This window comes from Xenopus tropicalis, chromosome 3 (assembly GCF_000004195.4).
Source record: "Xenopus tropicalis strain Nigerian chromosome 3, UCB_Xtro_10.0, whole genome shotgun sequence".
Taxonomy (NCBI): domain Eukaryota; kingdom Metazoa; phylum Chordata; class Amphibia; order Anura; family Pipidae; genus Xenopus; species Xenopus tropicalis.
In genome coordinates, this window is record NC_030679.2 from 36,720,978 (window position 1) to 36,793,066 (window position 72,089).

At 39.6% G+C, this 72,089-nt stretch overlaps 2 protein-coding genes across 6 annotated transcripts; both read left to right on the forward strand.

The window, feature by feature from the left end:
* The first annotated feature begins 12,854 nt into the window (after positions 1-12,854).
* On the forward strand, positions 12,855-50,155 carry p4ha2 (prolyl 4-hydroxylase, alpha polypeptide 2). Of its 5 annotated transcripts, XM_031897853.1 has the most exons (16): positions 12,855-13,020; positions 19,254-19,475; positions 22,915-23,014; positions 24,470-24,566; positions 24,900-25,051; positions 30,799-30,936; positions 32,083-32,322; positions 32,898-33,097; positions 34,860-35,036; positions 39,165-39,235; positions 40,463-40,562; positions 41,455-41,508; positions 45,079-45,144; positions 47,026-47,094; positions 47,304-47,400; positions 48,041-50,155. In XM_031897853.1, the coding sequence occupies exons 3-16, from the start codon at positions 22,933-22,935 to the stop codon at positions 48,109-48,111; spliced, it is 1,614 nt and encodes a 537-aa protein (XP_031753713.1). In that variant the 5' UTR covers positions 12,855-13,020; positions 19,254-19,475; positions 22,915-22,932; the 3' UTR covers positions 48,112-50,155.
* Positions 50,156-52,245: 2,090 nt separating this feature from the next.
* LOC116409713 (exocyst complex component 1-like) lies at positions 52,246-56,793 on the forward strand. Its single transcript, XM_031898806.1, has 3 exons — positions 52,246-52,893; positions 55,358-55,488; positions 56,474-56,793. The coding sequence occupies exons 1-3, from the start codon at positions 52,767-52,769 to the stop codon at positions 56,729-56,731; spliced, it is 516 nt and encodes a 171-aa protein (XP_031754666.1). The 5' UTR covers positions 52,246-52,766; the 3' UTR covers positions 56,732-56,793.
* The last annotated feature ends 15,296 nt before the right edge of the window (positions 56,794-72,089 follow it).

Below are 72,089 nucleotides of genomic sequence, written 5' to 3' on the forward strand. Positions count from 1 at the left end.
AATAAAAATATAATGCACTGTTGCCCTGCACTGGTAAAACTGGTGTGTTTGCTACAGTAACACTACTATAATTTATATAATAAGCTGCTGTGTAGCCACGGGGGCAGCCATTCAAGCTGGAAAAAAGGAGAAAAGGCACAGGTTACATAGCAGATAACAGATAAGTTCTGTAGAATACAATAGTGTTTTATCTGTTATCTGCTATGTGCCTGTGCCTTTTCTCCTTTGAATGGCTGCCTCCATGGCTACATAGCAGCTTATTTATATAAATTATAGTAGACTTTCTGAAGTAAACACACAACTTTTACCAGTGCAGGGCAGCAGCACATTATATTTTAGTTACTTTTATACACTTTCATTTTTTGGTGTTACTGTTCCTTTAAGATTTTGCTCTCTCTGCACTAGTGATGTGGCCCCCCTAGAACACAAAAAAAAGTTAATCGTGGTGGGCGAAATCCATTTGTTTGGGTCAGGCAGCTAGAACCCCTGAGGTGGTGCTGCAAGTACCTTCAATTAAAGTGGTTTTGGATTATATCAACATTTAATCTTTTATAGCAGCATTGTCCAACCGGTGGCCAGTTCTGTCCCCCCATCTGTCTGACTCTGTGACCACTTACCTTTGCATAAGTGCGTACTTACCTTTGGTATCAGTACTGAGATTAACTGGCCCCCTGCATTGTTCATGCCACAGGCTGTAAGTCCCTGTGTTGTTCATACCTGTAAGCACCTGCATTGTTCATACCTCAGACTCAGACCGTAGGAGCAGAGCTGACATTGTGTCACTATATGTTCTGCAGTACAAACTGTTATGGGCTTATTTGGCAATTTTCAAGTTTGTGAATTCAAGATTTTTTCTAGTTGGGATAAACTTGCATTTTGAATGTTTGCTTATTTATTAATAAGAAAAACTGATTAGAACAATAATACAAACTCGACTAAAACTCGAAAAACTTGAATATCTTGAATTGAAAATATGGCTTGACTTACAAGCTTTTAGATGGTTTTACACTTGAGTTTTCAGGATTTTTGCACTTATATATATATATACTGTATATATATATATTTATACAACAGTCATTTGAACATTTGAAACAAAATTTGAATTGTGTGCTTTTTAGTGCTAAGAAACTAAAAAAAAAATCAACTCAATCAAACTCAAACATTGATCACCTCCTTAATCTTGGAGTGGTCATGATCAGTTAGTTACATAGACATGATAGATTTCCCTGTCTCCTTCCCTGCTCTGCCTGCCCTGCTCTTCCTTGCCTGTGTGTGCTATACTCTGCCTGCCCTATGCTGCCTGAGTGTGCCTTACTCTGCCTGCCCAATCCTACCTGTGTGTGCCATACTCTGCTTGCCCTATGCTGCCTGCGTGTGCCATTCTCTGCTTGCCCTACCCTATCTGTGTATGCCATACACTGCCTGCCCTGCTTTTCCCTGCCTGTTTGTGCCTTACTCTGTCTGCCCTATGCTGCCTGTATGTGCCATACTCTGCCTGCCTACTCTGCCTGTGTGCACCATACTCTGCCTGCCCTATGCTGCCTGTGTGCCATACTCTGCCTGTCCTATGCTGCCTGTGTGTGCCATACTCTGCCTGCCTACCCTGCTTGTGTGTGCCATACTCTGCCTGTGCTATGCTGCCTGTGTGTGCCATACCCTGCCTGCCCTATGCTGCCTGTGTGTGTCATAATCTGCCTGCCCTATACTGCCTGTGTGTGCCATATTCTGCCTGCCCTATGCTGCCTGTGTGTTCCATACTCTGCTTGCCCTACCCTGCCTGTGTGTGCCATACTCTGCCTGCCCTATACTGCCTTTGTGTGCCATACTCTGCCTGCGCTATGCTGCCTGTGTGTGCCATACTCTGCCTGCGCTATGCTGCTTGTGTTTGTCATACTCTGCCTGTGTTATGCTGCTTGTGTGTGCCATCCTATCTACTTTCTAAATCCTTGGTTGACGTTTATGTTAAACAGGATCATATTGGAATGTGTTTAGAGAAGGACACTATACAGACTTTTAGCTTTTTCAGAGTTGTAGGCTTGTGCATACATACAGCATCTTCCTATTCTAGATAGCTGGAGGGAGTGGGATTCAAAATAGGCCCTGGAATTTCAAGTACACAGAGGCCAAAACAGACCCCACCAGCATAATAAATAGTGACTGTCTATGGCATCTTACAGCAGCCCCTCCAGCAGGATCCACAGATTGCCAGTCTAAAAGCATAGTGGCATAGTGGCTAAAAGCATAGTGGCGTAGAAAGATCCTGGTTTGATTCTTACAAAAAGGGGATTAAATGTCTCAAATCTTCATGTGCCCTGTATAACTCATTTTTTTAATGTTTCACAGAGTGAAAATATTGTGCCCCTAGAAGAAAGTCTGCATTCCCAGTATCAAGCTTTAGCCATGACATAGAGCGCGTAATAATTTATGTACTGAAGTATCATACTATTAAGTAAAGGTTATTGAGGAAGGGATCAGAAAAACAGCTGTCTGGTGAAAATCTAATTTTACTTCTCCCTTTGAGTGCATGTCTTTTATCATATCTTATGTGTCGCTATATAAATTCTTATTATAACATCCAAAGTATTTCCTGGGTCCTTCACAAACGTTTGCTTTCAAGAGCACTGCCAGATTTTACACTGAGGGTTACGTGTCCTAATATGTGGATGGAATTCTGGCACAAAATATTATCACCAGGTTCATTATACCACATGGTTCTTTACTGATAGGACTGCTCAAAGCCTACCCTGATAGATCTATAATAAGAATTCTGTTCCATAGTGTATGAATATATAATACTCAAGAGCCATGAATATCCTGTAAATTATATCCTTAAAAACAGCTTAGTGATGTCATCAGTTACAATCGGTGCTTAATGATGTCATTTCTGTCACATGACTCACTTACATTTGTGTATTATAAGAAATAAAGTACCCCCTGTTGAAAAATTTGAGGATATTAGAAGTCATCTTTAAGTTCCATGACATGTGGCGTTCAGCGTCATACTCATGAAAATCCATAAAAATTATAAAATCCTTGTATTTTAAAAATGTTGGCATTTTATTCACTAGATATTGCACATAGGAAAATAGAATGTTATACTAGAAGCAGAGAACACACAAGTAGAGCAAAAAAAAAAAATAAATGGTTCTTAATGTCATATTTCTGGGTCATGATGCTACACTACCAAATGGTTTTATTTAGTGTCTAATGAGCACTGTTATATACCTAATGTATAGGCCAGGCCCAGTGTCAGACTGGGACTCCAGGGGCCCACCAGAAAACCTTAGACCATAGGCCCACTCTCAAAACTATTTTTCCTCCTTTCCTCACCAACCTCTTTATTCTCCTAGTCTCTTTTATTTACATGCTAGCATCTATTATTTCATCTATTTCTCCTCTTTCTTCCCATTCAGAAATAGGGAATGACCAAGAAGTAGGCCAAATGGGGAGCAGAAGGAGGGCCCACTGACACCTGGGCCCACCGGGAGTTTTCCTGGTCTCCTGGTGGGCCAGTCTAACACTGGCCAGGGCATTCTATGATTCTTTTGTCTGAATTGAAGACCTAACATGTTAAACTGAGATAGCATTTGCAGATATTAACATGATATAATATTTTTCTTAAAAAAAAGCAGATTGTATAGTAATTGTCTACCGCCATTAAATACTAACTGTAATTGCTCTCTTAATATGCATATGTACTAATAGGCCAAAAATTGTAACAATCATAGGAGCAGAAAATTAGTGGGTGACAGCCATTTTCCATTTCTGTCATTGGTATATGATAAGGAGAGCATTTCGTGCAGGGACAGGGAACCTTTGTGAAACGTGAGTCTAAAGGAACCTTTGAGTTTACTTCCTGTTGTGTGATTTCTATTCTGTTAACTATAATTATAATAATTACTATAGCTAGTATATTTATTTTAATCCTATTACATCCGTTTACAATCTGGAAGGAAAGAAAAAGTACCCAGGAACAAAAAAAGAAACACCAATTATGTAGGGAGCCAAACCTTCATATCAGTTAGATTTGGCTCACTACCTGGATCACTGAACTATACAAGGATGTGCTTATTTGGCAACCTTCTTATTTATTTTTTATTTCCGTGAAGCATTTTATGGCAATTCAGCCATACTACATTTATCTATTCTGCTCTAGTGGGGTCTGCAATCACTTCTGAGGAGTCTTAAGTCAGCAATAAAATTGTCAACTTAACCCCTTCTTTGGTTACAAGGATTAAAAACTTATTCAGTTTCCCACAAGCAGATATACTGAACAGTTACATAGAGCCACAGTAGCATTGTGTAGCACTTTGCTTAGGTTAGTGCTTTTGAAGGTTAGTCTCTCCAATTAAAGGAACAGTAACACCAAAAAATGAAAGCGTTTTAAATTAATTAAAATAAAATGTACTATTGCCCTGTACTGGTAAAACTGATCTGTTTGCTTCAGGAACAGTATATAGTTAATATAAATAAGCTGCTGTGTAGCCATGGGGGTAGCCATTGAAGCTGGAAAAAAGGAGAAACGACACAGGTTACACAGCAGATAACAGATAAGTAAAAGACCATTGTATTTTACAGAGTTTATCTGTTATCTGCTGTGTAACCTGAGCATTTTGTCCTTTTAAATTGACTGTCCCTGCAGCTACACAGCAGCTTATGTATATATATATATATACACTATATTAGTCTTTCTGAAGCAAACAACTTTTACCAGTGCTGGGCAACAGTAAATTATAGTTGAATTACTTTAATACATTATCATTTTTTGGTATTAATGTTCCTTTGACACTGAAATTGGCCAAATAACTGAAATATAACTTGATAATATGGGCTTGCTTTAACCCATATGTGGGCAATAAAATGTTACCAAACATGAAGGGTGTCTCATGTCCCAGTCCCCCCTCCTAATTGGTGGGTATAGGCAGTCCCTTTTTGGTATCATTGGGAAGCATGGGACCTCATAATATGATTTATGAGGATGTGAACCTTAAAGCAACGGAGATATGGATCCCTTTCTATAATCCATATTTTCTGTATGCTGTTCCATCCTGCTGTTCTTAGATCCACAATTGCCTCTCTTTGATCAACAGATCAAAGAAGTCAGTGGCCCCAGTTCCTGCTCCAAATGGCTGGCTCCGAATTGTCTGATTAACTCAAATAGGTTTGTCACCTTCCACCTGTCCCTTGTTGTGTATTGAATTAATTAAGGGTGTTTTGTGGACACAGAGCAAAATGTTGCCAGGTTTTAACCCTTTAGGGCTCTGGCACACGGGGGAGATTAGTCGCCCGCGATAAAACTCCCTGTTCGCGGGCGACTAATCTCCCCGAGTTGCCTACCCCTGCCATCCCACCGGCAAACATGTAAGTCGCCGGCGGGATGGCAGAGGCGGCGGGGCGATTTCCGGAAATCACCGAAAAAGACTCGCGAGTCTTTTTCGGCGATTTGCGCAAAATCGCGAATTTAGAGCAATAATAAATCTGCATTATAAAATCTTATATACACAGCACTCAAGTTCTGCAATCATAAATCACTGAGTCAATTAGGACTGTAAAACTGACTCCATGATCATATCTTAGAGCTAGCTTTAGGCTGTATGTTATAAAGCAGCAAATCCTCCTAGTATCCCCAGATAGCCTAAGCAGCAAATGAGCTCACTACGTGTATGGGAAAAGTGTCTCATCCTGGCAAAACATATTCACTTCAGGCATGTTCTTTTAATAAAGGGAAGCCGCAGCATGCTGTAAGAAGAGAGGTTCTGGCTCAAGTTCATAGCATGTTTCTACAGGAAGTAGCATTACCTCAGCAAGAAAATGTTCCTGAAAAAGTTTTAGATCAGTAACCCCTACACAAATGTACGGCATTGTACTTTTAGAGAACTTAAACAATGAGATCCACAGTGCTGGGAATGTAGCACTTCCAGAGTGATTTTTGTGGTGTATATTAATATTCAGCAGACTTATAAAATGCTCAAGCCCCAGTTCAACAACAAATGTAGAATGTGACTGGCATATTAAATTCTCTGAAGGACTATATGAATGCCTGTATTTTTTTATACAGCTCAAATTAATGACATGCAAGAGACAAAAAATATGTTTGTCAGGTTTGTGAAACTGAGCTTTAGGCTACATATTAAAGAGAGTATAAATATATTATCCTTAACAGCTAAAAGCATCCATACCCAGGCCAATTGCTATGAAGTGTGTTTAAGGTTGCCACCAGGATGATATTTTACCAGCCTAGCTGGTATTACAAATGTAGTTGCTGGTAAGATTGTGATACCCTGAAGTTCAGCCCCTAGCCCCCTTAAGCCCCCAATCATCTCAGAACCTGGCCTTAATTTCCCCTTTCTCCTTCCCCAATCCTCCTCCGGACATCTGTGAAATCATAGCTCCATCCCCTTTCACCATCGCCCTCCTATTATGTCACAGAAAGCTTCTGGCAGGTAATTTTAAGTGATAAAAAGGTGGCAACCCTAAGCTGCCATTCACTGTATGGCTGCCTTTCTACTGTGCTAATCGAAACCACAGCAAGTGAAGAGAAGCTGTGGCTCATTTTCATACCACCACATACTGACTGACATCAGTTGCTGCATCAACAGATAAAGATATTAAACCTGCCTAATCTCCAAACTGACCAATATCCATAGTAAATGGATCAGTTGGGCTTGGGGGCTACCATGCATATACCAATAATCATGCAAAACAAAGTTGGTATTATTGTTATTATGTGTATGGCCAGCTCAAGGTTAGGAAATACAATGTATTGAAGGTGTGAACAATATTTACTAGACACTAAAAACATTTGGTGGCTACATTCTTAAAAGCAAAAAACTATTGTCATATGTTCCACTGAAAACAAATTTGTTTAATGGTTGGGTACCCCAAGCCAGGCCCAGGGGCTGCTGTAAGATGCCATAGACAGTCACTATTTATTGGGCTGGTGGGGGGCTGTTTGGGCCTATGTGTTCTTGAAATGCCAGGGCCTATTTTGAATCACAGTTCAGACCTGCCCCACGCTACACTTCTTAACCCAGTACAGCATCTCAGACTGAGCAATTACACAATACAACTGGGTTGCTGATCTAAAACCAGGTCCAAACCTTCTACAGATACCCCCAACATAAAACAAAATGCATTACACTGTGCTTCATCAAATGTGTCCACCTCTATGATGATGCAAAAGGGGGTCAATGGACTATGTTTCAGGCATCAAAATCCCCCATAACCACTCCTCATGACATGGTTCATGAAAAAACAGTGCACAATCAGGAAACAGGAGCTACTCTAAAAGAACACAGAATTTAAAAAATGTTCTTGAGAAAAAAAAAAGACTTTTTACTTCCTGGTTATTTCAATGCAGCCCCCCAATGCTAGTTCTGCCCAGGAGCCTTATGAGGTGTACGCCCCTGTATGTGACCAACCCCTTATCACATGCAATGAATTTTACATATGGCAGCATGCCACATACAGGACAGACACTTGTACGGGAGGCATTCATTCTTGTCATTTTTGTGGAATCTTGTTCGATTATCTCAATTAAATTTTATTCTGACCTATGTGATAAAGGTTTTTAATCACTAAATATATCATTTAACAATTAGTTCTATTAAAGCTAATTGTCATTTACAAAGATACGTGAACATTCACATTGCTTTGCTTTTAGCAACAACAGCAAGGGTACTAGTTATTAGACAATTTAACACCTATATCTGTAAATCATCCCACAAACCTCACGTTAAACTCACAGACCTCCAAGTTATGCATTTTCATCTGTTCCAGATTATCAACTTTATACTTGTATTTCCCAGGATTACCCACTTACATCCTATACTTTACCATATGCTTCTAATTTTATTCTCTTATTCATGTACATTGGCACACTATACATATTGTGTTTCACTAGATATTTGTTTTTTTCATTATTTTTCTAGTAATATTAGTATGTTTCCCCTTACCTAGTGGCTCTTGTGAATAATAAGTAGCAAGAGTTTGCTTGACTGCAGGTAACTACTGCAAAGGCTGTTGTAGCAGCATGCCTGTTGTACATCTAGAGCAGGGGTCCCCAACCTTTTTACCCGAGAGACACATTTAAATGTAAAAAAGAGTTAGGGAGCAACACAAACATGAAAAATGTTCTTAGGGGAACCAAAAAAGAGCTATGATTGACAATTTGGTAGCCCATATGTAGACTGGCAACCCACAGGGGGCTTTGTTTGTCGGTACATTGTTTTTTATGCCGAAACTTGACTCGGGAATTTGAGGCGGGAATTTAAAGATAAGTACCTGCTTTAAGGCCACTGGGTTGGCGAGCAACATGTTGCTAGTGAACTACTGGTTGGGGAACACTAACCTAGAGGAAGGCCGATCTTAAAGGTGTTGTTGTTAAAAGCAACAATCAACTACAGTGTTAAAACTAAAGCCACACAAGATCTCTGTTGGAGATTTAGGGCTCTGGCACATGGGGAGATTAGTCGCCCGTGGCAAAACTCCCTGTTTGCGGGCGATTAATCTCCCCGAGTTGCCTACCCCTGCCATCCCACCGGCGAACATGTAAGTCGCCGGCGGGATGGCAGACGCGGTGGGGCGATTTCAGGAAATCGCGAAAAAGACTCGCGAGTCTTACATGTTCGCCGGTGGGATGGCAGGGGTAGGCAACTCGGGGAGATTAGTCGCCCGCGAACAGGGAGTTTTGCCGCGGGCGACTAATCTCCCCGTGTGCCAGAGCCCTTAACTAGAGGTGAAACATAAACAATTGAAGGAGCCATTTGACATCCTAACATTCTGGGGGTGGCTGAGGCATGGATTAACACCTTCATCTCTTGCCAAGATTATTGGAGGCATTATTTGACCATGTGGTGCACACACTCCAGGTCTCTTGCTTAAATATATATAAGGGATGTTCATTATTTAAATGTATGTCTCTGTTAATTTGGACAAGTTTCTAAGTAACGAAAACCATAGCTTGCTATGAAGAATTTCCCCCATTAATTTCTATGAAAATCACCTGCACCCACTAATGCATAACCAACATACATGGGGATTATAATCTCCTGACCTGAAGGGGGACCCTAGAATGTAGGTGATTTATGTAGGAATGACTAGGGGGGTTCCCACTGTACAAATCTGCCCTTGTGTGCATTATGGGGCATCATGTTAGAATTGCTCAAAAGGAGTAATTTTTTTTATAGGGATTATTTATTTTTTCAACTCAGATGCTGCATAAATGTAATTGGTGCCCTAATAGCCAGTCCACTAAATAGTGACTGTCTATGGCATCTTACAGCAGCCCCTCTGGCATTTGCCATGGGCCTATTCCCGGTGCTAACTGACGGCCCTCAATGAATTATATCTGGGCAAAAGTTGGTCAGTCATGATCCGAGCAGTTTGATTTTCCTGTCCACATGCCCTCTATCTGATGGCCTGCATAGTAGCAATTACAATCCGATCCTTGGCCAAGTGATTGGATTAGCTTGATATTGCCCACCTCAAGGTGGGCATATTAGTGAAAAATATGCTTGTTTGGTCACTTTGCAATAATGAATGGCCAACTTAAGTGATGTCATGCTTAGGCGCCATGTACACTCACTTTAAATTGGCTCCCATTGAGTAGACTCAGACTGCAGATTTTGAGTTCTGCATCATTTAAACTGGGGCTTCTTGATGCACACAGAAGACTTTATCTCTTGAACTTTGTAGATTCTGGCAAATGCCAGAGGGGCAGCTGTAACATGCCACAGTCACTAATTACTGGGTCTCTGTGTACCTGATATGCTAGGACCTATATTGAACCTCAGTCCGACCTGTGAACAGTAGAGATAAAACAAAATAATCCTTAATGTTAGGGCTTTAGTGCTATAGCACACGGCAGGCCTGGAATGGCAATCTGTTGCATTCTGCCAGAGGGACAACTGTAAGGTGCCATAGATAGCCACTAGTGGGCTGGCAAGGTACTGTTTGGGCCTCCGTGTACCTGAAATACCAGGGCCTGTTTTAAATTCCAGGCCTGGCACATGGTATGGTAAATTTGCTCCAGAGAAAGCAACACAACATATTATTGCCCTTATTCATCATAAAAATGTCTCTGGTCTGACACTGTCGTTATAGGAAATAGCTATTAACAGGGTCCATTGATTATCATTAGAGTGATTGCATTTACACTACGGCTTATGCCACATTGTGCGTTTTCATCAGAAAAATTGCAAAATCTGCACTATGTGTGATATGACAAATGGATCTAGGTTATTCCTGTAATTACAAACATGGGACAGATCACCCTCTTTTCACTGGTAGAGGAAAAGTACTGTGGCACAAGCCTAACCCGGTTGCCACTCATCCTGACTACATAATATTTTTTTTAAAGTTATTTAATAACTATGGTTGCCACTCTGCTGGTATTTGACAGGTCCAGCCGGTAATTGCGGGTAAATTAGTAATACCCTAAAATTCCTCCCTTCTCTGACCCTCTCCGCTGCCCATTCCTCTTTATCAGAATTACCTATACCCTACCCACTTTGCCTCTCTCCCAAACCACTCTGTCTCCACCCATTTCCCCCACTCCGTGTGCCATCACATCTTTTCTCCCACCTGATGGTCGGTACTTAATTAGAAAAAATTTGGCAACCCTACTCATAACCCTGGTTAAGAACCTGTACATATTTCCCCTGGACTCAGCTGTAAGCATGCTTTCGTGTTTTTTGAGACAATCTCCACTCCATACAGCTCCACATCGGCCGATGCCAGCCCTGTCAATGGAGCTACAGGGGTGAGAGTTTGAAAGCTGATCTGCTTTCCTGCTCTTGTGTACAAAATGCAAGCGGAGGAAAGTGGAAAATTCTCTATGTGTGCCCTACATACAATGTGCTGTGTGTGCCGTATTCTAATAGTGTAATGCAACCTCTTCCCTCATTACCTGATTCCACAGATTGAAAGGAAACAAACCATAAAAGTCTGCCTGTGTTTGCCAGGGGTGGCATTACAGTGAGATTCTAGGAGGGGGTGAAATCAGTAATCACACAGACAGGCTTTTAGCTTCCTTTCAATCATGGAATCAGGGATATCTGAGTAAAAATACATTTATATTCATATCAGGAAGCTTAGATACAGAAGGTATTTCATCACCCGGCGTGAAATTTCCTCTCCTGCGGGTGTTTGGTGCCCAACAATACCTGTTCCTATACTGGGTAATCTTTTAAAAATCCCTCCTTTTGCATTTTTGGCTGATTACCATGAATGGCTGCATGTAATCTGTTTTACATGCGGCAATTCAAATGAAAGTAAAGGGGCAGGTATTGTCATCAACCATGGGAGAGATTAGTTGTTGGGCAATTGAACACCCCGTGTGTCAAGGACTTTATCTCCCTGCAGTAAATTTCCTTTCTGAATGGCCCAACAATTACCTATGTAAAGCTGGCCACACGCACCGATAATATCTTACGAAACCTCGCCTCAACAAAATCTGCCTTCAGGCCTGAATCAACAGGAGGAGGTAGAAATCCTATTGTTACTACCTCCATATCTGACGATTCAGCTCTGAATGTCAGTGGAGGATTGGAACTAACTTTCGTGCGACTAATGGTCGCACAAAAGATCGAAAATCGATATGTGCGTGGCCAGCTTAAGGGCCGTGGCAGACGGGGAGATTAGTCACCGCGCAACAAATCTCCCTGAAATGCCATCCCACCGTCTAGAATGTAAATCGGTGGTGGGATGACATATGTGGCACCGAAATTTCCTCTCAAGGCAACTTCCGACGATTTTGGCAAACTGCCGAGCTGCATATGCCCTCCGACCGGTGATTTACATTCTAGCTGGTGGGATAGCATTTTGGGGAGAGTAGTCGCCCGCGACAAGGGAGATTTGTCGCGGGTGACTAATCTCCCCGTCTGTCACAGCCCTAAAGTGTTCATCATATCAATTAAAATTGCTGAATATAAAACACTTTACATGCAGTGATCCCCAGTACTTGCTTAAAAATGCCCCCTTTCACAATTTTCCCAGTTTGACCCGGATAGCCTGGTTTTCAGAAGGGCTATCTGTGCCAAAACTGCCTGGTCTTTCTAATATTGAAAATGGGCTTTCCTAGATTGACATAACAATGAGCCAATTGTTGCATCATAGCCCCCATGATGTCACCACTATGCCCGATGACATCACTGTCTGGCTTTAGGCAGGGGGAAAGGTGGCAACCCTAGGATCACCCCATGTAAAGTGTTTTACATTCCAACTAGTGATGTGTGGGGCAGCCTGAAACTTGCAGGTTTGGACCAATGTCCATTTGGGGATCTCGGGAGGGTTTGGGTTAATAAAAAGAGGGTACTTGCCGGGTCAGGTACGGTTGGTGGCAGGCTAGCTGACCCCCACATCCTGAATTCCTACTAATGAAAAGGGCCTGGTATTGTTGGGGCTTCATCTGTCAGGAGATGAAGCGCTCTATGAGGAAGGAGCCCATGCCTTAGCCTTGCTTGACCCCCTACAACCAGGGCACATATGCATACATATTATCTTTATTTTACCTACATCTTTCCCTTTTAAGAGGCCCTATAAACATGGAGACTCAGGGCCAGAGAAGAAAGGGTGCCCAGAGAATATATGTTTCAAAGGTTTTTAACTGTGGTGGTTTTCTCTAATAAGTAAAGAGCACATTAAAGCATGACAGCACAACCAGCAGCACATCGCACACTTGCAATTCCCAATCCCAGACAGTGCAAACATCTGCTTTAGACCCCCCCACCCCTAATTTAAACATCTGTTGCCGGCGCCTCCCCCCCCCCAGCAACATCTGCACTGGATCAGTCCAGGGCGACACGTATTAAATGTTCATGAGCTGCGTGAGCCATTGCACGGGTAGTGGGGGGGGGAGCCGGCGGCGCCGGATAGGACGTCAGGATACAGTGGGCTGTGCGGGCTGAATGGGAGGGGAGTGTGAGCCCAGGCATGTTGCTATTACACAACTTGCTATAGGAAACAGCTAGTTCATAGGAGCGCTGAGAACACAGGAGCACCCAGCTTAGAGTGGCTGAGGTAAGGGGTACAGGCTGCTCAAGGTGCCAGTATAGCACAACTCTTTGTAGGAAGGGGGGCTACAATATCACTGAATATGTTTAAGGGGGTAGAATAAAAGCTCAGGCCAGACGTGCCCAACTTTTAGACGACCTTATTAAATTTGCAAGAGATTTGGTTTTGTAGTCTGGTAGGGTAACATGCTGAATATTGCCCTTATACTAAATGACGGTTTCCTAGTAAGCAATAGGAAATTATAGTGAAATTCAGTAGCAGCAAATGCCCAGAGAGAGAGGAGTTGGTTGATCTTGCAGTTTATTTGCTTTAAAAAAAAGTGCAGTAACCATAGCAACTAAACAGGGCAATGACACATGTAACTACTTGTTGCAGCTACAAACCCCCCCACAAATACCCTGCCATAGACAATACCGAGAATTGTGTCTGCTAAAACACATGTTGAGACAATTATCAGTATTGTCCGTTTTGGAGCCACGACAAGTAGCACCGTGTGTCATTGCCCTTAGCCTTTCTCTTGTTAGAGGAGGCAGAAGATCTGGCTGCATCGGGTTACTACATGTGTGAACTTTTGGACAAATATTAGTGAGACATAGGCATGCGCCGGGCGGGGGCCATCTGTCCCCTTTAGAGTTTTACCTTCACAGCAAAAGCAAGGGCTTCGCTCTTTAAAATGTTATGGCGTCTTGGGTGATTCTGCACATCTTGTTACATTTTTTTTACAACAGGTGGGCAACACTTGGCATCACCCTTCATTCATCCTTCATTCATCCTTCATTCATCCTTATGGTACTTGCATGCACCAACAGGTGCCCTCGCCAGAAAATGCTAACGGGGGAATGTAATGAAAATCGTAAAGGGAAAAAAATTGCAAATAAATTAGAATAAAATTTCACAGTGTAATATTGCTCATTAGACTTATTGCATTGCGAATATTAATTGCACACTTTTAAGGCATGCCTGAAGGTGGCATAATCAAATGTAACTTTTTCATTAAGTTTTATTACATGCACAGTGCAAAATATAATAATTGCAAACTTTCTTCCACCACCACTCAATATAAAATAATGACTGTTATATGAAAAATGTATGTATGCCGTATTGGTCTTTTTGGACTTAAGGTCAGTTCTAGTAGCCCCATAAATTACTTTTGATGCTTACTTTTGAATTAAATGTATCTTTAGAGGTTTATATCAGGTCTTGAATGTTTAAAGGAGAAGTACATTAACTGCCCTGTTGTGTTATTTCAAAAAAGTTTCCCTGTCAAAGAGTGTGGCTGGTAGATCAATTTAACTGTGCATCATAACGAAAATGGGGTGCACATGGAAAATTCTGGTGCCTTCCACCTAATACACAATAGACAAAAAATACATAATTCCAGATGCAGTGAACAATGATGGTTTATTTTACAGCTCAGCAGTGGTGCAAATAAGGTGTCATGATGAGCAATAAAATAAAGGTTGAATGTTTACTACAAGTGGAATCGTGTATCTTTTGTCTGTAGTCCAACAGTAGCCCGAGGGATGCAGGTGGGACCTTGCAGCTCAGAAGTCTTTTGTTTTTTATGAGGCACAATGCATTTATGCAGATTTGGGGGGCCTCTAGCTGTGCATGCTGGGTAGTTTGTAGAGTAGATCTGAGCTGCAGGCAGTGTAATCTGATTTATCTGCTTCGTATTTACCTGTAACTTGTATTTATAATATTACAATATCATTTTTCACTTATTAAGTGCTTAATATAGTTATCTTTAATGTGAGTATTTTTCAGCCATAGCTTTGCTGTGGCTACACCGGAAGCCCCTGGATATTCACTCTGTGGCCATTAAGGCTGATGCCACACGGACGTATTCTCTGCAAGATTTACCCTACCTTGTGCCTGCCACCAAATGAATGGAATTAGCCGATATCCGCCGAAGATATGAAGTTTCATGTTTTTTGGCGGATATCGGCTACATGTGCCTGCACCTGAGTGTATTTCATTCATCTGGGTGCAGGCACATGTAGGAGCGTATGGCGCTATTTTTGGCAAGTGTTTTTTGGCTTGCCAAAAATATAAGCCACACGCTAAGGGGCACATTTACTAATCCACGAACGCCCGAAAAGCGTCCGAATGCGTTTTTTTTTGTTATGATCGTATTTTTGCGTTTTTTTTGTCGCCGTCGCGACTTTTCAAGCTTCAGTATCGTGACTTTCCTTGGGCCAGGTTGGAGCTGCAGAGTGCCATTAAGTCCTATGGGAGGCTTCAAAAATCATGCAAAGTCGCAATGGTTTGCCCGCTGTTTACGAGCGCTCAATACGAAAAAGTCTCGACAATTCGCTAAAAAGTCGTAACGGCGACGAAAAAATTGCAAAATGTTCGTTTCCAATCCGATTTTTTCCCATTCAGGATTCGGATTCGTGGATTAGTACATGTGCCCCTTAAGTGTGGCATTAGCCTAAAGGTTGGTTAGGGGCAGAGGAAATTTTTCCTGAGTAGCACACTCCTAACAAATGTTATGGATCCTTGGCTGTAATTTAAAATCACTTTATCCATCCCCCAGTTTTCCCAGTTATTTTATGGCAATCCCAAACCACAGAAAGCCAGTGCCTATGTAGCTTTTCTCATTACATGTACCACATTTTAGCAGAGAGCAAGGGGGCTGGCAGGATAGTAGCTGGACAAACCCGATCCAACCATTTCTTCAGTGTTCCCTGCATGCCATGCTCTGACTGCTTGTAAGCACATTCTGTTTCTGAATGAATTGAAAGGAATTTAAAACATTTTAAAAATTCACTTTAGATAAAGTCATGTTTTTGGCCAGTGAGTTAACTCCCATCTTTTGAAAGAGAAAACCTGCCAGATGTATGGGTGCATTGTCTGTCTGTAAATGTTTCTAAAAATAATATACAGCCCTATACTTGCGTGTTGGACTTGTGATTTCATTTTTCCAGTAGTTTTCTGTATTGCACGCCCCTTAAAACCAGTGGTGTTTAAATATCTTTTGGCTGCCGCTCAAATTGTAGACAAATTCTCCATGTAGAATTGAACTGAAACATGCATTATTGGATTAAGCCCTGTTTGTTCTTCTCTACTGTACAGCGCTGCATGCACAATTAGCCTACGTATATACAGATCATCCCATGTGCCAATCCCAAGTACAATAGCTGTTATTGTAGTCTCTGCCCCCCATAGTACCGCATTGCAATACTATGTGCTCAAAATCTAAAAGGGCAGATGTGGTACCCTCCCCCGAGCATTTCCCATCTGATAGAGACATTCCAGTGCCCACCAGAGGGTGACTCTACCTACGGCCATTTAAGTTTCTGATGTAAATTTTGGCCAAAAAATGCACGTTTGAGGGTTCTTAGACCAAAAACCACTTAGTGTGTGCAGTGCCAGGCAGATGCAAGTAAACTAAGAGGCAGGAATCGGAGGCAGTATTGGACTGGCACTGCATTTGCTCGCCAGTGGAAGATCTGCCACGTGTGCCCTTCCCTCTTAAATAATGCTTTCATAAAGATCACAGGCACTTGTCAGATATTCACATATGAATGGTCCTTTGTTTGACAGGAGCCAAGCTCAGTGTGTCTGGAGGAATGAAAGAAATGTAAATAAATGAGAACCATCGCCTGAGATCACAAGTTGCACTTTTCAGAAATATTTTCAGACTGTTGAAAAACACACTTTTCAGAATTTTTCAGACAATTGAAAGACTAGAAAAATGAAGGAAAATAATGCAAAAATATGAAAAGCAAGTAATGTGAATATAGATTAAAAAGATACTATCATATGCCAATTTCCCTTTTTTAATAGAACTGTAGTTTTATATACATTTCTAAGTAGTGCAGGTGCCAAGTACATTGATACATAATGTACGTTACATACTGTGCGTGAATAGCCCATATTATTTAGTGGTGCACCCAGTTGCAGTGATCCTTCCTTATTTGTCCACAGTAATGTTGCATGGACGCCCTAACATATAAGAAAGGGCCCTTGTTCCTCTAGTCTGACTACTGCGAATGGTAATCGCTGCATATTTACATGGTATCAGTACACATCAGGGTTTTGTACACAACAGCTGTGTAAAGGACTTCACTTAAACATGAAATAAAAGAAAAAGGCTTCTGCAAGGTGATGTTCTTTCGCTGACTGTTTGCACATCTGTTTTGACGTTTTAACTCTCACTGTAGTGCAAAAAGAATGTGTTAGTGAGTAACCTTCCCAGCCTACTGCAGCTTAGCTTGTAGTATAGATGGGGATCACATGTATATGGTTTAAAATACAGTGAACAAATGGTTACGGCAGCCTCCATCATGACTGGAATCTGTGCATAAGATTCATAAGATCCATAACAAACTCCTCCTTTACCCCTTCTATTGTGCCTCAGACAGCAAATGAGGTCTCCATTATACAGTGGATCAGCTGGGAAGGCAGGTCTAACTATAAATTAAACTCTCAGGCCAGAGCTGCATTGGGGACAAAAAAGGCCTATGGCACTTTGGGCACTTTGACTGTGTTGTTACAACTGGGAACAGCAGCAGTCAAATGTCTGAAATCTCCTGTTACCAGGTTTCCTCCTAGACTACCGAGTGAAACATTGATTTTCTAGCATATACAATTATTAATAAAGTCAGTTCTTGTTATTTACCTAAGTCTTTGTGAGTGCTAATGCACTTATTGCACGCTTTTTCTGGTAACTTCCAGTTTGGAGACAGGCTGAACATTAAAACACAATCATACAGTACATGCTAACATAAAGATCAGTTACAATAGGCTTGTAAAAGTTGTATATTTTTTCTGGTAAACTTCCCATTTAATTTCAAAATACTATTACTATTTTTTTTTTATACCAAGATTCATTCCCTTTTCTCTGGCATGGAGAGAGGGACAGTGATTTCATATGTGTATTGACTGGAATGGTGAGAGAACCAAATTGCCAGCTCCATTTAGATGCATAACATCTGTTTGCTAAGCGGGCAATTAAATTGTCTGCTGTAGTCTTCTTTTTGTAGCACCTAAACTATCTAACTCATTTTGCGCAATTTGCCATGGGTATAAACCTGGCCTAAGGCTATGTAACGATGTGCCTAACATTTGGCACCCCCCCAGTGATTTTAACTTTCCTTCTCATTTAAGAGGAGTTGTACCTCTGCAGTTACGCTTTATTTCCTGCTGTTCTGATTGTTTGTAAAAATACATAGGTATACACATATATGGCCCCACTATCTGTCTATAAGAGTGGGAGGACAGTTCCTAAAAATGTGACAGTCATGCTAAATTGACACAAGAGAGCCCTATGTGTGCCAAAGACTTACTGTAATGGGAAGTATCTAATTATTGTATTTTGATAACTGCGGTTTTCCCTGAGGAATTAACATGTGGACCTTTGTGTACTGTGTGTTGTGGGCTGGTTCAGTTCCGTTTTTCATATCTCTTGTACTGCTACACATTCTGATCTCAGGGCTGAGTGATCCATGAGCTTTCCCTGTCAATATGTATTGGCATTTACTGTACTGTAATAAGATTTGTATTCTCTGTCAGCAGAAACATGCTGCAGTTAGCAAGCAAAGCAGAAAGAGGCAAAATGACTTCATTGGGCACTAGGTGAATTAGGTATACCGTTCATAATGAAATACATTTATTCAATTATTTTCTAGGCATTAAGTGAAGTTTGTGTTTGGCTCTTAATGAAGTTTGGGATGTATACTGTTGATAAGGGGTCTGTTGTTTTGAAAGGAAAGGGGAAGGGGTTTATGGTTGCCATATGCTTGCAAGTGGCCTGGAATCTGTTAGTGTAAAGCCACAGTCATTTGTGATGATGCTACGTTAAACATGCAAAAATAATTAAAGCAGATTCAGTATTGAATTTATTTGCTTCTACAATGATTATGTGAAGAACAACAAAAAGTAATTCCATTGGAGGTGCCAATTTGAAACTAATCAGTTACCTTGGACCCCGGTGTGCCATCTTCACTCTTGTTTTCCATGCCTGGGTATAGCCAGTATAGTAGTGGCTCTACATATTACTGTAGTGTGCATAAAGTTGCTCAGGGCTGCAAGAGACATCTATGGGCATTAGACTAAGGATGGTGGAGTGTCTGTATCTTTATTTATTTTGTTGCCTTTTCGTTTTACTTGTTCCAGTATAAGAAAGGGGCAGGTGCTGTCCTATCACTGGCCACCCTAACCCTGAGTCTGATTGGCCACATTTGTTCCACCCCCAACTTGGATAATTATATCAAGAGACCATCTTTTCGTAGGTTGCATTTTTAGAGGATGAAAAACTATCTGATGCTTCAGACTTTTATATTTTTTGCCGATGCAAAACTAAGTGCATAAAATCCACTGCAAGAGAGAACTCACAGCAGTGTGTATGAAGACTAAATTACCTTATAACCTTGGATATCAGTGAGGATCAGAGCCGTTGATAGAGGATTGGAGCCTCTCTCTCTCCATTTGTAAACCCACTGGGGCAGAACAAGGTAGGTCAACATTATCTTTAAACCTTCTTAGAACTTAGAAATTCATATCGGTAGCCTGATTTCCTTTCTTGAACAGGGGCAGATCCCTTGGCTTTTCTTTCTCTGCCTCACTAAATTAAATATAAAATTCTGTCGCTAGTAGTATTTCCTGCAACACTTCTCTTGGCTTTGTATGTATGTGTGTGCATGTATATATACTATTTATGTAAAGGCAAAAATAAGGTTTTTATTTCCAACAGTTTACACTAATATAAAAGTATTAGTTGCTGTAAGAATTACAGATGAATTCTGTATGTATGAAGAAGCTTTTGGGAAAGTGTTGGTGGGGGTTTTCTTTTATAAAGCTGTGCGAGATTTATTTGTTCTGACAAGTTGCTCTGAAGCCTAACACATACAGAATGTGCCTACTTCAGGCTAAAGGGATGATCTGTGTGTACTAAATGAGAAGGGAGAATGGGGTACACTGCATCTTACTCATAGAAGCCAGAACTTTGCAATTTTTTTTTAAAGTGGCAAGAAATGGTTGATGCTAAAATTTGAGGGCATATTTATGTGTGTTTGCATTTTCTCAGTCCTTAAACAATTCTTTATCATTACTTTTTTTTAACTGTCTCTGGTTACATGCTGCATTTGGCAGCCTGTAGTAAAAAAAATGTCAAGATCAGCAATAGTGTATTTAGTAACCAACAAAAGGGATGTTGTGATTTAAATGTGCCTATATTATTAAGGGAACCGCTTTTATCCACTATTTCTACATTGGGACAGTTTGATAGGTGAACAGCTTTAAATGCACATGTTCTTGGTCTCTTAAAGCTTAATGATTGCCTTGGTTTCCTTAGAAGAAGGGCTTATTGGTAGGTTACTTACATAGTAACTAGTTACTTAGGTTTAAAAAAGACACTTGTTCATAGAGTTTAACCATTTATGTCTATATAAAACCTGCCTAACTGCTAATTTATCCAGAGGAAGGTAAAAAAAAAACAATCTAAAGCCTCTCCCATTTGTCTCAGACTGGAAAAAAAACTTCCTAACCCCAAGATAGCAATCGGACCAGTCCCTGTATCAACTTGGTACTAAGAACTATTTTTAATAACCCTGTATATTCTAAGTCGTTAAAATGTGTGAATAACTAAATCTAAGTTGGGAAATTGCTCCTGGTTATAATTATGGTACTTAATAAATAGGCTCCAAGAGTACAGGAACTCCTGCTTATACCTTTACAATTATTTAATCAACAACTATCCTTTTTCTCTTGCCCTTTATTTATATAACTAATAAAATATAACTATAAAGACTTCTCGTGTACGGCAGCTTTGTGCCATAAACATTTGCCTTCTTCCTCTCCCAATGTGTAAATGCACTGAAGAAGGGCGTAGACAGGTACACTGAATTAAAATAGCTGCACTCCCTTTACAAGGCACATCTCTGTATTAATGGGGCTTTGATCTTGTCCTTCTCTGGTTTCTCTGTCTTTTATCAAGATTTTTTTTGTGTGGAGTAATGAACGGCATGTGAACTGTGGTACAAGACAGATGCCAGCGTTGCTGCGAAACCACTGGAATGGTCAAAACAAAGCAAAGTGACTCATCGCGTTTAACCATTAAAATGCAGGCATGGTGGGAATTAGGAAAGCAGATGTTCATGTAAATCAAGGAAGCCATCTAACATTAGATTATCATTTTTTTAGAGCAAGTTTGGGTATACTTATTTCTGAAACAAAAATGTGGTTAATGTTAAAGTTAATTAGGGGGATGGTAATTTCTCTGTAGGACTTAGGGTGAAGACACACAAAGCTACTAGTAGCAGCTACTTTTTCACAGCTACAAAACGCCAAAAAATACCCTGCCATAGGCAATACTGAATTGCCTCTGCTAAAGCACTTTTTGAGACTGTTAACAGTAAATGATCAGCATTGTCCATTTTAGTAGCCACTACAAGTAGCTGCTACTAGTAGCTCCGTGTGTCATCACCCTTAAGGTACGGAGATCCAAATTATGGGGAAAAAACCCTTATCTGGAAAATGTCAGTTCCCAAAAATATTTCGTTTTTTACCTATAATATATTCTAATTCAACCTGACAGGCATATCCCACGTTTTTTTGTATAGAGCCTGCAATTTGGGCTCACCCTCTTTGCTATTGGTGAAAGAGCCCCTCATCTGCACACTGCTGATTTTAGATACAACACAGATTGAAACACAACTGTGTAGCATAGGCAATGCTACTAAACATTTTTTCCTCCCCCTTTATGAAACTTCACAGATCCTGTCCCCACACCAGAGACCCGTATGTGTTATAAGAGATAACAGCAGTTGTGCTCCCGCACTTTCTGTTCAGAATTGAGTACGTGTGCAGCTATTGACACAGGGGAACCCTGGAGCTACTGCCGCCTCCTGACCAGGCAGCAGCTCCAGGGTTCTCTGCTCAGACACAGCACACTTGTGGTCATGTGCGAATGAGTCTAATATCATTATATATGTCTTTGTTACTTGCTCTCAGAAGTAATAACTATAATGTGTACATTCTTTAGTACAGTAACAGTTTTTGGTTACTGTACTAATAAATATCAAGTAGTTATATGCAGGACGTGCCAACCTTGGCACATCACTTGAGGGTCACAGGCGGGTGCCCGTGACCTAAAATTGCCGGCCTGCATCTTCCAGCTTCTGAATTTATAGGCGCGCGCAGAAGCCGGGTAGGGAGCGTGTGAGTTAGGGTCAGGTATAGGTCGAATTTTTCTCGATCCGCACATCACTAATATCCGCTGATCACTAATAACTTTTTTTAATTAAGAGTTTTATATATTTTTTGTAATGTTATAACCCATTTTATGAAATCAAGTGTTGTATAAGCTTAGTAGAAAACTGGTCGCTTATATTAAAGTTTTGAGACCTGCACCCTACCGGACCCACTGCCTGCAACCCACATTTTACTCGCTTTGACCCACTACCCACTGACTGCTTTATTTGCAACCTGATCCACAATCCACATGCTGACCACCATTAAACAGGAAGTGATGTTGCTGCAAACCTGTGATATCATCAAAGTGGGCCGGGGTTTAAAACATTGAAAAAAAATGTTTCAAAGAGAACAAAAGGTATAATCACTTACCTAATGCAGTGGGGCGGTGCTCCTGTTAGCAGAAAATGGCACCAGCCTGGAGTACCTGCAATCAAGTGATCCTCTTCCTTTTTCTGCCTTCGCACCACTTGTGCATTGTGCAGTAAAGTGAAAAGCCTAACTTAAATAAAAACGTCGGCTTTTTGACTCTACTGCTCATGTAAAGGCCTCGCTATTCCGAAGATAGACAAGTGAAGAAAGAGGATCACTGATATATGCATATTTGTTTATATTATACCATATATTCTGCTACAGTTCACATTTAACTGCTGACACTTTATACAAGATTAATACAATAATAGGGTATTTGTCATTTTCCAGATTGAGCTGTGTTGGAAGATGGAGCTACATGCTATCTCATTAATCCTGCTTAGTCTTTGCTGCATATGGGAAGTCCAGACGGAGGTCTTCACCTCAACAGGTATACATTTATGCCATGTTCTTTCTTCATATGTCCCTGATCGGGGTATTTATCAGGGAATCACCACTAAAAGTTTTCTTTGTATATTTATTTGCTGAAGTTTTGGAAACCATAGCAAGAAGTGTATTCCCTGATTGAATGCATTACTGGGCAAATCCAAACCGAGCCAGCTTAGACTTAGGGACCCATTCGCTAAAGTCTGAATTTTTTGGGCTTAAATTCACAATATGGAAATTATTCAGAGTAAGCACAATAATTTTTGATGTCATGAAAATGCTTTTATTGGTCGTATGAAAATATCAAAATTGCCTTCAAGAAATTTTCGGATCTGAACGTTCGTAAACGGCACGAATGCCTTTCTGGCTTTGAAACCTTCAATATATGATTTTGAAAGCCTTCCATAGGACTCAATGGCACTCGACAGATTCAACCTGGCGAAAAGATAGTCATGATACCAAAGCTTAAATGAATTCCGAAATGTTCGTAGTCTTTGTGAAAAGTACGACTTTTTCGTGGAAGTTAACGGAACAAGATTTTTGTTCCTCATTATTGTGATTTTTTGATGTTCATCTGTTTTTCCAAGACAAGTTTTGGCAACAAGAATAGTGACCCAGCATGGCTTTAACAGGGAACTGCAATTCTGCAAAATATATTCTTCAAAATTTGATCAAAATTTAAAACTGTTCTGTTGTATCTAGTACAGTACAGTAGTCTAAATGGAAGCCTCTACTCTCTTTTTAATACATTTTTAATGCAGAGTTGCCTAGTTGAGAGCCTGACACATACCTGCATTCAAAATGGATTTTTATCCTAACCTCCCCACAATCTGGTCTAGAACAACATAGACTTCTGTCTAAACAATGATCAATTCAGTAGAAATTGGCCTGCAGTGGCATACAAATAGCACTGGAAAATACCATGCATCATTGGAGTAATGCCATGTCAAATCAGGAGCGGTGTATATGTAGCAAAATTCTTGTGCAAAAATGCTGTTTTCTTGGAAAAAGTTGTGTACATAGCAAGTGAAAGTGAATTGTGTCAAGTACAATACAAGCTTGAGTGTTATGGCATCGTACCTAAAAGCTTTATGATATTCAATCCTCTTTACAGCAAATATAGTGATAATAAAAGCGGTCAGGCCTGAACTGATCTTGTTAAGTTTCTAGTAAATGTAACTGCACTTGGTCAGCTATTACAGATGTGATACTTCGCATCTCATCTGACTTGGCGTAAAAGTCTTAATATTCATGCACTAATAAATGTCACTGCTTTCTTTACTGTTTAGAGTTATGGGTGTGCAGCTTTCCAGTTACTAATAAAAACCAAGATATATAGGCAGTTTGTCAGCTGGCTGAGGGAGCCATTCCTACATGCTGCCATATAGACTTAATACGGAAATAAACAGCAGGAATTGATAATGACAACGTTATTCTAAAACTCTGAATTTCTTTTCAGGTCAGATGACCGATCTGATATTTAGGGAAAGAGATCTTTTACAATCTTTAAAAGAATACATCAGGGAAGAAGAGGAACGTCTTTCTAAAATAAAACGGTAAAAGGAATAATTTCAATAAATCTAATCAGCTTTATAATGTACTAGAAAGATTTTGGTCACTAAAATAAAAAGACCATAAAAAATGTGGTTCTTTAGTGTAGGGAAAAAAAACCCTTGTGTGTCACCTGCACCACCTCCCTGGCTGTCTTAGCCATGCCCCTGTTTCCCCTGTAGTTATGCCCTGCCTTTACTCTGTAATATTAAAACAATCAACGAAATGTTTAATACTAGAAGTGCTACACCTAAAGCATTGTGCAAAGTGCAGTTTTTAAAAAAAGTGTGGAAATTCATGCTGGTCCACTCAACCTTATAATTTTCTTTTGTATTTAGCTGGGCATCTGAAGTTGATGAACTATCTAGCAGATCAACTGCTGACCCAGAAGGATATCTTGGGCACCCAGTTAATGCATATAAACTTGTGAAGAGATTTAACACTGACTGGTCATCCTTAGAGAACCTTGTGCTTCAAGACTCAGCCAAAGGTACTGTAAAATGTTTATGCATCCGTTTGGTTGTAATATACATAGGCACACCTTAAGTGCATCTCCTTAACTTACATCTGATGTTTAGCTTTGAAGGGGTTTGACACCCCTTTACTACTCAGCAATACAACATGAATTAGAGCCAACACACAGAAGCTATTAAACATTTGAAACCCCTGTGCTTTATTTTGTTAAGCAGAATACACAACATTTTGGGATAGGCCTTCATTTTTGGTTCACCTTCAGCAGGTGCACATAATTTAGACCAGAAGAGCTCAGGAAGGAGTTGAAGTTCTTAAAAATAACTGCTTAGTACCCAGTGAGACCTGTGATAGTTTTGAAATTGTCTAAGCAAACCACAATTAATTTAGGGTTATTATAATAATTAAAGTACTTTTTGCACTAACATATATTTTGTATATCACAGGTGTAAGTGCAATAGATATATTAATACTTCAGGAACTAGCAAAGTCCCAAGGATATGATGGAATATAATGTAGGATTCTTCCTAAAGAGACAATAGTGAATACTTTGTCACTCACAAATACCATGCATTAAAAATGATTAATTCATTCATTTTACAGCTTGAGCAGTCGGACAACTATGACATTTATTAAACTGGATCTGATTCAAAATTAATTTTGTAGCATTGGAGCATTTTTAGGAACTTGTGCAGAAAATTTCATGCACAGTCCAGAAATTATCCAAAAATATATAGTTGTATTGTAGCATAATAGGATAGCAGTCACACAATGTTTTGCAGAAGGAAACTTTGTTTTTCTGTAGTCGCACAAAGTTTCCTGCAGGAGAAAAACTAAGTGGCGCTTATGTCTTTTCACTGGCGATTCACTTTATTGCTGATGAAAAGGCATTTCGGGGAGATTAGTCACCTGCAGTAACCTATATTAATGGCAGGCATCTAATCTCCCCATGGAGCATCACCCTTAGGGCGAAGCAGACAGGGCGATTAGTCGCTATGATTTTTAAATCCAGTTGCGGTGACCAGTTGCCCTTACAGAAGTCGCATTGACTAGCTCCTGCATGGCGTCCCCCACGCAGCAACTTGTATACTTGTGAACAGCGATTAGTTGCTGCAGATGTGGTTTTAGTCGTGCTGACTAATTGTCCCGTATGTCTAAGGAAATAAAATTGCAGTCGAGATCATTTTATCGTTTGTTTATCCCTTTCTGTCTTTGGGTCTGACCCTTAAGGGCTCTGGCACACGGGGAGATTAGTCGCCCGCGACAAAACTCCCTGTTCCCGGGCGACTAATCTCCCCGAGTTTCCTTCACCTGCCATCCCACCGGCGAAAATGTAAGTCGCCGGTGGGATGGCACACGCGGCGGCGCGACTTTGGGCAAATCGGCGAAGTTGCCTCACAAGGCTTTTTCGGCGATTTGCGCAAAATCGCGCCACCGCATGTGCCATCCCACCGGCGACTTACATTTTCGCCGGTGGGATGGCAGGTGAAGGCAACTCGGGGAGATTAGTTGCCCGCGAACAGGGAGTTTTGTCGCGGGCAACTAATCTCCCCGTGTGCCAGAGCCCTAAAGCAATGTAACAGAAATCAAATCACCTAAGAGTTAAGACACGTGGAGCTACTTGTAGCAGGTACTTGTCGTGGTACAAATATAGACAATGCTGATCATTTACTGATAATTGTCTCTACATGTGTTTCAGCAGAGGCAATTCTCAGTATTGTCTATGGCAGGGTAGTTTAATTGTCTTAACTAATGCCTTACAATGTTGTACAGAGCCAGGGGTGCAGAGAATGTTGAGTCAAACAAATACTGGTTTTAATAGCAATTACATCTACAAATAACTTTAAAACCGTGGAAAATTTGTACTTGTTGTACATTGGAAAGTTGCTTAGAATTATGTTTTTATGGGTTTTTTTCTCCTGTAACATAGACCTGCGCTCAGCAGCAGGAAGAGAAACCTTGTGTCAGAACTTCTCTTCAGGCTGCTCTGGTAGAACATCCAAATTGCTTCATGCCACTTTCACAGAGCATATGTGTTTATGGCTTATAGCAGAGCTGACAGGCGCTAACTGGTTTTAAATTATAAGGGATAATATTTCCTTTACTCCTTTAGAAGATTTGGAAGGCATCTCAGAGTTCCAATCCAATGCTGCTATATGGTCACAAGACTCCTCGGTGGTTAAATTACATTAGCCTTTATATACTGTAGTACTATATTAAAGCTGTTGTTTTGTAGCATCAGAATTATATTTTTGATTACCTGTTTCAGCATCAGTCCAGTGGAAAAAGCAAAGCTTGTTCTTGTCTTCTGTTTAAACAAGAACTATTCATGTTTTTGATGATTCTGGCTCGCTCGCACCTTGTAAGAGCTCTATGTTTATGCAACAAGTCCATAATTACTTTCACATATACCAGTTCAGGGTTTATTCTCCCAGAGCTGTTTGAGTTCTTTCAGTCTCTTAAGTATTGTTCTACGCCAAGACTTGGATTATGTTCTGCAGAGAATTGGCTGGGATCATTCTCACTCTGTGCCATTTAATTCTGCTGGAGTAATTCCTGACCTTTACATCTAACCCATTAGTGTTCTATTTCTAAAATTGGAATAACGCATTTATTCTACAGGACAACTGATATTTGATTAACTTTTAAATGACTCGGAAAATAATAATCACTGGAGGTTTCCCTAGACGAACTCCATGTCAGTACTTACCAGGATAGCCCCTCCCTCCTGCTTCCATCAGAAGGACCCTCCCAAAATCTTTAAAAGACCAACCACACCACTTACTGGCATCTTTTTGGTCCTTCTGCTCCCACTAGAAGCAAAATTTTCTTTTTAACCTCAGGAAAGCATTGGACCTGCCCATAAGGCGTCCAAGGGACAGGGGATTTTTGGTCTATGGGACCTTTTTTATTCCCCAGCACGTTACCTCATATCTTGGAGTCTTCTAGGTTTCAACTCCTGGATCAGGTAAGGGCACTGTTGTGCAATGTTTGGTAGCCATGTCTGCCTGTGCTTCAGTTGCCTTCCTGTTTTGCCATCGGTGCATTTGGTGGTAAGAGCTTGTCCCCCCCCCATCTATGTGCCCTCCAGGCCTGCCCAAAAGGCGTCCTGTGGCAATGGTGTATGTGGCCCCTACACTTCTTAATTTTTACAGATGGGCGAGGGAGGTGGCAGTTAGCATAGGGTCAGTCAGTAATTAGGCATAGTTAGTAAGGGGCCTGAGCCTTAAAGGAGAAGGAAAGTCATATTGACATTTAATTGCCACCTAGAACAATATATTTATTCTGCAGAAACCATTAACATACCTGAGTAAAGATCCTTTGAAACTTTCTCCGTTTGCTGAAGATAGCAGCTGCCATTTTAAGTGGCTTCCTTCCTGCAGTCTCTAGTCGATATAGCTGAGATCACACATTCCTAAGGGAGGGGGTAGCAGGAGAGAGGAGAGAACTGAGCAGACTCTGGCCCCAGGAATTAAGGCTGTTTCTAAAGGAAGGAAGTTAGACACTGGAACATCATGTTTACAAAAAAAGAGACAAGAAATTCTGTGTTCCTTTTGATAGAGAACTCTGAAGCCCCAACAGGAGTAAATGAGGTTAAGACCTCTCGGCATTACTGGCCGGAGTTCAGGTACACTAACTGGCTAGCTCAGGTGGTAGCTAGGGACCACAGAAAGTAGATTGCCTAAGCGAAAAAGTTCCGCTTTTCACTCTACTGCGCATGCGCGCACGAGCGATACAGGAAGGAGGAAGCGCATCGCTACAGGTACCCCGGGCTGGTGCTGTTTTCTCCTAACAGGGGCACCAGCCCGGGATAAAAGGTATGCGATTCAAGTCACTTAGGGGTGCCTAACATTTTGGCACCCCCAGCACCAGCCCGGGGTACCTGCCTTTCCTTCTCCTTTAAGCCCATCTTAATAAGCTCATGCTAAGGGGGGTATATTCCTTCTTTTTGGGGCAGTGACACTTAAGGTGATTCAGAGCTTTTATCCACAATGTGATTTCAGCAGGTTGAAAAATGCTCTGAATTGCCCCTCAATTTACAGTGGTAAATGACTGAACCAGAGGGGTGGTTTTTAGGGAATAATAGCGAGGCCTGCAAGTGCTCTGTGTGAGTTCAGGCTATTACCATTGAAGTGAATAGTGGGGGAGTTGAGAGCATTTTTATGCCTGTCCCTCGAGCTGAAAATTTTGTGTGTGACAGTTCCATAAAAAATTGTGATTTATTCTAAATAGTTACTAAAACCAGTAGTAGTTTACAGACCAAATCCAATATACGCATTAGTTCCTTTCTTATACCCACATTACACTATTGTAAAATTTCTGTAATAATCCTTACGTCCATTTTCTAAAAGATTTATTAAAGTTTGCTATGGCAGAGGCTGTAAATACCCAACCATTTGCTTATAGCAGGGGTGCCCAGACTTCTTAGCGCCCCGATCGGCTTTGGCTTCTCCCCGCATACACAATAAAAGTGCCACACTTCCGCATTTCAAGGCTTAGACGTGGTCCACCAGAAGTCCACAGGGGATCGACTGGCCACCCCTGACTTATAGTCTAGTTTGCACATTTGTTCTATGATTATAGGGTATGGGCACTATCTATCTATTTATCTGTCTATCTATCTATCACTACTACTTTTTTTTAAGGCTAAGTAAAATGCAATCCTTCCTTATATTGATATAAAATGTTCTATGCATTTGAAAGAAAGGGCACGTAATTCATAGACATGTAAAATCAGACAAGTAACCCCATCTACAAACATGCTGGATCTTATTTATCTTGCCTCCAGTTACTTAGTGCAGAAAGGAAAATCCAAAGTAATGTGACAGCTGGGTTTTAATTGGAATTTTGGAAGAGTATTGGCAAAGCTTCACAAGTCTGTATGCAGTCAAACAATCTAAATATGATTAAAGCAACAACATCCATATGTCGAAAAACTGGGATTGCTTGCCAAAAGTGCAACGTGGCAGTTTTAGGCAAAACTGTAGCTCATTTATCATTGAGACAGATTCTGCACTTTAAAGGGGTGGTTCAAAATGGGCAATTCTAAGCAACTTTTCAATTGGTCTTCATTATTTATTTTATAAAGTTGTATTAATGAAATGCCTTTATCTTGTGACTCTTTCCAACTTTCAAATGTTGTGTGAGGCTATAATGTTATTGTTACTTTTTATTACTTCTTTTTTTCTATTCATGTCCTCTCCTATTCATATACCATTCTCTCATTCAAACCACTCCCTTGTTGCTAAGGTAATTTGAACCCTATCAACCAGATAACTGCTGAAATTCCTAACTGCAGAGTTGCTGAACAAAAAGTATAATAATAAAAAAAACCCACAAATAATAAAAAATAAAGACCAACTGCCTTAGAAAAGCGGTTCTCAACCTGTGGGTCGGGACACATTGTGAGACAAATTATAAAAACTTTGAAGTACAACAGCAGAAAATCCCCCAAAAGGCCCATCTTGCACATTTAATTATCTGTGTAAAAATGTGATAAACATGACATTTCTTTTTTAGCAGCTTTTCAGATATTTCAAACAGAACTACAACCACTGCAGTAAGGTCTTAGAGCTCTGTTGCACAGGGAGAATTCCCAATCTTCTGAATCCACCCCATGTGGCAGAACCCTTAGTTGTGGAAGGAAGAATGTATTTTACTATCAGATCAAATGGCATATGAATAATGCATATAGGTTGGGGTGGAACTTTGCAAACTAAATGAACAGATCTGCTGCTCCTTCACTGTGCTTTTTCTGCTTTCTAGGATTTATTGCCAACTTCACGTTTCAGAGAGAATATTTTCCCACTGAAGAAGATGAAACTGGAGCGGCCAGGGCTCTGATGCGCATTCAGGACACATACAAACTTGATCCTGATGTCATAGCTAAAGGAAAATTACCCGGTCAGTACTCTAACGCGGACATATGATGCATATCGTTAACTTTAAAAAAGGTTTAAAAAAGTATATCATTCGGATTAAGAAAATCAGCTGATGTACATCAGCTTGTTGTTTTGGGGGGGGTGGGGGTTTTAAACTCCTTCTAACATATATCGCTAGGATACAATGTTACCTACTTTTTTTACTGGAATCATTCTTGTAAGCAACCAGCAATGGTTATAGACAAGCAACTGAGGAAATTTTGTATGATTAGGCCCTTAGCTGTTACTTGAGAAGTCAAATTATTTTGTGACCTGGGCTGATTTGCATCTTTCTTTAAATAGCAGGTGTCTGGGTTACTTTCTTAGCAATATAGTATTGTATTTTGCCAAATTTACTTTATCTGGTGTGGGGCTCTTCAAGAAGTAGCCTGTGCCATTTTTTATGGAAGCATGTATTGGCCTGAGTCACAGGGTTAGCTATTTAACTCAAATGAGGGTAATTTTTTTGTTAACATGGCCTGTTGATGCTTAGAGATGTAGCGAACTGTTCGCCGGCGAACTAATCCGCGCGAACATCAAATTTGCGGACTTTTGCCGATGTTCGCCACTTTGGGTTCGCCACGTTTTTTTTTGGCGCTGCGTTTTTTCGCCTTGGTTTTTCCGCCGCGTTTTTTCGCTTCGTTTTATCGCCTATGCATATACATAGGAATAGCTTGTGTTTTTTTTTTTTTGGCGTTATTTTTTGGCGTTTTTTTTGGTGTTTTTTTTACAAAGTATTTTTCAGAGAAGTTTTTGCCCTTTATCCCCCTCCTGCATGCTACTGTCCAGGTCGTGGCACCCTTTAAACAACTTTAAAATCAGTTTTCTGGCCAGAAATGGCTTTTCTAGGTTTTAAAGTTCACCTTCCCATTGAAGTCTATGGGGTTCGCAAAGTTCGCGAATATTCGCGAGTTTTGCCGAAAGTCCGCGAACGGGTTCGCGAACATTTTCGGCGATGTTCGCTACATCACTATTGATGCTCCCTACTCATTTGGGTATACCAGACTTTATTATTTTCATGCACAGCTTCACTATGGGTAATATGTCTTAATTCACTGGGGGCTTACCCAACATGTTGCTACTAAATTATTTGTTAGTTTAAAAAGTGAGGTTTTATTTTCTTTTGAAGGAACAAATTATATTTCATCTTTATCTGCGGATGACAGCTTTGGCATGGGGAAGATTGCCTACCATGATGGTGATTATTACCACACAGTACTTTGGATGCAGCAGGCATTGAAGCAGATGGATGAAGGGGAGGATGCTGTAGTTAATAAAGTGGATGTCCTGGATTATCTCAGTTACACTGTCTTTCAGCTTGGTGATGTCCCCAGGGCACTTGAGCTTACTAAAAGGCTCTTGGCTCTAGGTAAGGATGAAATAAAAATCCTTAATGATATATAATATCCCTGAACATTAAAGGTGTAGAAATATATATTTGAAAACACATTTACACATATATTTCAATATATGTTTTTTTAATCTACACTTGCAAAAGTGTGCTTACCTAAAATGGTAAAGGCTATCCAGGTCTTCTTAATAGTTGAACTAAAGTAGCTGATAATTAAACAATCCTACATAGCCTACTAATAAGTCCTCAACTGCCAATCACTTATGTGTAGAGCTTGCTGTTCACTGAAGCAGGCTACCTCACTGCACTAATAGCTGACATCTGCTAAGAATATTACTTGAATAATTAATATTTGATTTGCCCTTTAGTTATACCTTTAATTACTGTGATCTGAGGGTCAAACTTTAATATCCAGCTGTTGGTGGCAGGCTTATCATTTAAGTGACACATTAGCTGCTTTCTCAGCTTCTACAGGTTTTACTGTGAATGTATTACATGCACCTCCATTGTTCCTTTAGTCTAGAAATGCTCTTTTGAATAATATTCAGCTATTTCTAACATGTTGTTTTCTTCTTTCTCCTTGTTGTCAAAAGATCCAAACCATGATCGAGCTGTAAACAATCTGAAGTATTTTGAGAAAATGCAGGAGAAACAGAAAGCAGAACTAAAGCAGAATGAGAGCACTAACACAGAGTCAGCCACAAGGCAACCAGGAGTCTATAGCAGGCCATTGGACTACTTGCCAGAGCGGGATGTCTATGAAGCCTTGTGCCGGGGAGAGGGAGTCAAAATGGTACGTCTCACTGAGCAACAGCAAAATGTAGCTGCACTTCCATCATTTTTCCTTAGTTGTGCCCTTAGATTTGCAAATTTGATTTGCAGGACGGATGCTTTGCAGATTATGCCTTTACTAAACCAAACATCAGCCCTTCAAACATATCTCAGGTTTCAGGTTGCTGTGGCCCATGAAACACATCTCAGGTTATGCTTTTGCTGAACTGTGTAAGGAGAAAAGTGTTGTGACTAGAACTGCATAAAGTCTAATGAAAAATGAGGAATGAATATGTGACACTTTTGGCACCTTGAACCTTTAGGGTCCCACATTCTGTACTGGTACTACTGACTTGGCCACTGGGATTCAGGACTTAGGGGTGTAGTTGAAGTCACCCAGTGACAAACAGTGCGCACCCTGGCTTAAATAGTGTGAGAATGGCAGCATTTTAAATTTAATTCAGTAAAATTCAGTGGATGAAATCTCATTGGCTGTTTCCTATTTTTAAACTGCGGTCCCCCAGTGACCAACTTTGCAAAGTTTGGGGACTCAGGCATACAAATTGTGGGACTGACAGCATTTTACACTTCACCATTGAAAGTAAATAGGTGAAATGTGATTGGCTGTTGGTGGCTCCGTCCATTTTTTTTCTAAATTTGAATGGCAAATACCTAGTGACTAACTTTGGAAAGTTTAACAACCCTGGAATTAATCTAAAATAATGGCATCAGTTTAAATATAAACCAATGAAATTTAATGGGTGGAAATGGATTGGCTGTTGGTGGCTCCGCCCACTTTTTCTAGTTCTGAAATAAATAGCATGAGAAAGGCAGCATTTTAAATTTAAACCAAAAATCCAATAGGTGAAGTCTGATTGGCTGTTAGTGGCTCCACCCACTTTTTAAAACCTAAAAATGCAGTCCCCTAGTAACCCTGGTGTTAATACTGTGAGAATGGCAGCAGGTTGAATTTCCCCAATGAAAATCAATAGTTAAAATCTGATTGGCTGTTGGTGGCTCCACCCACCTTTTCTAACTCTGAACCACAGTTATCTGGTGACTAGCTCTGCAAAGTTTGGGGACCTTAGTATTAATATTTTAAGAATGGCAGCAGTTTAAATGTAAATGTATGAAGTCTATAGTTGAAATCTGATTGGCTGTTGTTGGCCCCTCCCACTTTTCTAAGCTTGGAACGTACTTACCCAGTGACAAACTGTGCAAAGTTTGGGAACCCTGACATTAAACATGTGAGAATGGCAGCAGTTAAAATTTCCCCACTGAAAACAATGAAAGAAATGTGATTGGCTTTTGGTGGCCCCACCCACTTTTTCTAACCTTGAGTTCGTAATCACCCAGTGACTGACTGTGCAAAGCTTGGGAACCCTGCATCAAACCAATAAAATTTAATAGGTGAAATCTGATTGGCTGTTGGTGGCTCCACCCACTTTTTCAAAGCTGCAGTACCCTAGTGACCAACTAGGAAAAGTTTGGGGACCCTGGTGTTAATACTGTGAGAATGGCAGCAGGTTGCATTTCTGCAAAGTCAATAGGTAAAATCTGATTGGCTGTTCACAGCTCCGCCCACTTTAGGGCATCAAACAATCATCATATTTTCATTCAGGCTGACCCCATGACTATGTGATTCATGTTTGGGGAGTGTAGCCTATGTTTGTGCCCTTGGGCTTACTACATGTAATTATAGACCTATATGCAAGCACATATATTACTGGATTGTTTACCTTGTCTGTTTGCTAATTGGTTTATCTTTTATACTGCTTTTACAGAATCCACGAAGGCAAAGGAGACTTTTCTGTAGGTATCATAACGGAAACAGAAGTCCTTACCTTATCTTGAGTCCAGTTAAAGTGGAAGACGAATGGGATAGTCCACGTATTGTCAGATATCTTAATGCCTTATCTGATGAAGAAATTGCGAAAATAAAGGAACTGGCAAAACCAAAGGTAACTCATTTACTATTTGCTATAGAGATTTCCTTGTAGAAATTGTGAATTTTAAATTTGCCGTAGTCTAAGCAAGAAGTAAACTACTTAAGTGCTTTTTCCCAAACTGATCATTGTGCAAAGTGTGGAGCCCTTAACTGAACATTTGGGGTACCAAAATAAAGTCTAATTTTATTGCAGTCTGTCTTTTTTTTAACCAAACTGTCCTGAAAGCCAAAGATCCCCTTAAGGACAAAATGTATCTGCATATACATTTGTTTAATTTTACAGGGCTGTGGAGTCGGTAGATAAATTCTCCGACTCCTCAGTTTCTGATACTTCCGACTCCGACTCCTCTGTTTTTAATATGCTAATGTATTTTATACATTCATACAGTCAATGAAAAGCATGCTTCATGGTCACTCGTGTTCGTTTATGCACTGCGTGCATTGGGCTTTATTCTTATAGCAGAGAAGTAATTAATTATGACTGTTTGTGAATTGGGACATTTAAACTTGCTTTATTTATTTTTTTTTTATTCCCATTTAAACTTAGTAGGAGTCGGAGTCGGTTCATTTTTTGCCGACTCCGACTCCAGGTACCCAAAATTGCCTCCGACTCCTCGACTCCGACTCCACAGCCCTGTAATTTTATTCCGTATAGCCATACCTCCGCAGTGCACTAGTTTGACATAGTTAGGTCAGTATGATTAGTTGATCAGTTTTCTGCCAGTCAAGAATATGCTTTTATTTTAATTGTTCAGATCTATCCATTAGCCACCACATATATGCACCCTGCACACAGTCAAAATTAGGTTTATGCAAAGTTAATTGCAGATCTTCCTGTATATAAACACTAGGTCTATTTTTAGCCTAATTAAAGTGTGTTACATACTTGTTGGCCAGTGCATGGAGCGGTGACAGATGAGGAACTGAAGAGGATCTTATGAACATCCTATTTATTTCTTGCTATTCTGATCAGTCCTGCTCTCTGCACAAATGGTTGGTATAATATTGATAACAATAGAAAATCATCCATACTGTGTGTTGCCACTTATACACACACTGTCTTTTTGGCTGATATTGCTTGTATAACCTTAATTGAAGTCAGGCCTTTGAGTTAATGAGATTGGTGGTTGCACTGCTCTAGAAAAAAAAGGCTTTTTGAGACATGAGACATTCCTATGTCAAAAGTAATATCAGACAATCTTAGACAAAGAATTGTAGAGAGGCGGAAAACTGGAAAATGCTACTAATGCATCTCTAAAGGTCTGGGTCATCAACCCACAGCAGGATAAATTGTCTATAAATAGAGAACATTCAGTACATTTTAAACTCTCCCTAGGAGTCTTATAAAGATCATGGCAAAAGTACAACATGCGATTCTGAAGGAAGTGAAATAGGGCAACAGCAAATAAGCTGCAGAAATCTCTCTATTCTCCTTAAATAAAGTTTGCATTCATGTGTCCACCATAGAAAAACCCTAAACCAAAATATTTTATTGACTTAATGAGAAGAAAACTAAAGCCCTGGAATGGCCATTTACATAACCTAACCCAATTGGGACGCTCTACTATGATTTCAAGAGAGCTATTGATGATGGAATACCAGAAATATTAAAATGCTGAAACAGATTTGTAAAGAGCGGGGGTTCCCAACCTTTTTTATCTGTGAGCCACATTCAAATGTAAAAAGTGTTGTCAAGCATAAAATGTACCTGGGGGTACCAAATAGGGATTTTGATTTAGTTATCTGGTAGCCCCTATGACTGGTAGTCTACAGTAGACTAGACTATGTTAGGCAGTACATCTGTTTTTTATGCAACCAAAACTTGCCTTCAAGCCAGAAATGTAAAATAGGCACCTTTTTTGAGGCCACTGAGCAACATGTCAGCAGCTAGTAAAGGTTATTATACCTAAAGGTAGTTCTTATAGTTAGAACAAGGTACTTATTTAGTTCTGGACTAAAAGCTTTGGTTGTTTGTGTGTTCTAACCTAAAGTGGGAGTGTTTGTCTATGTTGTGACAGACCACAAATCTTTTAGTTATAACTGCAAAAACCAAGTGATCCCTAAGGTTTTAAAACATGTAATAGCAAATATACAGTACATAGGTGACATTACATATATATGGCTGAAGTATTTCAGTTATAAATACTGTTATATAATTCTGTGATGTACTAGTGGATGTCTGTATTTAGTGGGGGTAATGGCATTCCCTGGGATTTAAAATAAACAAAACTAACAGTGCACAGAAACGGATACTTCTAGAACAGTATTTCCCCAGCTGCTGCTGCACTGCTCTTCCAATACATATAAACACAACCAATGTGTTAAAGGCTTGAGATGCTGTCATAGGTCAGCAACAGCTGGTGACATGGCTACTGCAGCAACGTGTGCCTGGAAACACACAACTTTTCTACAAAAGTAAATACCAAGATATTTGATATGGTAGATAGAATTGAAAAGATGATTGTCCCTGTTGCTGCAGAGGACAGTAAGAATGTTTTTCGCCTTAATGACAATCTGCTCCCTGTATACCTGCAGTTACAGACTGAGCTTGTAGAGGGCCTTTGATTGCAGTACGTGTGTTGGTCCTTTAAGATGAAGCCTTTTCTGTATTTTATAGAGAATTGGCAAAACAGAGCTGTTATTTTGCAATCCCAGTGCACCATCAGAAACTAAGCATGGATATGGAAGGAATTATTAAAATGGAGCCAGAGTAACTAAAATGGATTTCATTCTTTTTCTCATCCAAGTTTATATTATGTTTAAACAAAAATGTCAACATTGGCCAAATAACTCGGCATATGTTTATTCACCATAACAACTGGGGAAAATACTAATAAGAAAAGGGCCGAGAACAATATAAAAAATGTTTAGCACAAGAATTTTCACCCCTAAAAAATTAATGACTGTTGACAAATGTCTTAAAGGAGACATATTGGATAAATGGGGAAAACCCTAATTTTGTAGGCAATTATGAATAATATATGGTGCTGGTTTCCCTTTGTGCTAAAAATTAATCCTCTCTGTAACTGAAATGAAGAGTGGGCGTGTCCTAACGGTCCCTGCCAGAAGCACAGTAGGAGGGGGAGAGCCAATCACAGCACTGCACTCACACAAGCAAAGACAGGCTTCAGTTCCCTATCAGATCAGCCTAGCTGCTGATTGGTTCCTATCCTACAGTGCTGTGTAGTGTAGTGTAACAGATAGGCGGGACTAGTGGGGTTTTTGTGGAATTTCTCAATAAATCAGTCAGAAACACAACTTTTTAAGCACAATCCTTCTATATCTAAGGAGTATTATTCACTGGTACATTCTTAATTTTTATAGGATATGTCTCCTTTAAAGGAAAGCTATACCTCCAGAATGAATACTTAACCAACCGATACTTTATAGTATGGTAAGCGACCTTTTAAAGAATCTCGCCAAACTGAAATATATATCCATAAATATTGCCCTTTTACATCCTTTCCCTTGAGCCACCATTTAGTGATGGGCTGGGTGCTTTGTCCCTCTGAGATCACATAAATAATGCAGCTCTAACTGTAACAGGAAGTAGTGTGGAAGCAAAAGGCAGAACTCTGTCCATTAATTGGCTGATGGGGCCCAGCATGTATGTGTGCCTTGGCTTGTGTGTGCACTGTGAATCCTATTATCCCAGGAGGCGGCCCTTAATTCTTAAAATGGCAATTTTCTATTTAGGATTACCCAATAGCACATACATCTCAAAAGTATATTTTCATGAAAATGGTTTATTTAGATGAAGCAGGGTTTTACATTTGAGCTTGTTTATGCAATATATTTTTTCTAGAGACCTACATTGTTTGAGGGTATAGTTTTCCTTTAAAGAATAATGGCTGATTTTTATGATTAAGGGGAAGAATTCAATAGCTGAGAGAGGTGTGGGTTTAATTGCTGGTAATGACTAGTATGTTGCTGCCTTCTGATATTGGTCAAGACTTGAATTTCAGACAGAGAGGTTTTACAATGTAAAATCTGTTGGTGCCATTGTATACCATGTACAGAACTACGTGTGGTTCTATATAGTGATATTGTTATATCATCATCAAAACATATTTAATATACAATTGCAGGTACTTTGACACAAAATATTAACTGAATTTAATTTTGTTTTGTATATGGACAGTTAGCAAGAGCCACAGTGCGGGATCCTAAGACTGGTGTTCTATCAGTGGCCAACTACAGAGTATCTAAAAGGTAGGATTTAAATGATAATACTGTGGCTTAAGTATCTTGCATCTGATATAGTGTAACCATTTCCTCTATGTATAAGAGAATAGCCAAGATAGTATTAAGTCTATTTCTTTCCCTTTTGACTCTACTTTAACATTTTTCACCATACTTATACTTCCTGTCCAAGCCCCTTCGTGATCCAACAACTGCTCAGGCCAATTAACATGTTCATATAAGTTTAAGAAACGTGGCAGTATTTCTAATAATGTAGCTCTGTGTCATTCTATTGTTTAAAAGTTTCCCTAAGCCTCTCCCATACCAGCTACACGTGCCTCCTCCTTACACTCTAACCAGACTAACATTGCCTCAGCACAGAGATCCAGCTGCCATTCATGCTATGCTGGTGGGGGTTCAGTCCTTTCATTGACTGGAGTATTGTTTATATTTGTTGCTGGGGTGTTCATAACTGCAAATTAGCCTTGGTTCTACATCCAAGCTTGTTTGGACAACACCAGCTTTGGACCATACTGTTTGAAGGCCAAGCTTTACACTGGTTCCTGAGTAGTACACACTAGTTAATGTACTAGCACGAGTAGCTTCCGATGTGTGGCCTGTATTTCCAGGCTATGAAATGAGCATGCCCACAAGCCAGAAGTCAAAGCAAATTCCCGAGGGGGGGGGGGGGGGCGAGTGGGTTACAGGATGAGAAGGAAATCTAAGTGATTAAGGAGATGTTACAGCCTTACTATTAACCTCTGAGTGGCAGGTATTGAAAGATTTCAAAGAGGCTGTTCACTGATTGAATTTTTTTGTGTGGGGTTTACATGTCCTTTGAGATTCCTGCCACTGTTAAAATGCTTTACTCTCATTTCCTTTTCCTTCCAACCCAGAATGAAAGGGATAAATACATTTTGGGAGTTTTTGTATGAGTTTTTTACTTGTGCACGTCTGCTCTAATAAATAGAGATGTGCTACACCTGGGCCAGGGATCTCTCTAATTTCTTGATGGCTGTATGCCCAAAAAGGATTTCTTCTGTAAACTTCAAACAAAAATGTGTTCGTACAAATCAAAGCAAATGGTACATTTTTTTGTGCATACACCAAATTTAGCTGGATGCACTGGAGCAAAGATTGAACTTAGGCTGTAGGAAATAAAATGCAAACTCCTGCTGAAAGCTCAGAACATTTATTCATTTACAGCTTTTTCTCTATATGGAAAATAAGTTACATCTGTGTTTCTTCTTTAACTAGTGCATGGCTTGAAGAAAATGATGACCCAGTAATAGCACGTGTGAATCTTCGTATGCAGGCAATAACAGGGCTTACAGTAGACACAGCAGAATTGCTTCAGGTGAGTAAAATATATATTGCTTGAGAAAATCATTACAGGTATTATATAAGCAAAAAAATTCAAAATGATTCCTTTTTCTTTGTAATAATAAAACAGTACCTTGTACTTGATCCAAACTAAGATATAATTAATCCTTATTGAAGGCAAAACCAATCCTATTGGGTTTTATTCATGTTTAGATGATTTTTTTTTTAGCAGACTTAAGGTATGGCGATCCAAATTATGGAAAGACCCCTTATCTGGAAAACCTCAGGTCCCAAGCATCCTGGATAACAGGTCCCATACCTGTATAATGCAGTTTTGCAAGGGGCTGATATACAAACATAAGTGTTAAAATGCAAAAAAAAGTGCATTTGCCAGGCACATCCAATCAATGAATAGCTTCTATGAAAGCAACTATCTTTTTTTTTTACTTAATTTTTAATAAAAGCAAACCCAACAAAAATAAAGGAAAAATATAATCACTAGCAAACACGCATAATATCATATAGCATTGGTATACAATTTATGGGAGCACTCACCGGTTTAGTTCAATAGTAGCAGTGACCTGTGCATACACATCAAAGGAACGCCCCCGATCCTGGCGTGATCAATCGCAAAAAAGTTGTAGATGATAGATGGAGCACGCAGGGCTGCTTATTCATTATTCATTTCTAATGAATAAGCAGCCCTGCGTGCTCCATCTATCGTCTACAACTTTTTTACGCATAATATCATAATTAGCATGGATGCATAGGGAATCTTCATCTGAGGAAGGTAAGTTACTGCAGCAAAGATTTTCAGCAACAATTGAAAGAATGTCACATAGACTCATACCATTATTTTAATAACTTAATAGTGTTGCTCATTTCCCTTCTGGCATATCTTCTAATATGGAATTTTCTATTGTCAGGTTGCCAATTACGGCATGGGAGGGCAATATGAGCCACACTTTGATTTTTCAAGGGTAAGTAATAGCTGTGTTTTAATATCCAATTTGAGACTTAGGGATACATAGGAATGCTTAGTACGCTGACCTATACAAAATTTTGTCCCACTTCAAAACATGTTAAAGGAAAATTAGTACCCCAGAATGCTTACTTAACCAAGGGATGGTTTATATCATATTAGGTGACCTATTAAAGAAGCTTTCCAAACTGGAATATTTATTTATATCACTAATTATTGCCCTTTAACATATTTGCCTTGAACAACACTAACATATTAACCTAAGGCATTGTGTTCCACGTGACAGAAAGGCCCCTTATCTGGAAAACAAATCGTACACTCTGGATAATAAATCGCATGCTTGTACATATATTATCCACAGCATTTATTGTGGGGTTTTTTCACTTTTTTTTTACTACTATAATGTAGCCCCAGTGGTACAGTGTAAGGGGATTCATAGTACAGTTCATAACAAAGCATGAACAATATATGAGTACGTGTTCTCTGCATTTTTTTTTACAAAGAAAATATATGTAAAGAATTTAAGAATGGCAGCCATATTATACTTTTATTTAAAATATATGACACTTGAGCATTTGAAAGTGTATATATTAAACCTGTGATCCCCAACCAGTGGCTCGGGGGCAACATGTTGCTCACCAACCCCTTGGATGTTGCTCTCAGTGCCCCCAAACCAGGTAGTTATTTTTGAATTCCTGACTTGGGGGCAAGTTTTGGTTGAATAAAACCAAGATTTACTACCAAGTAAAGCCCCCTGTAAGCTGATAGTGTGCATAGAGGCTGCCTAATAGCCAATCTTAGCCCTTATTTGGCTCCTCCGTGAACTTTTATGGTGCTAGTGTTGTTCTCCAAGTCTTTTTACATTTAACTGTGGTCAGTGAGCCATGAACACCAATTATAACTGATGATATCACTAAGCTTCATTTATAAGGATATTATTAGAGGATATTCATGGCTCTTGTGTATTATATATATCACCAAAGGGACTCTGTATCAGTATTTTTTTTGTTTGTTTTCTGGCACTAAAATAATTTTTGAGATTACACACTTGATTACACACTTGTTTTGCGCTGCCATTTTACATTTGTTGATTATCATATTTTTGGGAGAATTATTGCTGGATGCATATTTTGTTTAGTTGAAAAGTCTATATAACAGTAATCATTTCCAGTATGGTATAGGTGCATGCTTATGAAAATATATGGTGTATATTAGACACTGACCAATCCAAATACTTCGTTCTCAAGGTGTGCAGCATTAATAGAGTGATACCTGATTGGCGTATTTTATACTGGCTTATTGGTCATCAGTATTGCTTATGTGAATATATAAATAAATCACAGTTTTAAGTAACTTTAGAACAGTTGTTTTAAAAGAAGTACATCTGGCACGGGCTTTCAGTTCCTGTGTCATATTACATAACTTAATTCAAATATGTGAAACTATTTAATCTGTCTTGATTTGGCTTTAACGCAAAATTTAAAGGAACACTGTCATGGGAAAACATGTTTTTTTCCAAAACACAGTTAATAGAGCTTCTCCAGCAGAATCCTGCATTGAAATCCATTTTTCTAAAACGCAAACAGATTTTTTAATATTTAATTTTGAAATTTCACATGGAGCTAGCCATATTCTTCATTTCCTAGAGTGCCACAGCCATGTGACCTGTGCTCTGATAAACTTCAGTCACACTTTACTACTGAGCTGCAAGTTGGAGTGATACCAACCCCCTCCCAGCAGCGATCAGTAGAATAATTGAAAGGGAGCAAGATAGCATCTCCCAGTAGATATCAGAATAGCACTCAATAGTAAGAAATCCAAGTCCGGCTTGGGACTCCTCCAGTTACATGGGAGTAGGAGAAACAATAGGTTACCTGAAAGCAGTTCTAATGTGCAGCGCTGGCTCCTTCTGAAAGCTCAGACTCGGGCACAATGCACTGAGATGGCGCCTACACACAAATATTACAACTAAAAATACATTTGTTGGTTCAAGAATAACATTTTAAATGGAAGAGTGAACTATTTGCTTTGTAAACCGTGTAATTTAGAAATAAAAACTACACCATAAAAATCATGACAGAATCCCTTAAAAGGATTTTGTTTTTGCCGACTGCTTCATAAATTCAAATAATGTTCATTTTGTCCTCTTTCTGCCTCTAATTGTAACAGTCTGGAACATTAAATATTCTGTTATGGGCTATTTAGGAATTGCTTACAGTATACACTAATTAAAGTACACACAAGTAATTCACTGTGTTATGCTATCACAATCCCTTGGTTCATATTTATTTGCAAGCAGTGCAAATTTCTGCTGCATTAACAGAGATGTATGGAAATTGTGCAACAAAACAGAGCGGGATACCAAGCAATAGCAACTTCTTTACTTATTGCAATTGATCCTAAGGATATACCAAATATAAAATGTACTTTTCCTACATCTTGTAAACACAAAGTCGTTACCAAAGCCAACATCCACTTTCTCCTCAAAACCATGCAGACAAACTGTATAACATCTATTACTTACAATGATATGATGTTTATCAATCCCCCATTAAATGAATTATTGCCTGTTGTGGATTTATTTGGTCTCATTTCAAAACAACTGCTTTCCAGCACAAACTGTGTTTGATAAATGTCAACACATTGGAGAAACAGCTGGCCAGGCTGTCATGATATTATACACTGAAGTAAAAATGGCTCATGTTCTATGGAAACACAAATGTGGGATATAGAAATGTCAGTAGCTTCTTAAAGTCAGTATTTTATGATCTATAAACCCACGCTGTTTATGTCCCTGTAAAGTTTAATTTAAGAAACCTATAACAACTGCATTAGCAACAGAACATTTTCTTCTTCAGCTGCTACGGTGCACCACCTGGTTCCTTCTGCATTCAAATGCTTGTACAAATGAAACTTTATTTGTATTTATCTTGACAATAATCTTGTCCCAGGCAGCAGTCCTTGATGCAGTCAGTAGATATCTGGGGCACATTTATCAAAGTTGTTTCTTAAAAAAAAGCCACAGTATTAGGCTTGGCTAGAATTCTGCAATTTGGAGAACACCCTAAAATGTGCTTAGTGAATGAGAACAGCTATTAGACAGAGTAGGCCAGGTACATGTTCACCTGAGAAACAGAACTGACCCTGAAATATGTCAAGATGAGCTTGATCTTACAGGCCAGCAAGGGTTTTATTCTAAGGTAAATGCTTATTTTCTCTCCTTAAAACACAATGACTGCTATGTTATTTTTTTTAAGCCTAGTTATATAAGAGAACCTGACCAAAGTCTAATTATCTCTAGCTATATTAAGTGGTGTAATCTCACAAATTGTATTTATGTTCCCATCACACAATCCGTTGTATTGTAATAAGGAACAAGAATAAATCATGGCTCCTTTTTTTATTTACTTTTGATCAATCTGGGTTAAAGTTATTATCTGTTACAGCGTCCCTTTGACTCCAATCTCAAAACGGATGGAAATAGACTTGCAACATTTCTTAACTATGTAAGTACCTATCTGCATGCCTAGACCCCTTGAGGTCTTCATTCTCACATTTAATTTTATAGAAAGACGAACCTGATGTTTTCAAGCGTTTAGGGACTGGAAATCGTGTGGCCACTTTTTTAAACTATGTAAGTATGTAGTGATCACCACCAGTAAGTTCTGAGTTTAAAAGGAATTGGAACTGGTATGTTGGCAGAGGTCCAGTATTAGGGAGCACACTAAAAAAAACCACGATTAAATGAAAAATTTTCATCCATTTTAAATAGTTGGAATTTAAAATGGATGGAAAACTAATTAATTCAGTTTTCCATCCATAATTCAGTCCATAATTCAGTACTGACAGAAAAATGGAATATAAAGAACACACATTGATTGCAGACTAACAAAACTGTGGGGATCAGAGCTCTGTCCGTTGCCAGTGGGTGGCTTTTGGGCAGCCACTGCAATAAGATCCCCACACACTAAGGATGAGGGCACACGTGGTGTTCCTGCCTACAAGGTGGTGGAAAAAAAGTGGATCACCTGCTATATGCTACTGTGTGTCTCTGCAGTGACAGGCACAGGGTCGAATGCAACTATACAGAGCAGAGATCGGGCCGAAAAACTAGAAGGCAGGAATTTTTGGGCCGATCTCTGCTCCATGTAGCTGCACTCAGGCCAACACTGTGCCTGTCAGTGCAGCTGCAACAGTAGTATATAGGAGCAAACCCACTTCCCTTAAACTGCGTTTTGTAGTAGTTGACCATTCACCCAGTTTGCCCTCACCGTAAAGGTGGCCATTTTAATTGATGAGGTCACCAAACGAGTGGATCTTTTTTCGATATGCTTACCTTGACGGCCAAACAACTGGATCAGATCGACACATCAACACGCAGATCTGGTCCTTAAGCTGATTGGAAAATTAAACCTGTCTATCAACATCTGGCCAGGTATTGGTTGGAAAGGCCGCATATTTGGTTTCTCTGCAGCTTTTATTGGCCCTTGTATGGCTTAAAAAAGTATGAGTGTTTATTGTACATTACACTGTACATAATACTTCATTTTGTACATTTGTTTTCTATCAACATTTTATTAATTGCTCTAATGTGCTAATTATTGTATGAAATGGCAGCAAATAGCATCCTCCTTCTGGGAATGTTTGTCATAGACATGGTTGTGTAAATAAGCCCTGTGACAGAGGTACATGTAAAAGAGACAAGGTTCTGCTGTTTCTCATTAAATCAGATCTAAAGTTTTAAGTAAAATAGATTGTCACAAAACTATCTTGTGTAGGAGTATTGTACCATTTAATTTTGTGCAGATTTGTTATGTGACATGCATAAAACTTTGTGGGGATAATCATTACAGTTAATGGGTTATACAGCATGCAGGTTTATAGAACACTGACCTATTGGCATGTTCATGTGTTAAATTATCCACTTCAGCAGAATTTTTTTGACAAAAAATGCCTTTAAAGGAGAAGCAAAGGTAAAAACTAAGTAAGCTTTATCAGAAATGTCTATGTAAATAGACCTTCACTTAGCACTCACAGAAACGCTGCACTGAGTCCTCTGTCAAAAGAAACACAGGATTTATTTTTTTTTTTTTTTACCTGTGCCAGAGTCTGCAGCTCTCTCCCCTCTCCTGCGCCCCCCTCCCTCAAGAATGCTAAGAACTCCCCCACCCCCTTAGGAATGTGTGATTTGAGCCAATCAGCAGGAAGCTTCCTAATAGTCTTACAAACTGGGCATATACAGGGGTCTTGGTCTTGGTGGAGGAGCATGGCATTTTGGGAATTTTGTTTAAAGACCGCAGCCTTTTTTTTTTCCTATGAGGATTCTGATCATCTGAACAGGTGAAATATAGGGAGACTTAAGGGCACTATTGAGAGAACTGAAAGTATGCCTGCAGCTTGAGATTAACTCCTTATTTGCCTTTCCTTCTTCTTTTAAAATCAACTTTAGCCGCCCCTACTATATTGTATGTTCCTGTTGTGTCATGTTAATTAATGATGCTTCAACTTTTCTTAGATGAGTGACGTCGAGGCTGGAGGAGCGACGGTATTTCCTGACTTTGGAGCAGCAATTTGGCCAAAGAAGGTAAAACATTGCAATTTGCAATCCGGAGACTGACCCACTGAGCTTTGCACTGTCAGTTGTGAAAAGCTGTGGATCAAACTGCCCCATGTGACATAACAATTAGATTTGTCTGTTGTTTGACTGTATTTGGGCTTGCTTCACTCCACCCCTTGTTATCAGTATCACTGTTTTCATCTGTTCTTCCCTTACAATTTACACTGTTTTTGCAGGGTACTGCTGTATTCTGGTATAACCTCTTCAGAAGTGGCGAGGGAGATTACAGAACACGACACGCAGCTTGTCCTGTATTAGTAGGTAGTAAATGGGGTAAGTGGACACATACTCAAGATCATCATTTTGATTCAGTTGTGTAATAAACCTCATGAGGCTCCAAGTGATTGGCAATGTACACATAAAGTTTGGTCCTGGTTTCCCTTTTCAATTTCGCTTGCAGTCTGTTTTGATTCAGGAAATGTTCCTGAATCTTACCATTCGGAACAAATACTGGATCAAACAGACTTGGAACTGCAGAATCCTCTCTGCCAACTGATTTATTGTGCCATCATGCTTAACATAATTCAGTAGCCCCCCTTTGTCAAGTGATTAAATGTGTTGTGCATGATAGCACACTATACACCTTTGCAGAGAAAGTTCTGCAGTTTGTCTGTTTGCTCTAAGCTATATGCAGTGTTATTGGGACACAGCCTGCAATCTTTATACAGTATAAATGCATACATTGGTGCTTTTCCTATTAATATTGATGTACCAGCCTGTAGATTGTATAAAGAGTTCTACAACTTTACCTGAAATCCTGTAATGCTTGTGGAAGTCAATGATAGCCTGAGCCTATTCTGATCCATTGTGTTTCCATTCATATCTGCTTAAATCATAACCATTTCTATGACAAACCATTCCTCATTTCCGATATTAAATACTCATTATGTATATATTTTTTTTGTTTTGTCAGTTTCCAATAAATGGTTCCATGAAAGAGGACAAGAATTCCTGAGACCTTGTGGATTAACAGAAGTCGACTGATGTCCAAATATAAAAAAAAAAAAAATATTCCCTTTTAATTATGCTGGTGCTAGTTGGTTACCCAGGACTTTAACATAAGCTCCACAGATGCAGGATGGGTTGGTACTACTAAGCTACTGTAGCAGAATGAGCCATTGAAGTCATTATAGGACATGCAGCTTTTATTCACAGATAGAATCATGGTAGGGATTGGCAATATGTTCCGATCCTGTTTTTAAACTGTACAACAACAGAGCCCAATAGGGAGACAGTGGGATCTGACTGCCACATTGTGCTTCATCTTTCACTTACTGTATGTTTGCTCCTGCAGCTGTGGAGCTGTTACTCTTTTATCAGTGGCATTCATGGATGGGAATATATCAATGTATGTCATAATCTTGGCTGGAGATTTATTTTTATTTTTTTGGTTGAGGGGAAATAGCAGTTCACTGGGTTAACCTTTCAGGGACTTGGTTTTTTGTATATCACATGGAAGTATAGGTAGAACACTGGCTGCCCATCTAGGGATTTTTTCCAAAGCAAAATTAATTTCAAACATGCATTATTAAGACAGCTTTAGCTTCAGAAAAAAAGACGCTGCCATTTCAGAGGCGCCTAGGGGCCTAGCTCAAAGCTAGTCATTTTGTGTAAGTGCCACTTTCAAATGGCCCTGCCAAGAATCAGATCAACCAAATGCTCCCAGTGGCATTACAACATGCTCTAGCAGGCAGGCCTTGCCTCCAACCCCCATGTATTCTGCTGTGACTTTTTACAATGGAAAGTTTATGGAGAAAAAAACAAGAATTAAGTGAATAATAAAGAGAATAACGACAGAGCCAAGAGCCAAGCAACAGCTGCAAACATTGGAGCAAAACTCTAGTTTTTTATTTATTTCCATCAAATAAAATGGGAAAATGTAATACTTAATAACCCCTGAATCTAGCATTCCACGAAACAGCAAACCGTGATACAATCTCTGGCCAAGATGTGCTGTAAAGAGTGATTTTGACATTTGCCAAGCCTTGGTACCTTGGTACCTATCTAGCACCATTATTCCTTTATTTAGTTTTAATATTCCTGATATACAGACAATTCATATCTTGATAGAAAGAGTTGCAGAGTTCCAAAAAAAAAAAAAAAAAAACTGCCAAAAGCCAGAAATATTTTCCAGTAGAAGCCAAATGGGTATCACCCCTTATTTGAAGGATAACATTATACTTTAAGCAGAGAGGTTTATCTTGCAGTCCCACACATGTTTGCTGGCTAAATAAGATTTTGAGTCCCAGTCACAGCATATGGAAGTCTGACATAAATAAGAGAAAAATGTGCAGAACATAACCACAGCTTTTACCTTTTGTCTTGTTATGTATGCCTGTCAACTTTTATATGGAAGGTAATGTGCTGATAGAGCTAAATGTGCCCATAAATTAGTCTAGTGACAAAGATAAGGGCCCTCGTGGTAGGTTTAATGCTGTGTCTGGTTAAAATCTCTCAGCTAGCATGGACTTTTGTAAACATACAGAACCAATAAAGAAACCATAGAAAGTTTCTCCAGGAAAGAAATTTAATGTATAACTGATAACCGGAAACAGCTATCCTGCTTACTTTGTGAAGCACAAATCTCAGGCTGTCAAAGCGATTGTAGTGGTCTGAGCAGAGTAGATGGGAACCGAGTTTCGGCTGTATAACCAAAGACCATTTTAAAACTGAAGCATTCCCCCAAATCCCAATGAATTTCATACTCGGTGATTGTTACTTGATACTGACCTTGGTGCCCAACTTTCAAAAGGAGCCTGAGAGCGTGGGCAGGTATTGCTGCTAGGGGAAGCTCCTATTCATTGCCATATTTGTCCCCTCCCTCTGCAAAGTGCTGGTGGATTCAGTATCTGACAAATGTCTATTTATTGTTCTACTAAAATTCACTTCCTTTAGTAATAAACAGTCAGGAGAGTGTGTTTAAGATGCCCCCCTTTTTTGTGCAGACAGATTTTTCTATTTTTCTGTGAAATTTATTGTTTTTTTTCAGGAGTTGTTCTTGTTTGAGAAAAATAAACATGTATTTTCACATTTGTTTCCGTTTTTGTGTGCTAAGTGTGAAAAAAATATTCCATAAGCATAGAGTCTTGGGCTGCTATGAGTATAGTGTTGTTACATACAGGGGACACATAGAAAGAATTTAAGTCTCAAGTGATAGCTAATGTTCTGATGAGTCTGGAAGAGGAGCTGGCTTCCATATTCAGGGGAGTATGTGCTCAGTTCAGTCTGGGACTATTGATTCTTAGACCCATACCTTTTATTATATTACCCTATAGTGATTTCCCAATACAATGTACACAGTAGAGAGAGAGGTTAGGTTTGCCCAATAACCAATAAAAAAACTGTATTAATAGAACATGCTTTGTGGGGGGCAGTTATAGGTGTCCTGCAAGGATGACAGCAAGAACCTAGCAAGCAATGCTAAAGTTAAAAAAAAATAAGGACCTGCAGAAATCTTTTAAACCAAAGTATCTGTGAATGTGTCCAAAAACATTTAAGAATGGTGTTAATGTTTGTCATACCAAGAACCACCCAGATAGTTTGCTCTGAGAACATTTATCGGTATAAAGCAGACTTTCTTTTAAGCAAAGTATGGAGGGGCACCCACTGCAGCTTTCCAGACCAGGGTAAACAGAAAGTGGAATTTACTTAAAGGCAAGTGCAACAAGTTTCACCGTACTAACTTAGTCGAATATTCACATCAAATCACCAGTGCTAAACTGGCCAAGAGCACAAGAACAAATTTTCACCAAGAGGAGTTTAACAATGTTCATGTTGACAAACTGCAGTCATTAAAAAGGGAGCAGCCCTTTTTCAATCTCATTTTCTATGTCATAACCTCCTTGTTATTATCCTATTCACGTGCATTCTGTAGCGAATTAACCACAATACAATTGTATAGGGAAAATGCGTTGGTGAATTTTCCAGCAACGTTTTGGCACATGACACTCTTGTGTATTATGCACACATGCATAATATCAATTAAAGTGATTAGAAAACCCAAGGACCCAAATTACTCAGGTCTTGCATTTGTTTATAACATAGTAACATAGTAACATAGTAACATAGTAGGTTGGGTTGAAAAAAGACATACGTCCATCAAGTTCAACCATAATGCCTATACCTAACCTGCCTAACTACAAGTTGATCCAGAGGAAGGCAAAAAACCCCATCTGAAACCTCTCTAATTTGCCTCAGAGGGGAAAAAATTCCTTCCTGACTCCAAGATGGCAATCGGACCAGTCCCTGGATCAACTTGTACTAAGAGCTATCTCCCATAACCGTGTATTCCCTCACTTGCTAAGAATCCATCCAGCCCCTTCTTAAAGCTATATAATGTATCAGCCAGCACGACTGATTCGGGGAGGGAATTCCACAACTTCACAGCTCTCACTGTAAAAAATCCTTTCCGAATATTTAAATGGAACCTCCCTTCTTCTAAACGGAGTGGGTGCCCTCGTGTCCGTTGGAAGGACCTACTGGTAAATAAAACATTAGAGAGGTTATTATATGATCCCCTTATATATTTATACATAGTTATCATGTCACCTCTTAAGCGCCTCTTCTCCAGTGTAAACAGACCCAACTTGGCCAGTCTTTCTTCATAACTGAGGCTTTCCATACCCTTTACCAGCTTAGTTGCCCTTCTCTGGACCCTCTCTAACTCAATAATGTCCCGTTTGAGCACTGGAGACCAAAACTGAACAGCATATTCTAGATGGGGCCTTACCAGTGCTCTGTAAAGGGGAAGAATAACCCCCTCCTCCCGTGAATCTATACCCCTTTTAATACAGCTCAAAACCTTGTTTGCCCTTGCAGCTGCTGCCTGGCATTGCTTGCTACAGCCAAGTTTATTATCTACAAGGACTCCAAGATCCTTCTCCATTATGGATTTGCCTAGTGCAGTCCCATTAAGGTTATACGGGGCTTGCATATTTTTACATCCCAGGTGCATGACCTTACATTTATCCACATTAAATCTCATCTGCCACTTAGCTGCCCAGATTGCCAGTTGGTCAAGATCCTGCTGCAGGGATGTCACATCCTGGATAGAATTGACTGGTCTGCAGAGTTTTGTGTCATCTGCAAACACTGATACATTACTCATAATAACAAGCAGATAAACACAGGTTACAGGATAAAAAAGTGATCAGATACACCTGCTAGCTAGAGATTATAATCTAAAGGGAATCCGAAGCTTGTGATTTAGTAACATAGCTTATTACTCTTATATCTGAACATCCCAGCCCTGAATACTAGGCTATGTCAAACCATGGGTAAATTAGAGACATAATGTATATGGTGTTCTATGTGGGCTGGTAAACATGAATTCCAAGGCATGAAACTGTAAAATCAAACAACCCAAGGAGATAATACAGACAGCAAAGAACCAATTGACTCATGACATATGATATGTTTTGCCACTAGAGGATACAGTGGGAGGAAATTCATATTCCACACTTTAACTCAACTTCATTGACAAGCAGAGCATTAAGTTAATGGTATGGAAACAGTGACCCCTGATAGTACATGCTGTGGTAAAGAGGATATGGAACGTGCATAAATACAACTGAATCACATAGTCTTGTTCCCATCTTCCCTAATTCTTTTATTCTTAGGATTTGTCTGGAGCCTCAGAGATGACCAGGATATTAAAGATTAACCTACAGAAGGTCTTTTTTACAGATAGAGAAGAAAAACTTATTTATGTTCTGCAACTGGCAAATTTAAGTAAAGAAAAAGCAAAGAACTGTCTGTGTATTTCAGGTATGTACTCGATAGATTTGGGGGATATGCTATCCTAGATGATCTTATGATGAAAAAATAGGGAGAAACCAGATTGATACTAAACAAAGTACCAAGAAAAAGCGTTTTAGGGCAGAACAGTTGCATGTATGTGCTGTATGTATTTGGACTGTGTTTGTTGGTACTGCCTTAGCTACAAATAATGAGAGTGCACATTCATGCTCATGTAATACTCTATAATTCTGTTGAGTGTATAGTTTAGAATGAGGATGCTGGGAATTTTCTAATGTTGCAGGTTCATTATCTCTTGTACAGAAATATTTTGTGTTACTACGTACAGCCTCTGATCTTGTAGTGTTTCTAAACACTGCCAATAGTAAGTGGTATTCCATATATATTCAATTTTAATATTCTATATATGGAGATTTAGAGAGGGACAGATGGGAAATTCATTTTATTTTATAATAGGGTGCTGGGAACTGGTACACCAGCCCCAGATCTTTTGCCTCTTCAGATTTTAATTTCCCTTTGTCCTTTAGACAATCTCTAATAGCTTATGAATAACTGACATTACATTACATTAACATTTTTTTATAAAGCGCCAACATATCCCGCAGCGCTGTACAATAAGTGGGTTACATACATGAGGTGAAGAGGGCCCTGCCCAAAAGACCTTACAATCTACAAAAAGAGCTTACAATCTACAAACTGACACTCTGTATGCAGTAGAAGAGAGAATATGTATGCAGGTATGGGATCTATTATCTGTAATGCTTGGCACCTGGGGTTTTCACTGTCTATTGCTGTAATTACTATTACTGCCAAGGTACTGTTTTATTATTACAGTGAAAAACAGGAAAAACATAGTTTCTTTAAATAGGCCCTTTACAAAATCTTGTATTTCTGAGCTTTCTGTATAATAGGTCCCATATCTGTATACAAATAATAGCTGAGTGTGTTTGTCTGGAGTACTCATGGTTTCTAGCAGTATGTTTTATATATTTACACAGAGAGCATAGCAAATTTAAAAAAAGAAGTGAATGTATCTATGTAATCTGCTAACCTAGATTTTTGTTATTAAAAACCTGGAGCAGTTGCTTGTCATTGTTTAATACTGGCACAGATGTAGCCTGTGGCATAACTATAGAGGAAGCAGACCCCACAGTCACAGGGGAGCCCGGACCATGGCGTCTGCTTCCTCTATAGTTTAGAGCAGTGCTATCCAACTGGCGGCCCGCGACCCCCCTCTGTGTGGCCCCCCCACCTGTCTGGCTGCTTTGATGGCTTACCTTTGTGTAATATTTAAATAGTATCAGTACTGAGATTAACTGGCCTCCTGCATGGTTCTCACCTCAGATTCAGGCTGTATTGTTTAAACATGTAATCCCCTCTGTTTTTCACACATTTTAGTTTCTGCATTGTTCACCCCCTGCAGTGTTCACACCTCAGGCTCAGGCTGTAATCACCCCCATTGTTCCCCTGTTCACACCTCAGAAATTGTATGTAGTGTCTGGACTATGCTGCCTGTGTATATGGCACACACAGACAGCATAGGGTAGGCAGAGTATGGCACATAGTCAGTATAGGGCAGGGAGGGTATGGAACACACAGGCAGCATAGGGCAGGGAGGGCATGGAACACACAGGCAGTATAGGGTAGGCATAGTATGGCACACACAGGCAGCATAGGGCAGGGAGGGCATGGAACACACAGGCAGTATAGGGTAGGCATAGTATGGCACACACAGGCAGCATAGGGCAGGCAGAGAATGGCACACACAGACAGCATAAGGGAGGCAGAGTGCTCCCTGCCTGCCCTATGCTGCCTGTGAGAGGTGAACCTGGCAGGGGTTTGTTCTGGGAGTTTGTTAGTAGTTGGAAACAGCCATTAAATGGTCCCTAAGGTGTGTAATTATGTTGCTGGGGGTTGCTGTGCTATCCACAGGGGAGGAGGAGGCATATGGATTAAGGGTGTGTTTTAATATGACATAATATAATTCTTTCATATATGAATAACTGTTGATATCCCCGCAGTGAGGACCAAGCATTTGGGTTTTTGCTGCACTACCACCATTGTGATAAAATGGGTGTTGTTTGAAGTGGGTGTGGTTCAAAAAAGGGGAGTGGCCAAAACTGGCTTCCATTAGCGGCCCTCCACCATGTATGCTAGAGAAATTCCGGCCCTCGGCACCGCAGAAGTTGGACAGCACTGGTTTAGAGGATTCCTCTCTCCTCTGTTCTCTCCAACCTGAGGTGTATTGCCCTACTTCTTTATAAACCCTTTAAGATGGAAATTAGGGGTTAATGAAACTTAACTATTCATGTGTGGTCTTGTTAACTGGCCTGGAGACCAACTGGCAGCAATGGGATTGGCCCTAAATGGTCTTTATGTGAATGGCCTACTTGGGAGTTAACCATGTGACATAACCATGCCTTCCTTCAGGACACAGTTTATACTAATGTAAAAAAAATAATTCTCATTTCAGTGACTGTCGGCAATGATGTGTATCTCACTTGGCTGCTTGTCATAGAAGAGATGTCAGAGATAAAGTGTGAGAAGCTGCGTTCCTGGATGTTACATGATTTGACTCTTATTGATGGGATTGATCCCTCAGCTGTAAGTTAGCACCTTATTTGTAGGATTGTATCAGGGTTGTCAGCATTTTTGAAAAACACTGAAAGTACGTGCAACTGTAGAGTATTTATGAAGGTGGAAATCCCAGCCAATTGCAATCGCCACTTATTACATAAGATTACAGGATCATCTGAAAAAACAGGGACTGTCCTAGTAAAAGTCTCTGGACTAAATGGAATTAGTGCAGACCTTCTGGCTGAATATTCTAAAGCTATCCCCAAATGTTCAATTGACCTTAGTTTAGTACCTGCCCTGGCTGTGCTTTAAACCTTACATTTTCTGAGCGCAGCTTGGCTTGCCTTGACTTGCCATGATTCCTGCTTTTTTAATGATCACTTAATTTCATTGATAATTTCATTTTTCACCAGTTCACCTTGCTACTATGTGCACAGTGCTCCACAAGGCAAATGGGCTTTCAAGATATTGTAAACCTACTGCTAATAGGCAGAACACACTTACATATTCTCTTTATAGTGAATATATAGCGAATGTAGCTCCTACTGTAGTTGATAAAGATATAAGAAGTCACAAATGAGATATATTACTATATAAATGCACTAGACCACAGGCCAAGCACTTTTATTCAGGTCAGTTAAGTCCCCGGTGACGTCTTATATCTTTTATATATTTTTATATAGAGGTGCGTTATTCATTATAATCTACAGCTTTGTGTCCCTTGTATCTAATCCCTAATGCTCCACCAGCAAGTATTTCTGAAAAGTATTAGTGAAAAAAAATATTACACTAAAAGTGAAATGCAATTACCTGGACTTCTGTTTATAAAGATACAGTATACAGTTTGGCCCAAAGGGAAATGTCCACACTGTTAATTATAGGTGTTTATTGATACTTTAAGGATCTGCCCAGAAATACCCTGATTTCCCTGTATCTCCCACAAACTATAGTTTGATTTGGATCTTGCAATGTATTTAAAAATTCACATTTATTTATTTGTTTCTCTCTGTAGGATAACCCAGTAATAAATATGCACTTGGATTCTGAGGTTCTTCACTTGGAGGCTCATAGCACTGCATCTAAATATGCATTTCTGCGCTGCTTGTTAAAGATCAGTGACGAGTACCTTGGACATGACATTCCCTGGCAGAACTTTGATCATGACTTTGTTGGAAGGAGCAGCTCATTTCTGGTCCCAGATGACTTTGTTGTAATAATGAAACTGTGCCTAGATGTACTGAGCTGTGCCTGTGTTCTCAACTGCTTCTAAGGCTATGGTAAAGGTATAAATTATTGCAGGTATGGGATCCCTTATCCAGAAATTCATTATCCAGAAAGTTCATTATAAGCAAATCATTTTTAAAAAATGATTTCCTTGTTCTTTATAATTATTAAAAACAGTACCATGAACTAAGATATAATTAATCCTTATTGGAGGCAAACCAAGTCTATTGGGTTTATTCAATATTTAAATGATTTTTAGCAGAGTTAAGTTATGGAGATATATTATGGAATTATGGAAAGATCCCATATCCGGAAAACCCCAGGTTACAAGCATTCTGGATAACAGGTTCCATACCTGTACTAGCAACTCATGCCTTCTATACATAAAATGCTATAACATGGGAAAAAAAGAAGCCATGATTGATTTTCCCACAGATAATTGACAGCTTGGGGGCATTAGGTACACAATAGCATGCAATAATGCGTTTAGCCGACTCATCTCCTCTTCTAACACATGCGAACCTGATGGCTCTGCACATTCTGCATTACAAATTGTACATTAATAGATTTCAGCAGATTTCTTCATAATCCAAGCAGCAAATATTTGTGATTATAGTGGGATGTTTTACTGCCTATTGTCTGTTTTACAAACCCCTAGAAAACAAATCCAAATAAAACCAAGTAATAAAATTAGCACCACACAAACAGGCAAGCCTGCTTCATCTGTACCTCACAATCAGAAGGCTCTTACAATAGCTTAGCCAGAGGAATAAAGTAAAACAGTGCTGTCCAACTTCTGTTGTACCGAGGGCCGGAATTTTTTCGACCTACGTGGTGGAGGGCCGATAATGGAAGCCAGTTTTGACCACTCCCCTTTTTTAAACCGCACCCACTTGAAACCACACCCATGTTATCACATGACCATACCCATATTAATGGTTGTAGTACAGCAAAAACCTGCCATACTCTGCCTGCCCTACCCTGCCTGTGTGTGCCATACTCTGCCTTCCCTACCCTGCCTGTGTGTGCCATACTCTGCCTTCCCTACCCTGCCTGTGTGTGCCATACTCTGCCTTCCCTACCCTGCCTGTGTGCCATACTTGGCTGGTTTGTGCCATACTTGGCCTGTGTGTGCCATACTCTGCCTTCCCTACCCTGCCTGTGTGTGCCATACTCTGCCTTCTCTACCCTGCCTGTGTGCCATACTTGGCTGGTTTGTGCCATACTTGGCCTGTGTGTGCCATACTCTGCCTGCCCTACCCTGCCTGTGTGTGCCATACTCTGCCTTCCCTACCCTGCCTGCGTGTGCCATACTTTCACTGTGTTTGCCATTCTTGGTTGGTTTGTGCCCTACCCTGCCTGTATGTGCCATAGTCTGCCTTCCCTACCCTGCCTGTGTGTGCCATACTCTGCTTGACCTATGATGCCTGTGTGTATGGCACACACAGGCAGCCTACAGTGACACAATGCTGGCACTGCTCCTACAGTCTGCACAATAACTATATATTAAAAAACGTTTTAATTGCAGTACCACCTCAGTATATGTTCTTTTTGTAGTGTGCAGGGATTATTTGTGGGTTTCTACTGCTCCTGAGGTGTGAACAGGGGAACAATATGGGTGATTACAGCCTGAGCCTGAGGTGTGAACACTGCAGTGGGTGAACAATGCAGAGATTAAAAGGTGTGAAAAACACAGGGGATTACATATTTAAACAATACAGCCTGATTACAGCCTGAATCTGAGGTGAGAACCATGCAGGGGGGGCAGTTAATCACAGTACTGATACCATTTAAAGCTTACACCAGAGTAAGTAATCAAAGCAGCCAGACAGGTGGGGGGCCACACAGAGGGGGGTCGCGGGCCGCCAGTTGGACAGCACTGAAGTAAAAGGTCAGTGTTTGCTCCAGCCTATCAGAGTCACCTTGCAGTTTTATGATCTATTTAAAAGCATCTGTATATTGGCCTTTTTCCTTTATATGGCCACAAAACACACACAGTAGGCTTAAACAGTCATGGAGTCTGCTATGTGGCTCTCTCTCCTCGGGTCCAACCCACATGGAAAGAATGTTTCAGTTTGTAGCCCCATAGATTAAAAAGTAAGGGCAACTTACACTTTTAGTACCTGCAGTGGTAAATCACACACAAGTTGTGGCGCATTCCTCTTAGCACTTTTTACATTTTACTTATCTCTTACATTACAGCCTCCAGGGGGGTTTCAAGATTCTGCTAGTAAAAAGTGGTTCAAGTGATTAATATAGAGGGATTAATGGTCTTCAGTAATAAATGCTGCAATTCTTAAAAAACTATATACACAAATGTATATAATGTGTATTTGTCAGAGTTAATTTGTGTTTAATAATGCAGTCTGTAGCCACTAGATGGCAGAGCTTACAGTTTGAACCTAATATTAGGTTACTCTTAATATTCGAACAGCTATTGAAAAGCTTAATTGATTAATGCAGAAACAAAAAAAGAAAAAAGGGGGGCATTCTGGAAATCCAAAAGACAGGCCATTTGAAAAGTTAAAAAGAAAAAATCTTTATTATACACTCATCTTATAAAGCCTGACTCATTTTGTGTCTATCTGAGACTTAATCATAGGCTAAAATGTACATACAATGGCAACAGTATTTAAAAGACAAGATACCAATAGAATACTAGATAATGGGGAGGGGAGGAGAAAATCAAACGTCAGTGAATAAAGGAACAGCGCACGTATATAAGGAAGGGCATGAAAAAAATACACATATCAATATGAAGAAATATATCAGTGGTCCCAAAAGAGAAAAATGTATACCTCAACGTGTTGATATTGATATGAAAAAACAGAAGTCTAATGATAGTAACAGGAAACATCAAAATCAGAATTCATTCCTCCTGGTAATTTAGTATGAAGAGTGAAAAAATACTTCTCTTTTTAATATCTTATATGTTAGATTACCACCTCTACAAGATGCAAAAATGTCATCTATACCTTGAACCTGAAATACTGATACTAAATTCCCCATGGTACAGGACAGAAAGTGGGTACATTTGTCTCTTTTCTTATTCGAATGTCAGAAATGTGTTCCCAAATACGTTCTTTGAAACTCCGCGAGGTTTGTCCAACGTATTGCATACCATATGTCTGACATGTTATCAGATATATAACATTTTTAGTGTTACAATTAATATATTGACCAATTGTATAAGACTTATTAGTAAGAACAAAAGATGTAATTTCATTGCCCCTACACATAGGGGCAGATTTACTAAGACATGAATGAATGCTCCAAGCGTATTTTAGCCAAATTTTTCGTTGCTTGCGCGATCTTTGCGTGACTGTCGGATCGCCAATATGATATTATCGTGATTAATACGATTTTTTCGTAAGCATTTTCGTGATATTTGTGATCTTCAGAAATTTTCGTATCCAATCCGAATTTATCCCATTCGGGATTCAAACTCGTGATTTTATGAATTTGCCCCATAAAGTGCAAGGTGTGGCACCGCATTTAAAAGTTCCATGGCACTGCATCCAGGTGGGAGTCTCTTATAATCAAGGCTGCAAATGTAATGAATAGGGAAGATTACACAGAGGTGAAGCGACAGTAATACCCGTGTTTCCCCGAAAATAAGACACTGTCTTATATTTTTTTAAGCTCCAAAATATGCACTAGGACTTATTTTCAGGGGATGTCTTATTTTTCCATGAAGAAGAATACAGTACACATTTATTCCATCGTTTGGGTGGGTGTCTTATTTTCGGGGGGTGCCTTATTTTCCGAGGGGGTGAAAAATCGGGGGGGGGGGTGCCTTACTTTCGGAGGATGTCCTATTTTCGGGAAAACAGGGTAGATACAACAACTTACTGTAAGGTAGATAGAAATCCATTATATGAGATATTTAAGAAAATAAAAATATTAGTAGAAGAGGCAATAAATTTAAAGGTAATTTATGGAAAAACTAGCAACGTATTCAATTCAATTCTGTCCCCTATTGCTATCTTAGTAGATAAAGTTATAAGACCATACATTATGTCTCATCTAATAAAACTCGTCAAAATACTCTGATGATGTCAGGGATCTTTGGCTGGTTACACTGGACGTAGAGAGCCTCTACACCTCCATTCCACATGATGGGGGGGGGGGGGTGGAGGCTGTCTCAGTGGAACTGGCTGAGGATGCCACTATGGATGGGTCCCAGAAGAAATATAATTAATACTTTCCAATTTCAGGATGAATTTTTTGTACAGGTGTGTGGCACAGCTTTGGGGTCCAATGTGGCCCCTGCCTATGTAAACATTTTTATGAATCAATTTGAAAAAAGGTTTGCATATATGAACGCATTGTTCTGTAGATACTGTAAAAAAATGGATGCACTATATTGATAATGTGTTTGCATTGTGGGCCGGGCGACGTTGGACCCTAGAAGCGTTTTTTCAGGAAATAAATAGTGTGCTTCCCTACATCAGATTTTCACTAAATGTTAATTCAATTAAAAATTCCTTTTTTAGATACAAGAGTATATAAATATGTTAATGGGCTCTTGACTGACCTCTATGTAAAACCGACAGATCGGAATTTGCTAGTACAAGCTCTTACAAAATCACAGTTGAGCATAGTAAAGAGGATAGTAACCTCAGAGGAAAATGTGGATGAAAGGTTAAAAGAAATGTGTAACGAATTCCGAGTTAGGGGGTATCCAGAGGACCAATTACAGAGACAGGATGGATATTCAGACACAAGATAGGAAAGAGATGCTTCAAAAACAGACAAAAAAAGTGGAGAATCATGTTACTTTTGTGTCCCATTATAACACGTTAAGTAAACATATTGCCAAAATTTTGAGAAGACACTGGTCCCTGGTTAAAGATAACCTTCCATTTATAAAGAAGTTTGAAAGGCCTCCAGTTATTGCCTATAAAAAAGGAAAGAGTGTGGGCAGTTATCTGGGGAATAAATAATGTGCTTAAAGATAATGCAGAAAAGAAAAAACTAACTTTTCTGTGTTATAATTGTAATTGTTCTAATGTGCAAATAGGGGAGGTTCTTTATCACCCCAGAAAAGGTAATGCGATTAAGATTCGTGGAAGATATTCATGCTGCTCAACGTATGCAGTGTATGTCATCAAATGCCCCTGTGGGCTGGCATACGTTGGTTGGGCAGACAATGAGAATGGTCCATGAATGAATAAAAGGAACACAAATCAGCAATAAATATGGGTAAAAAAGATCAGGCTGTAGCAGACCATTTTATGGAGTGTGGACTAAATAAAGAATATGACTTGAGACCTAGTTTTAGATAGATTCTCCCTCTAAAAACTCTATGTCTATATTTTACAGGTTTTAAAATATGGACTTTTATTATTCTGCAATTTAAAGAACACTTAAAGATGTGAATTTGATACTCTGCTTTGTTAAGACACATTAGGGTTGATTTGCTAAGGTGCGTTAACGAGCGCTATTTATAGCATGCGTTAAAATTTTATTGCGTCTTATTATTTGCGTCTTAAAGCACGATTCACTAAAAGGATATTTGAGTTAACTTAGACACAATGCTGTTTGCGTTATTTAAGTCGCAAAGACTTTTCATGCGGTATTTGACGGAACACGCGCTAATTAACGCAGCGTGCACAAATTGTCACCACATGCGAAAAAACGCACGCCATATTAGCCATACACGGCATTATTTTCGTAAAACTACTGTTCTGAAAATGACCATTTCCCCACAAACTGGCGGCTGCATCACTCTAGGGCCAACACAGACTTGAATAAATCCCACTGCAAAGTCCATATTGTGTTGCCAAAAGCTCATTAACTGTACTTTTCTATAATTACCGCCTGCCTCAAGTAGGTGTTAATTTTCACATAGACTAATGCGATATTTAGCGCATCTAAGTGTTTGTGAATCATGCGTTAGTATTATTTCTGCGCACTAATTAAGGCAATGCGTTAAAATTAACGCATTCTGTTGCGCGCTATTTACCGCACGCTATATGCGACTTACCGCATGCGATAATACTTTAACGAATCGCGCGTTTTTTTCCGCGTCAATTTAAAGCAAAAAAGCATGCGATAAAGCTTATCGACCTTTAGTGAATCAACCCTATTGATGGATACATTGTTTTTTGCTACACTATTTTATATAAGGTTGTCTCCACTAGGTGGTGTACAAGGGTATAAATAGGAAAGTGTCTGATTGTCAGTTAGCGTGATAAAAGGCCACACATGGCCTGAAACGTTGCTGTAATGCCCTAAGATGCAGGGTTAATTTTATGGTCAGGGCATGGTGAGGCTGTCACCATACATTCCCAAATAAAGTCAAAAATAAGATTAAGATCAAATCTTAAAGATAAAGATCAAATCTTCCTAATGAAGCTTGCAGGATTCAGAATATATGCTTTCTTTATTATAAGGGAGTTTATTAATATACAGGGGGGCCCATTCCAGTATACAAAACGCTGCACTGGGTCCCTTGTGCACTACCAGTAAAAAAAAACCCAGTATATTTTTAGTGTCACCCCTGTACTCACAGTAATTGCCTGTTCCTTTGGGGGATTTCTCAGTCTCCTGGCTTTACTCTCAAGTTTTTTGAACATTCAGTGGGGGTCATTTATAAAGTTTGCGCAGCATGTTTTCCCCTAAACACTTACATTTTGCACTGCTGTGCCCATCTTTCATTTTTTGCAAATCACAGTGAAATACAAATTGTGCACAAAAATTCACAAATGGGATTGCAATTTGCATGAGCATGCCCTCTGTGCGCATTCATTATGCACGAATATAGCAACGATTTTCTCTTTGTGAATATACCGTATATACTCGAGTATAAGCCGATCCGAATATAAGCCGAGGTACCTAATTTTACCTAAGAAAACTGGAAAAACTTATTAACTCTAGTACAAGACTAGGGTGGGAAATGCAGCAGCTACTGCTCAGTTTCAATAATCACAATAAAAACCAGTAAATTACATAAATTGAGGCATCAGTGGGGTATATGTTTTTAAATATTTATTTAAAAGAAAAACCGTAAACTAGCTCTGTAAGTGGAGAAGAGGGTCAACAAAAACAATATAAGTACTACCTCATGCTCATTGCGCATTGGCAAACTGGCAGCAGACCCAGTCCCGGAGGACACGTAAGGGGGAATAAGTATTGCGTGGGCCAGGGCACTGGAGGGTCTGGTTGCAGGTGGCCTAATTTGCACACAAAGGACAGAGGGTGCTAGTCTGGAGGGACCCATGGCACCCGACTCGAGTATAAGCCGAGGGTGACTTTTTCAGCACATTTTGGGTGCTGAAAAACTAGGCTTATACTCGAGTATATACAGTACATGCGATAAGTTGCGAAATCAGTTTAGCAAATATTTTTTCCACCAAGTTGTGGCGTAACTCGGATGCAGAGTGTGTGCATAAATATTTGCAATTTGTGAATGTGCCATATTTAAAAAGCTTTAAGGGCATTCACACTGTGAATAAAAATCTGGCAATTAGGTTTGCATATTAATTGCACCAGTCTTGTCTTGTAGCTTTATTATTATAAATAATAGTGTCTTAGTGTCTTCCTCTGCTCCCTGCAGTGGTACACGGCACCCTCAGCCCCCCTGGGAAGGTAGGGATCCACTGGGGGGATGGGACCCCTAACACATTTTTACCTTTACTTGCCCTTGACATCTATTCTGTAAACATTTCTTTTAAATGATAAAATGTAAAAAAGTTTTTGCTTTGTACCAGTAGGTGGAACTGCAGGCTGGCCTATAAAGAGGGACCTGCAGCCTGCAGGCTTGGTGTTCATAGTGAAATAGTGAAAGTACTTTACAGTATATATATAATTGGACAATGCTATACGTCTTTTTTTTTGGATAAATAATGTGTTGGTGTGCACATTTATATATTCTCCAATGCATTACTTTGTACCGCCAAGGCCAGCAGCACATTGTATAAATACAGTATACTCAGAAACCATATTCATTTATTATGAATTCTTTCTAAAATTCAACAAGACTGAGAGGATGCTGTAAGTTAGCAAGACTGAATGAATAGTAAGATCTTAAACGCAGTGGGGATTAGGGGACCCTATGGCACTAGTAATGAGGGTACCTGATTTAAAATGTTATCTGTATGTGGCAGCAAGCACTTCTTCTAGCGCTGGCACACCTCATATACATATACACGCAAGCTGCTCCTCTTCGGCAGTCTTTACACTATTCTCTGGTTTTGAACTTGGAGACGAATGGATCATTTACATGGAGGTGGGTGGGTTGCTAGTGCACCTAGTTTTCTAATGTGGTAAATCACTTTAGAGAGCTGCCTAATTTCTTAGTGGGCAAATCAGACTGCCCAGTCACCAAGCCACAATCAAATCCAAATGCATGCTGGCAGTTACCCTGTCGATTTCTTCAAAGAAATGATCCCTGCAGATGTACCTCTTCATACCCAGTTACTATTATCTGTTTTTTCCTTTACAATTCGCTATGGTTATAACACGCACATAATTTCTGCATATATGAATAGAAAAAAATAAATAACACAATTAAAGAATCCCACTAAGAACATTAAAGGTCAAATCTACTACATTCAAATTAAATGCAAGAATATGCTGCAGCCCAACGTTTTTTCTGTCAGATCAATTTTCTATTGGTATTTAGTAAATTGGCCCAGAAAAAGTTTTGGTTTTACAAAAAAAAAATACTACAAAAGGCACATACCCATAGGATTAAATCCCTAGACTTCCTTATTTTTAGTTACTGGGCAGAAGCCCATCAATCTAGATTTGCTTATTAAGATATTTCTTTTATTGATGCATAGGTTTGGTGACCACTTGCTGCACACTGTAATATAGTATTATAGCAGGGGGTGGATCTTCCTCTTTAGGCTTCAGTTGCTGATCCAGCTAGATGTGCTGCAGTGAGCCTGGTATCAACACAGCTTAGAGGAACAACCCCTCTAGTGAAGCTGGGGGAACAGGGACCCCCCTCCCGGACTAGGCTTTAGTCAGTAACAAGTTACTTATTGTTATACCACTTTCTAGGAAAGCAAGTCAGATAGAGAGGTTAGTAAGAGCAGCTTGTGCTCCAACAAGGATTGGGAGCTCTCCCTTGCCTAAGCTAAGGGATCACAATGCTGAGGGAATCAGGCTGTATTAAATGCCTAATTTATTTCTACTGTAGGGGATCCAGACCACATAAAATATTCCAACCCTAGAAGGTGGACCTTAAATTTCCCAAGCTATCTCCGCATGGTGTCACATTGTGATGTCTGCTCATTGACTGTACTGACATTGATCAACTATCTCTGTAAGACTGCTTTATCCATGTACATAAGTATATTTAACCCAGTGGATTGGCTTGGACAATAAAAACTCTGAACTGTTTTTTTTTGGGTTTTTTTGGTTTTTTTTTTTGCAAGAACCACTAACATCTTTATCTTATTTTATTACTTTTGGCAGTGGAGAGGTATAGTTTCACAACACCATCATTTCACCTTTCCACTTAGCCAAAGTCCATCCTGTGTGTGAGTCCAATGTAATCAGTGTTATATCTTTGCTATAACTTCTAATCAACATTTGCCCATTATGAGTTGAGAGTAAAGCTTCCTAGCTTGTACCTCCAGCTATTGTGCCTCCCATCTGTCATGGCCTCTGTGTGCAGGCAGTGTTCTATATCACGCCATAAATAATCTAGGACTTGTGAAGTTTCTAATGTTAATCAGGGCTGGAACTCAGCAGGGGCGGGGGGGCCTTGGACTCCCTTACCTATCGACCCAAACTGATGCTAATTATACAACACAAGACAAAGTTTACTGCAACCTTTATTATGCCACAAAACATACATTTTACCATACAGTACAAGCATTAAATGTCTTAAAGAGAAAATAAACCTTTTTTTCCAAAAATTTCTAATATTAATGTGTACATCCCCCAGAATAACATACCGTTCTCCCTACATCCAAATTTATTTTGTTTCTCTGTTACAGCCAATTCTACTACTACAGATTTTTTAATGACTTCCTTGTGTAGGAACCACATATTCATTCATTGTGAGCCACCGTCAGGTATTGCTTAGGGCAGGGGTCCCCAACCTTTTTTACTCGTGAGCCACAATCAAATGTAAAAAGAGTTGGAGAGCAACACAAGCATGCAAAAAGTTCCTGGGGTGCAGAATATGGGCTGTGATTGGCTCTAGGTAGCCCCTATCTGAACTAATACCATACAGAAGGCTTTGTTTGGTACTACCCATGGTTTTGATGCAAATATAGATTGCCAGGAATTTAAAAAAGCACCTGCTTTGAGGCCACTGGGAACAACATCTAAGGGTTTAGTGAGCAACATGTCGCTCGCGAGCCACTGGTTGGGGATCACTGGCTTAGGGCCTGGGCACATGGAGCATCGGCTTCACTGGTCTCAGCCTGAACACACAGCAGAGTGAAGTGGAGGTCAGCCCAAAAAAGCAAAAGCAGGAAAGCTCCTGTCCTCTGTGTGTGTGTGCCTGCATGCAAGCAGAAGCTGTACTTTTCAGTGCAGATTAATAGAGCTGGGGAAGGGAGCAGATCTGCTGCTGAAATCACTGCTGAGATCAGCAGAGCCGACACACTGTGTGCCCGCAGCCTTTCAATGCACTACAGAATAACAGCATGGCTCTGTTGTCTGCAGTTGCAAAATATGTTAAATTACAAAGCACACTTATAAGAAGAATATGGTAAAACCTATTTGTAAAGGCGAATTAAACACCACTACAGTTTGAGCGCATGTTTATATCACTGACAGTTCCCCTTTAAAAAAGATGTGTTACTGGTTACTAATTAGCATTTCGGCAAGATGAAAAGGCAATGTATAGCAACAAACCAGGTGACCACATTCTCTGAAGTCAGACCATTTACTGTATATTAGTTTGGAAGCAGCATCCAAGCGCACCAGCAGAGCCAGCAGAGGTTTGTGTGAGCGAGCAATTTGACATTTTAGCTTCAAAGCAAACAGGAGATCTTTTCCTTATTGTGTAGGTATTCATTATTGACGCAATTTTTTTCCCCGCTGGGCTCACATTTTAAGGGACAAATGGTGTCATTGTTAATATGTTCCAAGTAGCACTTTAGGTTATCCAGAAAAGAGTGCAAGTTTGACCTTATATGCTGGCACTCTCCATGTTTACATGTACCCTAAGAGTCAAAAACAGAACAAATTACATGTATATACAGTATGATCTCCTACAGAAACTATTATCAGTCATAAGTGCCTTAGGAACACAGTCTTAGGCAGCAGTGTAACAAGTTGGCGCCAGGTTTCCCAGCAAGCCAACAAAAAAAGATTTCAGAGGGGCCGAGTGCACAGCCATTGCTACCCAGCGCCCACCCACAGCCCACCTCCAGCCTCCATTCTTAGCAGCTCTTTAACTGGTCTTAATTTTTTATTCTTTATCTTTTTTTAATCATCCTCTGCCTCTGCTTTCAAACACAGGGCCACTAAATCCAGCAGCCTTGTTGTTAGATTTTACTATTTATCTTCCCATTTAGTCCTTCCCTTCTTCATCTTCAAGGTTGTCATTTAAACCACTGCTTGGTTGCTGGGGTAACTAGCCCATAGCAACATAACTGCTGACATTCCAAACTGGAGAACTTTTGAAAAATTAAAAAAAAAAACAAACAAAATAAAATCTTCTACATCTTACTAAAAGTTCATTTAAAGGGGAACTAACCCATTAAGCCCCTATATTTGTTTTGCAGTTTTATTGAATGAACTGCTGAAACCTACAATGTATTCTTACTTTATTTACTTACATTCAGTTTTGGACAGCATGACTGGATGCACTTCAGGTTAGAACGTATCATATGTATGCTGTTGCTGATGTTTTCAGTGTGGTTTTTTAAGTGCAAATGATTAACTTCTTTTCTAAAGGTATTCATGTTACAAGTCAAGCATCCATAAACCTAGCAACAAGACAAAAACATTATTTTAACAATAGTATTTACAATCCGGCCTTCGAAGTAAGTGCCTACTGGCATTGCACAGATGGGCATAGTTCCTTCTACATAATGAGGATAACAAGAGGGGTATAATATGCTCTCTGAGTGGAGCATGAATTGCCCCTTTAGAAAGCAACTGCACAGCTCCTTCTCCTCATGTAAAATGCAGCAGGAAGTAACATGTAACCAGAATATTAACAATATTAATATTAGCAGTGCCCACGAATGATGTGATGTTGGTGGTTTGTAGTTAGGGATACAGGACTGAGACATAGGTTATTACAATTAGCGCTAGGGTCTTAAAAATTGTAGGTAATGTGACCTTTTAGACAGAACCTATAGGGGAAAATGTAATAAAAGTTGTGGAAAAAATATGGGCAATGTGGCCTTTTTGTGTGGACAATTCTTCCTCTTCTCTTCACACATTTAATATGGCTTTTATAAACCCGAAAAATATTTTGTGACCCAACCCATCAACGGAAGAAAGGATGTGAATTTTATAGTTTGTGCCAGTGCACGTGTATGTAATATAATATATAATAATATAATATAACAAGAATACACCACCTTTAATCAGGTCTTTAAAATTCACGGTAATAAATGTAAATACAAATTTGTGTTCTTGAAGTGGTCTTCATTATTTACTTTCTATCATTTATTTGATATTCACCTTTTCTTCTACTTCTTTCCAGCCTTGAAATGGGGGATCACTGACCCCGGCAGGCAAAAAAAGACTACTATTTTATTGTTATGGTTTCTTTTTATCAACCCTAGCAACCACACAGCTGCTAAAATACCAAATTTGCAGAACAAAAAGCTCAATAACTAATCAAAACATAATTTTTTTTTTGAAAAAAAAAAAAAAAACAATTGCAAATTTTCTCATATTGCTGTCTACATCATACTAAAAGTTAATCTTAAGGTTAACTACTTCTTTGAAGGGAGCTTATAGTACAGAAAATATTGTTCCAGCTACCTTAGTGTTGATAGGTGTATCAAACATCTGATTTGTCTGTAAAAGAAACAACAAATAATTTCTATAAATAATAAGAGATGACATTTCTGCCGTAAGATAAGAAGCAGAGTACTGTACTTACCCATTTTGTGTCATTTTTATTAATGAAACATATAATTTCGTGAATCATACGATGACGATTGGGCTCTTGTACAGTTTGATTGAATGTAACAGCTCCCTTGCAGTGGAGGAGCAGGAAATAAATTGCCATATCCCTGAACATCTTCAGTTTAAAAAATAAAAGAGAGTTGAATTGAAAATTATGGCCCTGAGTGGGTTTTGGGAGCAGAAATATATATGTGATTGCAGCAGGATATGGCCTATTATTATCAGGAGATATAATCTGTGGTTGGGAAGGTGCAGAAATTGTCTGCTTCGGAGGCATGCAAGGCTGTGTGGCAATGCTGGTGAAAAGACTAAATCTAATTTTGATATAATGATGAAACAGTATCTGAGGTTTTGTGGGCATGAGTTTAGTTTTCATTACCCATTACAGTTACTTATTTTGAGCTTTAAAAGGAGCTTTAAATAATAAATTAGCAGGGTTCTAAGTGAAATACTGTACAAAGATACTGCGTGCTCATGACTTGAATGTCGCACACCGTCGTCATGTGGTCAAATGAAAATGGGTTAATCATTCTAAGGGTGAACTGACATCTTAGGATGGGAGAAGAAGCAATGGCTCTAGGGCCTGGGCTGAGCAAGACATGCATAGGCTATCCATAGTCTTCACACTTCTACAGGTCCACAAAAAAAATTATTATTCATCTGAATTTACCCCCCAAATATTTATTTCCCGTATTTGCAAAAAAAAACATCTGTGAAACAGAAGAAATGGCTGTCTGCTTATTGCTAGCACTTCGCTATTTCATTATACAGGTATGGGATCCCTTATCCGGAAACCCTTTATCCAGAAAGTTCCAAATTACGGGAAGGCCATCTCCCATAGACTCCATTATAAGCAAATAATTGTAATTTTTAAATATTATTTCCTTTTTCTCTGTAATTATAAAACAGTGCCTTGTACTTGATCCCAACTAAGATATAATTAATCCTTACTGGGGCAAAACAAGCCTTTTGGGGTTATTCAATATTTGAATGATTTTTAGCAGACTTAAGTTATGGAGATCCAAATTAAGGAAAACCCCAGGTCCCAAGAATTCTGGATAACAGGTCCCACCTGTACTCAGTTTAATATATAATAACTGCCCAACTGTCTGTGCGTTGTGTACAGTACTATGGTCAACAAACACCAATCACCAAGGTGATATTTAAAGTATATTTAATGTGTGAAAATAAGTTACAGAAAAACACATACAAATTACCGTATATACTCGAGTATAAGCCGATCCGAATATAAGCCGAGGTACCTAATTTTACCTATGATAACTGGAAAAACTTATTGACTCGAGTATAAGCCTAGGGTGGGAAATGCAGCAGCTACTGCTAAGTTTCAATAATCAAATTATTTAATAAAAGGACACTCACAAGTGCTTACATGACTACCATATTAATAAACACAAGGTGTGGGCTGGAAAATGAGGTGCCTTTTGCACTGACTTTTAAGGTATTCTGTTTGACATTTAATAACAAATTCAAAATGTAGGTTTATTTGGTATTGATCAGGAGTGACCTTGGGACTGTCACATTTGTGCAGCCATAAGACACCCATGTTGAAACAGGTCCCAAACTGACCATTTACCTTTTCTATACAGACTCAAAACACACATAATTTATTTCAGCTCACACATTGGGACTGTGTGTACTGTTCTAGTGTGTGATCTGAAAGAGAAGATGCAATCTGTGTACACAAGCACAATCAAATGTAATACTTAACCTTGGCAATAATTCTAACTCTGGAGAGTTACTTTTAAACGGTCTATTGAGGAGGAATTATGACTGGAAGAGGTTCTGAGCCAATTACAATTTGAACAAAAGCAGTATCTTAATTAATGTGCCTGTCCTGAAACAAACAACATTGCTGCACATATTATTACTAAAAACACATATACCGGTAGATGCATAAGTATGAGAAAGACAGTTACATAAAATGGTTATACAGTAATGTAGGGTTGTAGAAAATTGAATCATTCTTGGTACTCCCTTTTATTTTTGTGTGACTCTCACCAATCAAATGTGTCTGAAGAAACAGCAGTGGCGCCGCCCGCATACCCCCCCGTGTAGCCCGAGCACAGACTCACTTCGCACACCAGTGGCGCCGCCCGCATACCCCCCCGTGTAGCCCGAGCACAGACTCACTTCGCACACCAGTGGCGCCGCCCGCATACCCCCCCGTGTAGCCCGAGCACACACTCACTTCGCACACCAGTGGCGCCGCCCGCATACCCCCCCGTGTAGCCCGAGCACACACTCACTTCGCACACCAGTGGCGCCTCCCGCATACCCCTCCGTGTAGCCCTAGCACAGACTCACTTCGCACACCAGTCGCG

What these genes read in the sequence shown, in the direction of transcription:
- LOC116409713 (XM_031898806.1), top strand. Translation starts at nt 52,767, where the DNA reads ATGACCAGGATATTAAAGATTAACCTACAGAAGGTCTTTTTTACAGAT. An exon ending in GAACTGTCTGTGTATTTCAG is followed by an intron (nt 52,894 to 55,357) that starts GTATGTACTCGA and finishes TTCTCATTTCAG; the next exon opens with TGACTGTCGGCAATGATGTG. An exon ending in ATGGGATTGATCCCTCAGCT is followed by an intron (nt 55,489 to 56,473) that starts GTAAGTTAGCAC and finishes TTCTCTCTGTAG; the next exon opens with GATAACCCAGTAATAAATAT.
- p4ha2 (XM_031897853.1), top strand. Translation starts at nt 22,933, where the DNA reads ATGGAGCTACATGCTATCTCATTAATCCTGCTTAGTCTTTGCTGCATA. An exon ending in CGTCTTTCTAAAATAAAACG is followed by an intron (nt 24,567 to 24,899) that starts GTAAAAGGAATA and finishes TTTTGTATTTAG; the next exon opens with CTGGGCATCTGAAGTTGATG. An exon ending in TGGCCACTTTTTTAAACTAT is followed by an intron (nt 45,145 to 47,025) that starts GTAAGTATGTAG and finishes AACTTTTCTTAG; the next exon opens with ATGAGTGACGTCGAGGCTGG.